Source organism: Lichenostomus cassidix, chromosome 1 (assembly GCF_008360975.1).
Source record: "Lichenostomus cassidix isolate B80296 chromosome 1, HeHo_3.0, whole genome shotgun sequence".
Lineage (NCBI taxonomy): Eukaryota > Metazoa > Chordata > Aves > Passeriformes > Meliphagidae > Lichenostomus > Lichenostomus cassidix.
Genome location: NC_139479.1, coordinates 70,802,799 through 70,863,746, shown reverse-complemented (window position 1 = coordinate 70,863,746; position 60,948 = coordinate 70,802,799). Strand labels below are relative to the sequence as shown.

General features: G+C 43.4%; 2 protein-coding genes across 2 annotated transcripts; one reads left to right on the top strand and one right to left on the bottom strand.

Moving 5' to 3' along the window:
• Nucleotides 1-667: 667 nt before the first annotated feature.
• LOC146444873 (uncharacterized) lies at nt 668-6,240 on the bottom strand. Its single transcript, XM_085049628.1, has 3 exons — nt 6,210-6,240; nt 4,644-5,171; nt 668-815 (listed from the first exon to the last, which is right to left on the bottom strand). The coding sequence occupies exons 1-3, from the start codon at nt 6,238-6,240 to the stop codon at nt 802-804; spliced, it is 573 nt and encodes a 190-aa protein (XP_084905754.1). The 3' UTR covers nt 668-801.
• Nucleotides 5,155-34,038, top strand: FGF9 (fibroblast growth factor 9). The gene is made up of 3 exons (XM_085063063.1): nt 5,155-6,558; nt 13,072-13,175; nt 31,140-34,038. The coding sequence occupies exons 1-3, from the start codon at nt 6,282-6,284 to the stop codon at nt 31,383-31,385; spliced, it is 627 nt and encodes a 208-aa protein (XP_084919189.1). The 5' UTR covers nt 5,155-6,281; the 3' UTR covers nt 31,386-34,038.
• Nucleotides 34,039-60,948: the final 26,910 nt, after the last annotated feature.

The following is a 60,948-nucleotide window of genomic DNA, read 5'->3' as shown; positions in this document are numbered from 1 at the left end:
CAGCGCCGCGGCCCTGTGGGGACCCGCCCCGGGTGGGTGGCCGCTGCAGGCCCGGGCTCTGGGCCGTTTGGCGTGAAATGTTCTGGTGGACACGGTGCCGTGGAGGGAGAGGCAATCCCTTCCATCGGGAAAGCTCTCAAGGCCTTTGGCCGTTCCAGAAAGCAGGCATAGACCCATCATGGAGCTGGCACGGACCTTCTCCATCGGGGGACGGCCGAGCGGGCTGCTGCTGCGCCTGCCGCGGCGCACACGGAGCGGTAAGTGGGCCAGGCACCCAGCTCCTGCCGAGAGGCACCTTCTCCCTGCCCAGCAAGGTGGAGAGGACCTTGTTGCTGCCTGCAGCTCCAGTCTAGCACTGGTAAGTAGCGTCCAGCTGATGGTCAAACTGTGTGCCTTGGCTGGTGTAGGCCACCTCATCTTTCAGATAGTGAACTATCTACAGAGGAAGAATATCAGCCAAAGGAAGAGCCTCGGGGATGCCCTGCAGCCTGCTGGCAAACCCTGCTGAGACTGCAGCTACAACTGAGCACTGACAGTGCGGAAGCATGAAGAAGGCAGAAACCTCTGATGAGACACCGTTTGTGCTTGGGTGGGGAAGGTGCACGAGGCAAAGCACTGGCTGTGGCAAGCATTCTCACAATGAGCAGTTCTGTGAGCCGTGCCACGGAAATTGCTTGCCATGTAGAGGCCTCTGTGGTCACCTGTACACTTGGCAACTCTGACTTCCTCCCCTTTCCTCCTTCCAATCAGTGGCACTGTGGCTCTTGACCTGGAGGGACTTGCAGTGTAGTGGACAATCAATTAATTACTAAAATCTGCAGATAAAAGCAATGTACAAATAAACACATCACAGAAATTTCTAACTATTTGGCAGCTTTCATACTTATATCAACTTGTCTACCTTCAAGTATCACCAACAGGGACATGCATTCCAAAAGACTGTATTGACACCTGCATTTGACTCTGACTGGTAATAGCACTATTACTTCTGTGGTTAAATCAAGATATCTTAAAACATGGAATGTAATAACTCCCTCCCTAGAATGGTCACAAATATCATATTCTGTCAGTGATTCTTTACGTGAATTCACTAATTCCTGTACACAGCAAAATGCCATAACACCATGAAAAATCCATATCAGATGTCCCACTGTTGCTGTGTATCTCATGGTGACACTGACGCTGGTGTTTTCTTGGAGTTTTCCATCTAACTGCATGTTTTACACTACCCTAGTGTGAAAATTTGATGAACTGGGAACACGCCCTTTCCTGTTGAATTCTGGAATTCTTATAGGAATTTTTTGGTCATTAATACTGCTATTTTTTCTACAGTCTCTGAAGTGAAAAAGCAAATACATTCCTCTAGTTTAAGTTTTTTAAACTTGTAGGCATTTCTTTTATTAATCTAGTTAACTTGAATCATGTGCCTTTTTTTTTTCCACAAATGCTTGCTTTATTTCCAGTCAATCTAACGTTTGATAATCATGACTTTCAGTAGTTTTTCATTGCTGAGATCACATGAGTTTTCTTTGGAGTGTTAATTTGTGTAGCTATATTAATAGTTTAGTGCCCTCACCAGCCATTCTGGGGAAATGCTCGATCACATGTATAATGCAGCAGGTGGGATCCATGCAGTCCTATCTAGACCTCTGTCATGTAGAAGTCTCCATCTAATATAGGCTCCCTCCATACACGAGGAAGAATTAAGCATCTTTAGAGCATGAGTCATGTCATCCTAAAGTAGATGCCTAGAATAGGTCAGATGATATGTGCCCTAAAATTGCTCCTATTTCTCTGTGTTAAAGAACAAGTAGTTTTTATCCTGATGTCTCAATTCTAGCAGCCTCAAGTGAGATGAGATTAATTGATAGTCTTATATCCAGGTTTACATCACACTTCAAAATACCCTAAAAATTCTTATTTGTCAAGAAAACTGAAAATAGCATTACTTTTTATACTATTCTCCATTTATAAAAAAAAAGAAGCTTAAAAAAGTTCTGTGCCTCAAGACATTTTAGTAAAAATGGCAAATGCCATGTTTTTCATGGGAAAGTTATAACACCTCTCTTTTTAATAACTAAATCATTCAGTTCTCTGTCTGCAAGGCTGGGAAATAAGTGAGTTAGATATATTAAAGGTCCAGAATAAGATCCCACTCTTGGTGAAATTATGAAATATGCGGGGAGTTAAGCATAAAAACAAAACCAAAAAAAACAGCAAGAAAAAACTTTTCTTATGGTGGGCTGAATTATTAATTAAATGACACTCAAAAAATGATATGTGAAAAGATAACTTTAAACTAGTTGGCAGAGTACAGGTGAAGCAGTTTCCTTTTAAAAAGTCATAATATTTAAAACCTGACAGAGGTGTCACATTAGTGTGGTACATGTGAGGAGAGCGTGTGCCAGGAACTCCTCGAGAAATGCAGGATCCTTCTGACCAGTGCTGCTCTCAGGAGTTAAAATCCTGCATAAAGCTGATGAGTAAGCTCTTGATGACTCACTGTGGTAGATGCAGTCTTTAATTCCAGGAGGGTATAAGGGAAGTGGGTGTGAATCTCGAGTAGAGGGGAGCTAGGGATGTTCCTGCCTCAGTGTCTTGGGGATAAAAGTGTAGGTTTTTAATACAGCCCCAGCTATCAGCAATGCCAAACTTCTGTAAGGGGTAAGTTTGACACTGCACATCATACATAGATTTTATGTGAAGCAGGGTTGGAACACCACCTACTCACAGATGGGTATGATTTTGGGGATGTCCTGCATAATTCATGTGTGGCTTTGATACTTATGAGTAATTCAGATATCAAAGCCTCAACTTAGATAACACTTTTATAATACTAAACTTCCTATGGCAAATAACCTGTGGGCTTTCATTTAAGTCCCTTGAAAAGAAAAAAATCAACTATACTAATACTTTTCTTCTTTACCCTCAGATATTTTTCATTAGGTAAGCTGGTGTGAAGTACAAGATAGAAAATACCGAAGCCTGAACTAGAGCAAAAAAAAAAAAAATCGATGTAAACTTCACTGGGACTAGAAACGTAAATTTAAAGCACTAGAAAGGAGCTGGGGACCTCTTTCCCAGTTGCTTCTAGACTGAGAGCACACCAGACACCAGGCCCTTATGGTCACTCAGCAATATTCCCCTCTGCTTTTCCAGTGGCACAAACCTTCACTTTTCCACAGTCCAATTTTTTAACAAGCAATTTTATGTTCTCTTCCAAGTTAGCCATTTTGCATGGAAAAAATCTCCGCATTAATAGCCGTAAAGCTCCTTTATTGTTCTCCTTCAAATCTCCTTAAAACTTCCTTCTGACACCAAACACTTGTCACTGGCTGGGCCTGTTGTTTTTTATTCTCAAGGCTGTTTTTCCCTTATCCTTCCCCCATGGGTCTGTACTATACACCTGTTGTCTTTCATCATGGGTTAAGATCATAAGCTCTTTGGGCATAGACCATCTCTCTTATTACATGTGTCTACATTATCCGACACAATGGAACTGTGAGCCCTGAATGGGGCCTCTGGGTACTGCCATGATCCAGCTGATAAAGAATGATGATTTTTGACATGGTGAGTTCTGCAGTTTTTCCCAAGTCATTCTGCAGTTGTTCATGCTGATATAACCAGTGTGTGAGAGCAGTGTCCTTAAATGCTGAAAAAAGGGTAAATGCTTTGGAACTATTTGCCATATAGCAACGACTTTACTGCATTGGTGTTGGGTTTTTTTTCAGTTCTTACATATTGAAATGCATGGGCTGACATGCAGCAACTTTTTGTGGGTTTGTACGGAATTAGAGTGATGTGATCCTGCTCAGAAGCTTCTGCATCCCGTCCTTCAAATTGCAATAAAGACTGATGGAGTCAAAGAACAGGGGGGTGGCTCATGCGCCACTGGCGTGAGTCAGTTCCCTAAAGGTCCGTGTGGATTCAGGACACAGCTTTTCCCTGCTGCAGTTTCCCCGCTAGACATGGAAACTAGTCTCTCTCCCTCCTCTCAGTCACATTGGCAAGTGGGGGATGCAGGAAAGCTGCACCACTCAGCTGGACTGCTGGCTTTTGTGGTGGGGAGAGGGAGGAGAACCACCCCTTCCACTGCATACCCATCGAGCAGCAGGACATGCAGAGTCGATTATTTTTAATTAACCCCATTGCAAAATTCTCCTTCTCTAGAGTTCTCTTTCCAGGCTCCACCAATGACCTTCCCGGACCCCGCTACCTCAGCGGTGCACATCATCATTCACACCATGCAATCTCTTCCCCCAGCCCCCAAGATATTATGTTTCTCCTCCTTTTCACCCTGCCTCTCTCACTGCCCCCACCATTCGCAAAAGAGCCTGTCTTTAGGTTTTGTGCTCAATTCAAGGGGCTGTCCGAGTGTCGTCTCTCCCTCGTGCAAGGCTCTGCATCATGCCCAGTCCTTGAGCTCTGCTCAAGAACGCTTTTGCAAATGCAGGCGACCCTCTGTCCCTCTGCTGATTAATACAGCTGTTTTCAAAGGGCAAAACCACAATAACACCAATTCTCGGTATCATAAGAAGAAACAGACACGCTCTCTCCCCTCGCCGAGTCTCTCCCGACAGTTTAAATTACTTCTTTTTTTTGGGGGGGGGTGGGGGGGGGTTGGGGGCAAAGAGGACACGTACTTCGCATCGCACCCCTGTCTCCCTCCATGCCACCTCCTGCTCGCTTCTTCCTTCTCTCCACCGAGCTCTCAACTGGGGCCGAGCCCGGACGCGGGGAGCCGCGGTTGGCCCGCGGGGCGTCCCGGGCGGCGGCTGGGTCCCGGCGCTCCCCGTACCGGCAGCGGCATCCTCGAAACTGCCCCCCGGCAGCGCAGGGGGAGAGCGGGAGGGCTGCGGACTGCGGGGGCTGGGGGGCCAGAGCGGAGAAGGGAAAAAATGCGGAGTGGGCAATAACGACCTCCACCGCCCGTCCCAGCTGCCGAACTTCCCGCACCTCGCCGGTTCGCCCGCCGGAACTGACTTTGAACCTCGCTCGGGACAGCGGCAGCCCGGTTACCTGCGGCAGAGCGAGCCGGGGCTGCGGAGCGGTGCGGGGCGGCCTCGCCTCCGCCTCCCCTGCGGCGGGGCCGGGCCCCGGGCCGAGCTGGGGCTGGGCGAGCAGGGCGCTGCCCGCCCCGCTCCCCCCGCCAATGTCAGGGGGGACTCGGGCTATGCGGGCATCTCCCGAGGAGCCCGCTTCCCGCAGCGGGCGGGCGCGGTATATTTAGCATCGCGTCGCTTTATTCCTCCCCCAAAGTTTCGCCCACTTATTTATTTATTTGCCGGCGAGCGCCGCGCTGCCGCAGAGCAGCAAGAGCCGCTCCGCGCCGTGCCGAGCGCTGGAAGCGGCTCGGTATTGCAGCAGGTAGGGCTGAGCGCTAGGACCTCGGAGAATCCTTCCAGCAGCAACCAGGACTACCTTAAACCCAGCCCAATGCCTCTTCCTGCGCCACTCTGCGTGCTGGATGGAGATCCACAGTCAAGAGCTGCAGCTCAGTGCTGGAGTACAACATTTCACAGGGAGCCCTGCAGAAGCAACACCTGTTTCGAGCCAGCCAAGAAAGACACAAGCACTTGTATGTTGCTGCTTTGCTTGTGGATCGTCAATAATTCTAAACCAGTGGACATCTGCTGAGCCTCCTGAGAATTCTGGATAATAGATTTGGACGTCAAAAGTTTTTTTTCCTTTTTTCTTTTTTCCTTTTTTTTTTTTGGATTTATCTCAGCCAACAACGTGAGATTTCCCCCCTCCCCCTTTGCAGGATTCATGCTGATGTATGCAGTCTGTTATAGAGTAAAAACAGCGCATGCCTTTCTGGAGTCAGAATCCATAAATCCTGACGTAGCCTGTGCATCTTAAAAAAAAAAATCCCTATAACGCCTAGGTATTTAAGTTGCTATGGTCATTCTTATCTTAAACCAAATGGAGAAACTACGGATTTTTTTCTTTATTACAGTTGGATGGGCTGAAGACCGTATTGCTTGCTAAGAGCTGGGGATATATGCATTTATATAGATATACACATCTATATGTTTATAAATATGTCAGTGTGTGAGTATAAAGTGGTGGTTTCTTAGACTAACTGGTTTGACCTTGAACCTGTACCAGTCAAAACAGAATATTACTTTTATTTATGCATTTAATGGATTGAAGAAAGAACATTTTCTCTGTAACTGCGCTAGGGAGGGGAGAGGAGTGGAATATACCTAATCTTATATCTCCTGGGTTTGGCACCATCATTATTGTTTATTCTCATTCTCTAAAAGCAGAATCTTCTGATGGCTCCCTTAGGTGAAGTTGGGAACTATTTCGGTGTGCAGGATGCAGTACCCTTTGGGAATGTGCCCGTTTTGCCGGTGGATAGTCCGGTTTTGTTAAGTGACCACCTGGGTCAGTCTGAGGCAGGTGGGCTACCCAGGGGGCCTGCGGTCACGGACTTGGACCATTTAAAGGGGATCCTCAGGCGGAGGCAGCTATACTGCAGGACTGGATTTCATTTAGAAATCTTCCCCAATGGTACTATCCAGGGAACCAGGCAAGACCACAGCAGATTTGGTAGGTATTATCCTTAACCCTTTAGTGGTCATGTGATAAAATAATGGGGCAGAACTGCGGGCGGGGGGACGGTGGGGGGTGCGAGGCGGGCGGGATGGGGGGTTTGTGTTAATGGCTGATCCGCCGAGGGGAAAAATGAATGTGTCCGGGGGTGCAGATGTACACAAGCGGCACCACCGCGGCGTAGCAGGAACCCTGGCCGAAGTCGCCGGGTGTTTGGTAGCGATGTTTGTGTAGCCCCAAGTTCTGCTTAAGAGCAGACGCGTGCTGGGAGGTGGTGGTGGCGGTGGTGGAATTTTTGCTCGGGACGTTTCTGCTGAATGATTTGATTTCGCGAGTTTAAAGGGTTTTTAATCATTAACCACCACGATCTAAAATTCACCGAGTTTCCTGGAGGGAGTGGCTCTCGTCCTATACGCAAATTGACGAGGGCTTTTCTTTCGTTTTCTCTGCCGATTACCTGCCCTAGTAACTGCCCGAATTGCACACCCTGCCTGGTTCGCTCCTCGGCGAGGATTTCCCGGCAGCTCACGCCGAGCCGCAGCGGGGCTCGCAGCCCGCCCGAGCCCGCACCCGCAGCCGTGCGGCGCTGCCGGTGGCCGGCGCCCCGGGAAAGAGGGAGCGCAGGTGGGGTCCGGAACCAGCCCGGAATCCTGCGCCAAAACCTGCCTTTCTCGAGCTGTGTGGCGTGCCAGGCTGGCAGAGAATCTGAAAAGAGCGTTCCCTGGGTTTCCTTTCCAGGGGAAGCTATTTGTGACTCAGCAGCGAGGGCTGGAGGGCTGATGGCCCCGGCCGCTCCGGAGAGCCTGTGCATGCACACACGCACACATGCACATGCACACGCGAGTCCAGTGGGCCTGGAGCTTCTCGGCTGCCAGGGAGTCTGTAAAAGGCCCGGCAGATTGAATGTATGAAAGTGACTAAAACAGCCTGGCTGAGCCGATTCTTAGGGCTGTTTTTAAAGTAGGGGTGCGGAAAATATGCCAGGTTAGCTTGCCATGCTCCCAGCTGTTGGAATGAGTTAACTTGCGAGTGAACCAACCTGACAGCACTTAAATTCGGCCGTAAAAACAAAGTCCTGTGTTGATTTTTTTTCTCTCTTTGTATTTTAATGCCAGATGTTGAACGATATCTAAGCTGTATTTTATTGCTTTGTAAAGCTATTTAGATAATGCTGGTGTTGTAGGAGATGATCTCCAAAGGGCTCATGAGGGAAGCGGGAGGGAGGGACGGGGGAGGAGAGGACTGAGGCTCTCGCATGGTCGCAGGTTCATCCTCCATCCCCCTCCATCCGCTGCTCCCTGACACTCCACGCTGCTTACAGGCTCTTCCCTCCCACGCCGCCCGCCCGGGGTCTCCGGGGGTGGGGGCAGCGTCGCGGCTCTCCCGGGGGCGCAACATCCACGCTCGCTGGCGAGAAAAAGTGCGGAAAGTGTTTCAGGCGGCCGCGTAGTGAGGGGAATGGGGCGGGGGAGGGAGGGGGAGTGTTGCAGCTAGGCGTTTTCCTTGGCACGGGCAGGCGCCGCGCGTAGCTGCTGAGCCACCGCCGCAGGTTCCCCTTGCCCGCTGCGGTGCGGGCGCGGCGCTGCGCGGGGCCGGCGGGGGAGGCGCGGTGCGGGGCCGCAGCAGGTGTAGGGCGCTGCGCGCACCGGCAGCCGGGGCGGCGGGGGGCCGGCGGCCCACGGGGCCCCGCCACCCCCGGAGGAGGGCCGCCAGCTGTTCCCCTCGTAAGGCGGCGGTGACCACATTATTCGTGGCGTCTATTTTTAAAAATGGCTCTCCAGCCGCAGTTGTAGGAAGCTGACAATTCCGAGGGGCAGCTCTTCCACCCCTTGCAGCGCCTTGGCTTTAAATAGATCAATTATTTTTGTCCTTGTCGGTTTGATCTCCCTCTTCCCCCCACCGGGACGCGCCCCGGTGCTAACTCTTCTCCCCACGCAGCGCGCCGGTGATGCCCCTTCTTCGCTCCGGGGCTGAGAAGACCGGGCGCGGCAAGCCCATGGGATGCGTTGGGGCTCCCGGCTTCTTTAGGGGCGGGAAGGGCATCTCGGTACTTTTGTATCGGTGCCGTGACATTGCTGTTGTGTTTGCCGGAAGGTCACAGAATAGCAGATGCTATTTGAGTTTTGGTGATTGTAAAGTCTTCTGATGATCCTGGGGAGGTCTGCATCCCAACTCGGGAGCTGCCCTGGGGAGAGCGGGCTCACATGGTGTCCTCCGAGCGTGTGCGGGAAACGTGCGCGCGTGTGTGGATGTGGGGGTACGCGTCAGAAGGAAGTTTTTCTCCAGGAATAAGGAGGACAAAGAGAAAACCCCGGGGGCTGCGCGTAAACTCCTCTCTGGGCTCTGCCCTGTGGGAATCCCCCTCCCCGCGCACACCTCTGGAGAGACATCAGATAAGAGTAATTCTTCTGTGATGCTATGTTGGATGTGTGCCTATTGCGTACAATAAACCGAGCCATATTGTGTGTCTATACTCGCCCGGTTCTGGGAGCCCTGGCATTTCGCAATTTCTGCAGCAAGATGTCCATCTCTAAAAGAAAAGCTCCCTGCGAGAACCCGGCTCCGTCCCCCTCGTAATGTGATCTCAGGTGATCAAAGCCTTATCTCTCCTGGGTCACAAAAGAAATTTTTTTGATGCAGTCTCCTTTAGTCTAGGGCATTGGCTAGACAGTAGAGTCATTGTAAATTCAGGAACTCTGTAACAGCGGAGAGGCGTGTCTCTGTGCGTCAGCACAAGTACTGCATGCACAGCATTAAAAAAATAGGAGCATGCAGGAAAAGGAAAAAAAAAAAAGCTTGTCAGCAGGTGACCTCCGCTCCCCGGGACCTGCTGCTACAAGGAACCGCTGCGTTCATCATCTGCGGGAGCCGCGCAGCCGCCCGCCCTCCCGCCTCCCCGGCCCGCCCTGCCTGCTCCGGCGCTGGGCTGGCGGGGCGGGCTCAGCGCCGGGAGGGAGCGGGGGCGGCTCCGGACGGGGGGTCCCTGCGGCTGCCCGCCCCTCTGCTGCTGGATGCGGGTGGGCGGGCCTGCCCCCCGCCCCGTGCTGTCTCTGGGGAGAGCCAGCAGACCGGGGCGGGGCGGGGGGGAAGGTAATGCATGCGGGGAAGGCTCTGGCCCCCGGGACTGGGAATCGTGGGCCAGGTTTTAGGGGGAGGGAAAGGCGCCGAGCAGCCCCGACAGTCTCCCCCGCTATTGAGCGTTGCAGAGGGGAGGGGATGATGGGGGGCGGGCAAGGGCGCTGTGAGAGCCTGAAACTGAAGCAGGGCCCTGCTGCCTGGGGGTGCCGTGTCTGTCTGCGCTCCCGTCTTTTAATTGGCATCATGTGGGGGAGCGGGCGGAGTGGTGACAGCTGCGACAGGCGGGACGCATCCCGGCGGAGAGCTCAGCCCCGCTTCTCTCCGCGCAGCCCCGCACCGCAGCCTCGGCCGGCGGGCGGGAGGCAGCGAGGGAGGCGCCGGAGGCAGGAGGGCTCCGGGGAAGCCGCTTGCCTCGCCACATCACTAGGCTGACCTCCCGGCGGCTTCTTAGCCACGAAAGGCTCCGCTTCCCTCGCCCCGCTGCTCTCCGCGGGGTCAGCAACCTCCAGACGCGCGGCAGCCCGGGGAGAGCAAGGTCCGCCGGGTCCCCCTGCGCTCCCCCTGCGCTCCCCCTCCCCTGGAAGGCATACAAAGAAGTGGCTGGCAGAGATACTTCACCGTCTTCGTTGCCGTAGATAGTGTGTTAGAGTGCTAAGAAAAAGCTTAACTGCTCCAGTCCATCGATACAAAGAAAGCCAATGTGTAGCCAGAGGCAAAAATGAGCAAAGGGCAAACCAGAAACAACACAAAACCGTGTAGTTGCAGAGGTGTTCATTTCCCAAAAGCCAAGGGAAATGCTTCTGTAGGCCTTCTCTTCACCAGAGCTAAAAAAGATAAAAAGTAAAATTTCACTTCTGTGAGTGATACACCTCCTTTCTCACCTGTGAGCCTGTCAGGAGAGTAGGAGCAGCCTTTATGTCAGGCTGATGTCCTGCACTGTTCAGCATGGTCTGAGTTGGATCATGTAGAAGAAGGTGTGTGAAGGGCTGATGTGGACATGTAAGGAATAAATACCTTCCCTGAAACTTTCCTCCTATCCTTGTGAAGGAATGGGTCTTTGCATTGCAGTGGTTTCATTAAAGAAAATTCTCAGTGAGAAGAAATTCAGCACCCTGTGTACTGAGACAGTTATTTCCTCTCCACTTCTCTTCCCTTCCACATTTTTAGCTATAAATAGGGCCCTAGCTTTCAAAGTTTGGAGTTGTCCTGATTTTCATTTGATACAGCCTCATTTTGAAGAGGATTATCTATTTTAATATCTAGTTCAGGTCCTAAGTACTATCTGTGTATTGTAGAAACTATACAGTGAAAATATTCACAAAACTGTGGGACAAATCATGCAATTCTTAAACTGACAAGGCTTCTGTAAGACTGTATGCTTGGCCCCAGATAATCTCTTGAAGGACTTAATATGACACATAAAACTTGCTGTGAGTAGGCTTGAGTATTTAAAATGAAAAAGTCTATTCTGATTTCAAATATGTGGATGTTCTTTGCCAAGTACCTTAAATTAATTTTCTTCACTTACAATAGGACGTGACAGTGCTTTTTTTGTTCTTTTGATGCACTAAGCAGAATGCATCCAAATATTTGAAATGATGACAGCAGTTAGAGACTACATTTGGACTGATATGAAAGATGCCAGACTCACAAACTTAGCTATAGTAGTGTTTAATACACACTTATCATAAGATTTAACCTCAGTAAAAATTGCTTGGTAACATGTATCAAGTAATATGGCATCTTAGTAAAGGCTTTAGAGAAAAAGCCTTAGCAAGAAATCTGAAAGTATTGCATGTCCAGATATAGTGGGAATTTTAAAATTGTTTCAATGGATCAATTGTATCTGAGACACTACATGCACCAGATAAACCATGTGCTGCCACTTTGTATTACTTAAAGAATCCATAATTACTAAATATTTCCCCCCAGTACTTTTTTTTGTGCATATGTAGAGAATAATTTAAAATGCCCAGGCCCTAAAAAAGGGTTTTCAAAACAATAATACTGTGGTGTTTGTAATGCTGAATAATATATAAGGTAATGATCAATAGTCCCTTACAGGGAATACTTTTCATCTCTACATTAGCTTGGCTATAAATTTTCCCTGTTGGCTTCAACTTGTGCTATGTTAGATCTATGTGATTCATGCCTGCTATTGATTAGCGCACAACTATTTTGTGGGAGATGCCAAATTAATTGTTAAAAAAAGCCACAAAAGTGCTTTTTTATTGGCCACGTGAGGCTCAACACATACTATACCATTATTTCATTATTTCATGTACATATAGTTTCCAATAAGCTTTAAAAAATAGTTACACAGTGTGCTTAGATGTGAAAATTCACATAATATAATGAAAATGGTACTGTCTGCAGGACACACTTTATTTTGTGATGCAGAAAGTAACGTAACACAGAAGCATCCTTCTGAATGTTGCTGGATAACTTCCTGTGAGATCATTACAGTCCTAGATGAGCACTCCCAAATAGGAAGCAATTTCCATTTTTTTACACAAGACTCCTAGATTTATGCAAGGTTTGGCTGGTAGCATCCTCATTGAAGAGGTAAGCAGTTTTCAGGGAAAGCTGCCAGAAAATCCCCAAAACCCCAGAAACAGATGAGCCAATACTTGATACAGATACTTGATGTATTGTGCACATGGATGCTGAACCTTGGAGATTTGCAGAAGCAGTGCTTCTCTGCGAAATATTCTTATTTCTAAGTGCAAAAATGTCTGTGTAAGCTTGCTGTTATGTGCATGGGAAAACTTAATAATGTACACACTATTACACTTAGGTGTAGGATGTTTTAATATCTGAATTTTAGTTGAGTAAATAACACATCAGAGAGAATGGTTACTATCTAAAAAGAAATGCATGACACTGGACTATACTAAGGATTTTCATTTCTCAAGCCTCTGGACAATCATACTGTGAGTAAACCTTTCCCTGTATTCCTGATTCATTGATGTCTGAAAGTAGATCTTTTGGTTCCACGTGTAATATTGTTTTATTTCACAATTCCGATTAAAATATATATTTTCAGAATTTATTTTGCCAGACAAGTTTCATAGGTTCCTCACTTCTGCTAATTTTGACAATCGAAAAACTTTTTTCACCCCCTCTGGATATATTATCTGTTGTGCAAATCAGTATAACTGAGCTTAAGATGTGTGTTTAGGAATGATGAGAAAGATTGAGAGCAATCTATTCATTTGATACATTAATGCTGTCTGCAATGCATCAGTCTAACAAAGGTCCAAAGTATTGTATATTAATTTTTTCCTCCAAAAAATTCTTCCTCCAAACAACTCAGAAAATGGGAAAAAATCTTTGAAAATAACTGCCTGACACTCAGGGATCAGTTACTTCTGGGGAAAAAAATTAAATGGAAACAATATGTACATTGTTTGTTTTTCCTTCATTTCATAGGTATACTGGAATTTATCAGTATAGCAGTGGGCTTGGTCAGCATCCGAGGAGTCGACAGTGGACTTTACCTTGGAATGAATGAGAAAGGGGAGTTGTACGGCTCGGTAAGTTCCTGCTAGCCTTGGGTGGTTATGATCCTTACATTCTGTGGGGGAAACACTTGCTAGCTCCTACAAGCTCCCATTGCACTCCGTGTGTGTGCTGTGTGAGCACTCTTTTTGCTCTAAATATCTTGCAGTCTAATTCAAAACAAGACCCTGTGGGTGACATAATGAATGTGGGAGAGGGAAAAGGTGACAAAATCAGGAATGAGTAATAATGCAGATAAATGGCAATTTAGATACAAACAATAGAGACTGATGGCCAGAGCTGGTCACTGAAGACTAAAGGACGTACTCTAAGATTTGTAAATGTCTCCTGTCAGTAGAAACCTAAATCAAGACAAAGTGGCTTCCTTTTGTGTGTAGGCAGGGAGCTTTCTAGGAATTGACAAAATAAGGTAGAGGGGGAGGGAAAGAGTGGCATATGTGGATGAGAAAATGAGAAACAGGAGTGTGACAAAAGTTATAAAAAGTATAGGAATGAGGGCAAGAGGCTTGGTGGTCTTGTCCTGAAAGTTTTGCTGGTGCTCCCTGAGGGATGGCAGCAGGAGTGAGTAACGGCTGTGAGGGAGGAGTAAAACTTGGTATTTCAGATGTGGGAGTTTGCCAGCCTACCTGCAGCTGCTGGGTGACTGTTCGTGGCAACATGGGCTGTCTTCTAGCAGAGAAGAGATTCTGTGTGTGTGTGTGTGTGTGTGTGTGTCTGTATGATATGGCTCTTACCTGGGAATATTTGAGGCATCTGACATACAGTGGGGTTCATACCCTGGGTAGATCGTGGGCAGGTGCATCTGAAATTTGGCAGATGACTCCCCAGATGGTAGAAAGCAACCTCTTCTAGCAGTAAAATATCAATCTCCAAAGTTTACAAGGACTAGAGAAGCAGTTGTATTTGAGGAAGAGGATGGCAGGTTTGAAGGGTAAGCAAATGTCTGAAGCGAAGTGAAGCTGTGCATTCACTGGGGTTCATCAGAAGCAGAGGAGAAGGACGGTGGTCAATCGATAGTGTAAATGTTGCAGAGAAACACTCAAAAAGAAGTTAAAGTGATAGAGAAAGGCTTTGAATGTGGTTGGAGATACCTGTGTCACAGGGGAGTAGCAGTAACAGGGAAAAGGGAAAAGGGCAGGGATGGCAGTGAGAGTAGGAGAAAACATAAGATGGTGGTGAGTGGGCAGGTGAAAACAGAAGGAGTAAGAGGGAAGTTCATCTTTCATGTATATTAGCAAATATAGGAAGCAAAACCAGGAAAGTCCAGAAGTGTTTTTATAAGGGTGTCCAGGTTCACTGATCTCTTTCTAGTAAAATTTTGTGTGTGAGAGAGAAGGGGATTATCTTCTGAGCAAAGAGCAAGCTAGGTGAGGAAGCAGGAAGATGCAGGTAATGGCAGTGTATGTGGGAGGCAGAAAAAGAGGCGGTAGAATGAGGGGCAAGGCTGGGATGGAGGATGTGTGGACATGGGAGAAGGGGAGATGCAGAGATGGTAAGAGCCAGTGAGTGGGAAAGGCCAAAAACAAGGGATTTAACATAAATGTCAACATGGAGGAGGTAAAGTTTGGAAGGAAGGAGAGGGAGTGAGAAAAGGAATGGATGCAATGACAGATGTAAACAAGTTGCCAGTGAGGAGTAAGTTATCATAAGTCACAATCCTTGTGCAGCTGATGAACGTGATAAAGAACTAGCAAAGTACACGAGTACATCAGGTCCAGTTAGGCAGCAAAAAGGAAGAACAACAGTAATATGAATCAGTAATGTTGATAATCATCAGTCAGAGTAATCGTTTAAACATATAAACATAGTGAATCAGCTTCTCTGCATTTCAGATATTCAGAGAAAGGAAATGTGGTTATTGATAGAGCTTAAATGCACAGACTTGGAGAAACAAATGTTACATCACTTTTCTGTGCAATTTGCATTTTGTATTAGCAATATGTTTGACTGTCAGAGTGAATTACTCAAGACATTCTTTGCTGAAGAAATATGCACAAGAAATTCTTTGTAAATTACTAAGCTCACTGCATTTATAAAATAGTTGTTCTATGAACAGCTGTTCTAAAGGAGCCTGCTTTCCCAAGGGGTTTTGTCTCACAGTACAAGACATGGGTCTCTCTGACCTTCTGTCCCTGCAGTAGCACAAATTCCTCAGCCTTTTGTGTTTCTTGTATGGAGAAAGAGACAGTATTAGCTGTCCATGCTCACCAGATTGTCCATTGGCAGGGATTACATAGCTCACCACTCCCAAGTCGGATGTGCAAATGATTTCTCTTCTTTACCCTGCCTCTGATTAGTTGCAAAACTGATAGGAACTTAATTTTCTTGAAGACCTTTGCTTCCTGATTGAAACCGGTTGACAAGCTAAGGAAGGAGAGACAAGCAGACAAGTGGATGTACAGTATAATTGGATAACCTCTTTTTCCTAAGAAATGACACTAAAGATATGAAGCCATTCATAATGGAGAACTAGCAATCTATGAGGCTAGAATGCAAAGTTCAGGTTAAAATCTGATGGATGATACAGCTTATTGTCAGCCTCCAGAGATGGGATGTACTGAAGAGTGATGGTAATTGAATTACTTTACTTCCAATGAAATATAACCTCTAATGGCTACTCAGTGTGATGATGCTTTAAAGCCTTGTCAACACTAGCAATCCTAGTGCCTATATTTCAGCAACTGTCAGCTCTCTTAGAAACACTGAGATAAGCAGGCCTCAGAGCAGATTTTTGTGTAGAAATGGCTGGACATTTTTATGTGGCAGTGTTTTGCTTTTGGTTTTGGTCAAATAATGCAATTAATGGAAAATGAAGTTCTCTGATGGGAATAAATGTTGCAGCTTGAACAAGAAGCAAGGCACAGAATCATCTCTCTGGTGAAGTAGAAGATCAGTTTAAGCGAGATTAGTTTTGAGACTGTTATGTGAAAAACTTAAATCAGTTTTTCACCTGCTTTAAGCAGAGCAATCTCTTTAGCTGAACTGTTCTGTAGCACCAGTAAGTTGTCCTTGTGCTTCTGTGCTGGGAGGCATATCCCTCTGTCTTGGTTTCTTCCCAAAGGGCTGTGAATAGCATCAGCTTTGTCATGGAGCAGATACACTTATGACAGTGTGGCTGTGTTTCCTAAGGTGGGAAAGCTTTTTCCCACACACAACTGAATAGCAGCCTAAGAAATACTTGGTCTTGCTCTGCATCAACACTGTAAATCTAAGTAGGTGCTTAGATTCACAGCTTCTGAGGCATTTGGTACTCGACACTATAGGAATAAATGCCCTGTGTCTGATACTGTCATATTTATATTCAAATTACTGCATGAAAAATACATTAGCTGTGAATCAAATCAGTGACCTAAAAGACTTCTATCCTTCTATATTTGTGTTTGAAACGTTTGATGCAGGAGGATTTTTCCCAGCGTATTTGTGGTGCTACTGGAGATGGGACATATGGCAAAAGGGAGCAGCCAGGGTGGGTGATCGCTGCCAGTTTTCATGAACGACAACAGTAAAGGCAGTTTTAGCATACCTTAATCCAGACATGTTCCTCTTAGCCTCCTGAAAGTTCTGCTTTCTTCATAGATTAGCTGCCTGACAAACTCTTCCCAACTTCCCTCTGTTACTGGGGGCAGTTCCTACTGCATTTTCTGGCCAGAAGAGCACAGTGACTCTCATGCTGCTTTCAGGCAGACATGTAACATTACGTGGCTGTTCTCAAGTTCCTCCTCATGCCAAGAATTTAGCCAGGCAAAGCTGAAGATACACACACATGGTACTGCAGAGAAACCAGCAGTAGCTACCTAGCAATGACTCGGAGGCCGATAAGTGACAGCAGCTTTCCCTCCCGTCTCATCTGTCCCTGCTTTCCCTTTCCCTTGCATTTCCCTCACAGCCTGCAGGTTATGACTCATCATGTTTCACAGCAGCTACTGTGCTTGTCACTGGAGAGGAGGAAAAATGCAAACTACAGATAGGACCCAATGGGTGTTAAGACAAGACATGAAGACCTTCCCAAGTGCCAAACAGACCTTGCCAACACGTCTGGCAAGAACATTAGCAAATGTGTCTTAGCTGTGTTCCTCAGGGCCATGCCTTGGAGAGAGGGAGGTCTTTCTGATCAGTCCCACGGCCTTCATGCTTTTGTGGGCTGTCCCCATTGTCATGCTGCCTTTGGGAATATTAACAGTTGGCACCCATGTGTCATCCCTGCCTCACTGATCTCCTATGGACATGGACATGCACCTGCCCAGTTCCTCTTCTCAGACTGGACATAAAGAAAAAAATTTTAATGGTGGGGGTAGTGAGGCACAGGAATAGGTTGCCAAGAGATGCTGTAGGTGCCCCATTGCTAGAAGCTTTCAAAGTCAGTTTGGACAGGGCTCTGAGCAATCTGATGTAGTTGAAGATGCTCATTGCAAAGGGGTTGGACTCAAGGAGATTTAAAGGTCCTTTTCAACCCAAACCGTTCTATGAAATGCTGACACCTCCACTGCTCCTTGTGTCCTTGGCAGGTGCAAAAGACAGCTCAGGTTGGATGCTCAGGAGGAATATTGGTAGTCAGAAGATCTGGAGAAGGTACCAGGAAAGCTGTGGGGGGGGAGGAGGAAGGCAGGAGTGGAGATGGTGGAATTGTTGGGGAAAGGGGAAAGAGTGCTTGGAAGGAGAAGTCAGGGGAGAGTATAGAGAGAAGCTTCCTTTTCTCACAGAACAGCTGGGACAGAGCTGCAGAGCCCAGATAAGAAGCCAGGGAGAGAAACTTTCCTCCCTGGATTTCAGACTTACAGGGTATGTGCTGCAAGGTGAGATCTAGGAACACTTTTTACAGTGTTATCAATAAATTGTTAAATAAAGCTGTCCTTCAAAAGTGAGCTGAAAGTTTGATCTGGGAGGCTAAACTTGCCTTTTGCTCCTAAAACACTGAGGAGAGGGTGGAGGAGGAGAAGGAGGAGGAGAGAGAGAGCGAGAGAGAGAGAGAGAGAGAGTACCATCCTTGAAGAAACATATTTTCCCAGTAAGTGTGCAGGGAGGTGACAATATGCCTCTTTATTGTCCCAGCAGGGCTGCACCTGCAGTCTTTTGTGCTTTTGTTTGGGTCCCCACAGTCCTGGAAAGGCTATGAAGCTACAAAGACCGGTGAACAGAAATTCTTCTGACAAAAAAGGGACAATTTGTCATAATTTACTGAAAATTACTTGGTGTAGGCAAGGATTTCTTTGGCTGCATTCTAAAAATATCTTTTATATTCCTGTGCAAATAAAGGAAGGGAATTGTTCAGCCCTTCAAATGGTAGGTCAAGGTGCACGGAAACAACATGAAGAAAAAAAGCAGGTTGAAAGTGCATGTTGGGAACAGCATTTGGGCCAAGTATATGATTACTACAGGTATCTAAGAACTGGATAAATAAATAAATTACCCTGCAGAACCATCACACTTTCCTTTTAAGTACCTCTGATCTAAAGCAATTCCATATGCTTCAGATTGGTTTATTTTTTCTTTTTTTAATATAATAGTCTGGATTATCTGTTCATCAGAGTCCATGCAGGTACTGTGGTTGAGGTGAGCCTGAAAACAGGACACTTTCAGTATATAATTTTTGGAAGGAGAATTAAAAGCAATTTCCTTGAGCAAGGGCAGAGACTTCTAGGCTGAGAGTGGTCAATTCCCAGGAGGGATAAGGGATGTGGATCCAGGTTTAACACCTTTCTGCTTGTGTTATTGTTACTAATACAATAACAGAGTGCCTCCTGGTAAATGGTACAAATGGTAGAGAGACAGAGGGAGATTTCTATGGCACCTGACTTGCAAGGAGTGGTCAGGCTTTCTGCAGGAGCAGCTTTACTCAGGGAAACGTGGCATTGCCATGATGAAAAAACCTGATGGTGTCTTTTACTGACAACAGCAACTCACGTCTCCCAGGGTAAATCTGCTTTAAGCAGGAGACTGCAAGAAGCAGGCCTGTAGTTAATTTGATGGACAAACTCTGAGATCTGAAGAGGCCCAGTTCAAAAAGGTGATTATGGCCCTGAATGTGAAGGAAACTTGAAACTTTGTCAGAGGTGCAGAAATCCTGTGGAAATGGTATCCCAGCAAGGGTGAAACTGTGCACAAGAATGTGACGGCTAATAGGCTGTGAGTGCCTGGCAGAGGGTCTGCAGAGAATGGGAGAAGGGCAGGCGGCAGAAAAGCTTGTGTCTTAGAGATGTTAGAGCATGGGGACAAAATGGAAATTGCTGCAATAAAGCTGATTTGGGCCCTGAAATGTATACTAGAATGTTTATAAGGTGAAAACTTTTTAAACTGTATACCTGAAAAGGGAGCAGAAGTCTTTACCATCAGAAGTCTTTACCAACGGTGTATTCAGATGGGAGTGTACATCTGAATTTGGAAGCTACCTGGGCTAGCCCAGTTTCTGATAGACTTCTTTGGGTGGTAGCATGGGGCATAGGAACATGCTTTTAAATGAAAGAGTAGAGGAGGACCTGGAAGTACGTGCATGATGAGTTTACTGAAGCAGGATAAATAGTTTCAGACAAGCCTAGTATTTTATTTTTGGTAGAAATTAATTTTTCTAGAAATGGGAAATTGTGCTAATCTGCAGGGCTGTGTTAGATATGACCCACAGAAGAGAGTGTTTGTTACAGTGGGTAGAATGAGTGTTAGTAGAAGAATTGCATGATAGATGGTGAAAAATCTGAAGACAGCAATGGGGAGTGCTGAAAGGTATTAGACTGGAGTGAAGCTATAAGTGGGGTTTTTATGGATTGGTCCTTGGACTGATTTTATTCCCTGGTTTTATTAGGGGCATTAAACATCTCATCATAAAAAGGCAGTGGTGTGTTATTGAATTTTCTTGCAAAGCTGGGAAGTATTTCCAGCACAGGAGGGAACCTCACAGAAGGGCTTTGTTGACCTAAAATGCCAAAAATATTTACATGTGAGACACAGGGAGAACTCTATCAGTGCATACAGCATACAGCATACAGTGCATACAGCACAAGAAGGATTCAGTCTAAATGCAAAATGCAGTTGGTCAATGTGTTAAAGAAGACGAATTGAAACCAAAGCAGGTGCAGAAAGGGCTTACTGGGATGGTCAGAGGGATGAAAAGATTATCAGATGATAGACTCTAAAGATCTTGACTTAGCCTGCAGAATGAAAACTGAGAGGGTATGCTCTTGCTCTCCTTAAATACATTGATGTTTAACAACAGGGAGGGAAAAAAGTCCTTGAAATAGAGTACAAGAATAAATTGGTTTGAATGGGTCACAAGAAAGCTTAGGCTGGGTAATGAGGAAGATTCAGGTTGTGAGGAAGTGGGATTTTGAGCTGACCAGAGGGATTTTTGCAGGGAGGCATGAGATGAGACATAAATACTTTCTCTGCACTGTACAGTAGGAAACAGCTTTGTGACTATGGACATTTCCTTTGTGGAGGGTATAGGTCTGAGAAAAATCCATAAACTTGAGTTACCTCATCTACTTCACCCTTGCAGATAACCCCTCTCAGAATCTGGATGGGCAGCCTTACTGAAAGCTGGGTACTGTTAAATTGTGTTCCCCACAGGTACCAGAATGGGGAATGAGAGCAGGAACTGCAGCCCACTCAGGAAGGTGTCAAGGACTCTGTAGGCAAAAAAAGGTCTTTTGAGATGTGGGTACTGGTTTAGGAAGAATTGATAGGTCAATACATACACTTGACGCAGGTAATATGGGAGAAAGCTCTGTGAGAAACTGCAATTGTTATGGTTCTTTTTAAACTGTGGCTCCAGTCTTTTTAAAATCAGAATTTCACAGACTGTGACATATATCACAAAAGAGGGACACTTACTAGTAGTGTGAGATGGATACTACACTTTTCCTCAGGTCTTTGATCTTCCTCAGAGGATTTCATTTCAGATGCTTACTAGGTCTGAAGATAATTTTATATGAGAGAAAACCCTCAGTGAGTTATCTCCTTTCCATGGTCTGCAATTCTGTGCTGATCTTGGATTCTCACTACATGTGTGGGCCAGGAAATTATTAGAGTATCTTCTATACAAATTATGTGTGCTTACATACATACAAACATACATATAAATATGTATGTATAGGTATGTGTGTGTGTGTATATATATAAAACTAAGCTTTGGTAAAGCAAGATCCTGCTCAAATCTTAGTTTAATGATTTGCGCTCCCCTATCTGAAGATGTCTGGAATTTTGTGTTCTTATGGAAACAGGAGATTAGAGATGATGCTTGAGGAGGCAGCCAATGCGACCTTGCAGAAGGTGCCTTCCAGAAAGGGCAGTTCTGGTTCCCTCCTTGTGCTGCATGATTCTGCTTTCCTCCATGCTCCAGCACTGGCACTCATCTGACCTGTCAGGAGGTCAGTTTAGGGAAAAAAAGGCACAGAAAAAACTTTAGCTTCCTGAACTGGCTTGCTGCCTGTTTGGGCAAGCACTGGGGCTCAGTGGGGGAATCAAGTGCAGTGTGGGAGAGGGGAAGAGTTGAACACCATGCTTTTGACAACAGGGAGTTGTTAAAATGGCATAGATGCATCACAAACCCAAATCCTACCCAGCAAGCAAGGGTGGGACACTTTCAGATTCTTTTCTTTGCTGTTGTGTGGCTCCCTGTCATTGCAGCCCTGACTGTTTCTAAAGCTGGCTGTGTAGAGATACAGAGGTGTGAAAAGGTTCAGTGTGTTTGGTTGATCTGAGAATACTGTGTTGAAGTGACATGCTGAAAAGGTATCAGCAGCAGTGACACACTGAGATGTGCTTGGGGATTATTCACTGCATCAGATAAAGATCTGATGTGCTCTGTTTCTGATTCAGGAGCCAGTGGGATGTGAACATGGCACTCTCTCCCATTTTGCCATTCATCATTTTCAAAGACAGAGTGGAAAAAGTCTGCCCTGTGGGAACTTCATTAGGGATTTTGACTAGGTTGAGATTTGCTTTGCAGTTTGAATGTGCTTAGGCTGATTTGGTGATGTGCAGTGGTTCATTTGTGCTGCAGTCAAAAAGCTCAAGCAATAAAGCTTGTTATAGTGAGAATCCATATTTTCCCCCTCTATAAAGCCCTTTTGTTTCTCTTTCATTCCTTTTATAATGGCAAATATCTGCCGCTACTTTTGATTTAAAGATAAGATTTTATACTTGAGTTCCACAGGCTGCTGCTGAGGTAAAACTTGTGTTCTGGTGTGGATGCTGCATACTTTTGTGGTCTGGCCCAGGCTGTTCATCTTTAATCTGCTAAACTTTGCTCTTCAAATTTAACACAATTATAGAAGCAACTGTGACTCAAGAGAAATTTTGACTTGATTCTATTATGGTTGAAATACCATTGACTTCAATGGAATCAGGATTGGACCTGCTCCTGTAAAACCACCAATTACTTTTATGGTTTTGTCAGCAGATCCCAATCAAGATAAGAGCTGTATTGTGTTCATCATTTTAAAAACCTAAATCTAGACAGAGTCTGCCTGTAAGACAGACTTACAGACAATCTAGAGGCAATCTTTTAACATGTAATCTTACTTTTTCATAACAAGAGGGATTTTGGCCCACTGATGCCTTTGTTAGGACAGCCTATAGTGTATAATAAGAACTCAGATCAGGAAACTTATTGGAGAAGACTTCAGGAAAATCTTTGATTCATTTTAGAATATACAAGTGTTGTGACATTTAAACAAAATAGCAATATTCTTTTTTAAAAAATACCCCAGACTTTAAAAATCTGAATTCTTTGGAAGATCCATGTTTGCAGTTACCTGGGAGACCAACAACCTGGTCTTCGAGCTCTTATGTCACTAGTTCTGTTGAAGTTGTTATTATATATCTTTTGGGATTTTTTCAGACAGAATGACAACTTCTTTCATCAAAGCTGAAATTAACTGCATGACTGCAGTTTTACCTATTGAAGGACAGGCCCACTGGTGTGCATGTGTGTGTGAGGAGTAGGGATCTTGTGGAAGAGCAGAGTCACCTGACTTCTCCAGTGCTTCCCAAAGGCTGGGTCAGCCATATCATTGAAAACATTTCACGGCATAGCAACACCAAAGATGTGTAGATTTTCTGAGAAATATTAGGGAAATACTTTTTTATTCTACTCAGAAAGTGAGAAACCAAAAATTGTGTATCTAAATTCGTGACTTTATTGTGGCATTGCCCCAGGGAAAAGGAATGGAGGGAGTGTCCAAAAAGTCATCCCTGGAGAGATCGTTTATGAGAAGTGTTTGCCAATGGAGGGGACACTGCTGTCTGAAAAGGGAAGTGTGACATCTTTTCTTCAGCAGCAACTATTTGAAATGCTGGCCTTCCCTCCTGCTGGCCTTTTTTTGTGTGCAAAAAAGGTGGGAAATTAAAAGGCCTAATTTTTAAACAATTTAAACTGAATATGCAATCAAGTCCTGCTAGGTAAAGATAATAGTGTGCCAATCCTTTGCTGTAGTGCCCACCAAAGCACTGTAGTTTAACAAATTTCCCTGTCAAGCTTGTTGATTTCCAAGACTCTGGTTGATATGTGGCATTTTGGTGAGGTTCTTTCCAAAATATGGTATCTTTTGATCCTGTGTTTGATGACCCCTATCCAGAATGACAATGTGATCAGCAATGTCCTTGTCCTCTGAGCTAGTTGCATAAAATTATTAACAAAATATAGAGACAGGCTTTTGTTCATCAGTCCTTGACCAAATCATCTTGCTGAAAGAATAAAACATGAATTACTTTTATAATGTACGTTTATATCACTACATATGTATAATAATTATTTGGTCCCCATGGAAAAATGTTTTATGAAGGGTCCTGAGCACTCTGCTCTTTTTATGATGACACCTTGTAGCTGAGAGACAAGGTGCTTCTTTAATGATGGATAAATACATTTTGTGGGGTACTCACTGAATGTAGAGACTCATGCAGATTAAATACTTTTTTTCCCCCACTTTACAATGTCTTTCAGCATGGGAGTTTGGCTCACTTTAGCAGCACTTTCTGCTGAAGGAGATTTATCTTTCCTTTAAGTCTGTGTTCTGTGCTTAGAGAACCGCAAAACAAAGCAAAAAATACTGACAAAACACTTTGCTCCATCTTAGTTGGATTTAAGGAAAGCATGTTTTATTTTAAAATCTCTATCTAGTTAAAACCTTAACTGGTATTCAGGCTAAAGAGTGTGTGTAGCTGTAGGATAGCAGCCCTGGTTTGACATACATGCTGTCTTTTGATAGAAGAGAATTTGTGGAGTGGGGAGCTGGGGGAGGTCAAATTACAGCTTTCAGTAAATCTGACCATGCCTGAAATGGTTCTTTTAGTGTCTTAAAATATTTGTTGCCTTTTTATCATTGCAAGCCTGATCCGTGTTCCATTTAAGCTGACGGGAACTCTTCTCCCATCTTCTTTAAAAATTGGCTCTGGCCCCTGTATCAGATTGCATACCACCTTGCTTTCTGATTCTTGGAAGGGTTCAGCCAAGCGTTATGAATTAGATGCTTAGATAACATTGATGACTGCAGTTCTTTATTGTGCCAAGGGAATAAAAATAAAATAGAGGTCAGAAATGTGACTAGTAAATGGCACAGTGTGGGCCTGGTCCTGCTGGCGTGGAAGGGAGGGGAACAGACCTGCTTGTTTATTTATTTTCTAAGAGTCGACTTTGTCCTGGTCCTGTTCTGTTGTGGTGTGGAGAAGGAAGCTCATCAGCTTCCAGAGAAATGACACAGTGACAGCTTATGTGGCCTGAGATCTGTCCCTGGAGTTTTGTTATGACTTCCAACAGCATCATGAGCAGACCCTGTGTGTTTAGGTGAAAATGAGTTTTTATCTCATGCACTTGGCTGAGCAGATCTAAACCAAGCCTTTATGAACACGAGCACGGCTGTTGATGGGCAGCCTATGCTGGCAGATGAGAGCTCAGTCACAATGGGGTTGCTCATCCCATAATGATTTCATGTCCAGGGAGGGCATGCTTAAAGCTTGACAGATGCTGCAAACTTGAAGTCTCAAAGGAGAGGATATTGGTAAAACCAAGAGCTGAAGAGTTGGCAGTGGCAAAAATGGATGAAGGCCTAATTGGCATCTCATCCTCCTGCAGCTCATGTCAGGAGAGCTCTGTAAACAGCCCTGGGATAGCAGAGTGCTGTATCCAAGTCCGGTCCCTCCAGAGAAGGTTCAGTATAGTGTGGAAAGCAAGGCATTGGGAGAAGAGGGACAACGGGGCAAAGGGGTGAAGCAAGGAAATCCCTCCTGCACTGACAGTGTCCTGGGACTTTACTGTTGATACTGTAGTCTGCTTACTTTGCTCAGGAAGCTCTGCTTTTCTGTTGTCTGCATCTGGATGTGGAAGTACCACAGTGTTTGTATCTGTGCAGGTATTGTGGCTTTTGGCAATTGTGACCCCAAGAGGGGTCATGTTTTGCTGGGTCTTGGGATCTTTGCAAGCTTTTTGTATGAAAGATATTAATCTTTAAGTACCATCATAACTGCTCCATGGCAGCAGCACAGTCACACTTGATTTTTATTTTGTAAGTGGGGATTGATGTATAACAAAAACGTTATACCAATTAACTAAGAGATTTAGGGGAAGAAAGTAAGATGAATACTCCATGTACTCTGGGAGAGTACAAGGTGACCTCAGGTAGGGAGAATGCAATTGCCTAACTGTGGTTTTGCCACCTTGGACACCTTGCCTGATTTCCCTCATCTTATAATACATGTCGTGGAATATGAAATGAGTATGAATGGCAGCATTGGTGCCTGACAGTTTGCTCATCTCTCCTCTGGCCCTGCAGGGTTTCCTGCTGTCTGTCTAAAAGGCTTTTGGAGAAGTTCTGACACAAAAAACCAGTCAGCTAGTCCTTTTGGCAGACTTTTTTTCCCCCCTTCTTTTTTTTCATGTTCTGTCAAATTATCAAACAAAGCGTTTTGAAAAGACACTGCTTGGAGGAACTCATCAAAGAAAGCTCTGTGACACTCACCAAGTCAGACATGCAGTGTGCAGGGCTTGACTCACACTTTGGTCTAATTTGGAAAAGAAAGTGGTGCTGCTTGGGCACTGGTATTTGGCTTCTCCTTGTGGCTGGAGGTTGTTCACCCAGCCAGAGACTAACAGGCTTAGCATGAGAGTACAGACAATGCCACAGCAAATGCTAAACTAGACCTTTATTTATGACAGCTCTGGATGACTGTTAATTATTAGCTGAACACAGTATGTTCTAGAGGCTGTTTGCATTACAGCATGGGAAGGGCCAATGGCATGCAAAATGTGTGTGTTGGTAGGCAGAACAGCAAAGCAAACTGCTTTGGAGGAGAAAAGGGCTTTTTTTTTGGTTTCTCTTCAGTACATATGCAGTTTTTAGTAATGTCATATAGCCATAATGAGGGATTTGTGTGAAATTATTTAGGAGGTTATGTATTTAAATGTGATTTTATTAGGACAGGGTGGATTAACAAGGTGATAGTGTGCAGCAGGTATATAGGAAGTGCTGACTACATCAGATATATTTCTTGTTAATAGTTTGGACTTCTGGATTAGGTGTTCTCTTGTCTCTATTGAATCAGTGTAGAAATTTGCAAAAGGGAAAGCTATACATGGCATGGAACAGGATAGTTTGCTTGGCATGAAAGGTATTTGTTGTGATTTTAGGAATGATGGTCTGAAGAGGATTTATTTTGTCAGGTTACAAAATAAATTGGAGTTTTAGCTCCATAGGGTAATTTAAAAGAAAGAAAGAATATTGATGGGTTTTATACAGGACCTTGTACTGTTCTTTCAGATACTAAGCAGCACAAATGTCTCACATTTTTTAGAGTCATGAAACCATTCTTTGAGCACTGTACATGTGTTTTACATGTTTCTATTTATTTACAATTAACTACTTCACACAGATAGCTATTTTAAACAAACTCGCCAAACTTTCATTTTGATGACTGTAACTATGCACTTTATTAGTTTAGAATCTGACTTTTAACCAATCTGCCTAGGAATAGGATAACATAGTTATTTTCCTCCCTTGTTAGATGGTGGAGAATGTAGGAAGGGAAAGGGGTTCTGGGCTTGCTAATACTGACCAGGCATTAGCAGATTTCTGAATTAAATCTGTCTCGAAGTTTGTCTTTCTGATGTGTTCATCTTTGTACATGTCAATTATTTGAACATTCTGTGTCAAATAACAGGTTAAAAAAACAGGTGAAGCATAGAAATGTAGCAAAATGAAAATCAATCACTTTGTAGTTGGATACTCTATGAACAGACCTCACAGAAAACATGTGGAATGTGGTGCAACATCTGATTTATATAATTTTGAGGTCACCTCCTTATTTGGCCCTGAATTAAATGATTTGAGCAAGGCAGGCAGCCTCCCCTTTCACAGGAATGCAGGTTACTTTCCATAGCTGTTCCAGTTGGGTATGTTTGGTATTTGTGTCAGCTTTCAACAAAGATGTCCAGCAACTTTAAGTATGGTGCAAGGAAATATTTGCACTGGAAAATTGATAGAGAAGTCAGTTGCTGGAATAAAAGTATGCAAAAATTGCTGTATTGTAGGGCTAAATCTTGCTCTTCGAAAGTGCACAGAGGGACTTTCTAAAAGCCATAGCCAGGAGAAATGTGATTAGGGAAACACCATATCGTTTCCATATTGGGAGAGTTGGTTTTCAGCAAGACTTTGCCATCCTAAGATGGTGAGACAAGAGGGTGGTGTTGGCAGGATGGACCAGCCTCACCCCTGTGTTATGCTCATTTCTGGCTTGACTAATGATATGCATACTTAAAATGTGAGTGTAAGGTAGTAATGTTTTGTAGGGCTGTGATGGTACATTGTTTAGGGGCAGACTGAGCAGTGTTAGGTTAATGGTTGGATTCAATGGCCTTAAAGGTCTTTTCCAACCTAAATGGTTCTGTGATTCTACATAAATTACTATCCTGGTGGATGTTGATTTCTGTTTCTCTTGGATGAGACATTATTTCAAGGTTCTCCTTGGGCACGGGGAGAAGGATATTATGGGATTTTAGTGCCCCACATCATTTACGGTATCTGATCCAAAGTCACCAACAGAGATTTACTCCAGTGGTGTCTGACCACAACCAGAATTTCTAGGTCTCCTAGAATGAAAAGGTTTAATGTATAAAGAAATTATTTCATTTCTTCGAAAGGGTGATTGTTAATGTCCCTACCTATCTGATCCCACATCCCAATTACTTTGTCAAGTTCATGTTGAAGTATTTACCTCGTGTTTATACATGAATTTCTGAGAATTTTGAAGAAGGACAAAAGAGATATAGCTGTGTTGTAAGTGAATAGGAAGTTAAAATAGGATAACCTTGTAAAATGAAGATTGAATTTGTGAGCTAGAAATCCATTTAACTAATCTGGAGTGCAGTAGAATGCAAACCCACTGATTCAGGGTCTACTAGTCACGTGTGCCACAGCACTGTCATGATCCATCAAACCTGCCAGATAAAGAGAGGCTATTTTAAAGTTTCTCCTTCAGGGCATGGGGAAGTACTGTTCTTGCAAAGATAGAAATTTATGATGATGCTAAAAAAAAATGCAGATGAAGTGAATAATTAATGAATTCACGTCAGGACTGAAATATCTTCCTAAAATGCTGCTATTTTTAGCAGGGAGTTCTTCTGCAGTGCTTGTCATGTGATCCTATTGCCTTCTGAGAGCAGGAAAACAATTTGAATTAGTTTCTCTTTCCCCATGGACCTATATAGGCACAGTATATAATACCCCTTAGCATCTGCTTCTGCCTTAAAACCAACACAGATGATTTTAAACCTCATGCAAAATAAAACACTAATGAAATCTATACTTAAAGATAATCTTCACTGCAGCTGAATATCTTTTGAAATAGTTTGTACTTTTGAGGCTGTACAAGGGGAATACAGCAATGTATAACTTGCAGCTGCTGCTGGTCTTGCTCAATGCGGCTGCAGTTTCGAGCTGGCAAAGGACATAGAAGCAATTATCAATGGGAGGTTGCAGGGTATGGCACGTAGATAGGGATGTAATGTGAACAGCTTTGTGCTTCTTTTTCCTATAACCAGTATAGAGTACTGCTGTGTTTGAACTACTTTGAACTAAAAATGTCAAAGTCCGAAATGCCTCTAAAAAAAGTTGTCATATACACAAAGGGGTATGGTCACTGCTATACTGAATTTCCAGGTGTTTAACATGTGAAATCTGGTCCTGTCTGGGATTTCTCCCTCCTGAGTGGTAATGAGGTACCCAGTGCCTGTTAAAGGGGAAGTCAAGAGCAGTTTACTTGCTGCCTTTCTTGCCTACTGGAGCTGCCACAGATTTAATTTAAAAGCAACCTCCCAGTCCCAAAGCTTTAGGTGTTTAGGAGGACCTGAGGAGGACTGTCTTTGCAGCTCAATGCCCAGTTTGTATAGGTGCAGAAGGGTGTTGGCTTCCTTTCCCCATTTGCATGGGATTTGTTTCCCCCACATGGGATGGCTCCTGGGTGGCTTCAGCAAGGTGTGTAGGCCTCCTTGGACCTGGCTGGTCCCCAACCCTGGTGGGCTGCAGAGCTCTGCCCTGGGAGCAGAATGCTTGCCAAACAAAGCAGCCATGAAACATCTGGGCCGAAGGACATTGGTTTGGGAAAGGGTTGTGAGCTGAGTCTCAAGCAGCAGGGGTGGCCCCAAAGGCACCTACAGCCTCAAGGCAAGCTGCAGGCTTTGGTGCTGGTGGACCTTGGGAAGCTCCTGGGTTAGGTCATGGAAGGTGGTTTCTCAGGTGTGCCTGAGCTGTGGCTCCTTGGTTTTGTTCAGGCACACGTTGTGGCTTAGGTGCCATACATGCTTTGCTGCATCTTGGCCTTGGTCTCTGTTTTATCTTCTCTGTGCATCTATCTAAGACTGTTTTAAGATTTAATGTCTGTAAAATGCATGCATTATTTGGAGCTTTGAAATAGTTAGAAATTGATCCTCAGCTGGAAGCTGGGTTTGGTTGATGTGAGTGCTATTGAAGTGAGAATTTGTTATGAAGAAATGTATTGAATTATCACTTTTTTTTTTGTGCCAGATGAAAATACTATTTTCAGTCTTATTTTTCCCAGCTTTCCATCATCTCTCCCATGCTAGATCTCACCACCTTTTTTCCAGTGTTCTTGATCAGTCATTTGTGTGAGTCCTTCCTAGAATGAATCTGGTTGTCAGGTGGCTCCATTTTAAGCAAATTATTAAGCATTTTATAAAAAGCAATTTTAAACAATCCGTTTAGACCAAAAGGATATAGAAGGCAACACAAAAACTGAAGAAGTGGGTAAACTGGAAGGAGTGGGATTCTGTGGTGGCAGGGGATCTGATGATATCTGATGAATGGTTGATGTCCTCAGAGGGTCCTGTCAGTAGGATGGGACACGAGGACAACCCTGATAATCCAAACCTTGAGGGCTTTTCCTTGCCTAGCTTAATCTCTGCACACAGGGTTTGTGTTCCTGCTTGAAGCTCTATTTGGTTGTGGCTTCCTGATACAAATAATAAATCAAATGAAGGGTAGCAAATTGTATCTTTTTAAACTAATGGAATGCATCAAGTTCTCCATGCAATGAAAAGACATAAAGATTTTAAGACTGCAAGTTTTTTACAGCCCTGTAAACCAGATCTAGTTTCCTTTATTTATATTCTGTTTGTTTGAATGAAACACTGCACTCATGATCGAAAAAATTAGTTATAGAAGTGTCCAGTTAGTCTTGTGAGCTGCTTGGGAGCAATCAGAAAAAGAAGTATGTTTGCAGCTTTGTTGTTGCTGTATTGATTTAGGCAATGAGGCTTTGGGAGAATCATCTTTGCTTCACATAGGATTATCCACCCTTGTGACTGCCTCCTGAAATACCCAGCAACATAGCTTTGCATAGCTAAAACTGGGAGTATTGAAATAGTTAATTCTGCAATTTAGCGAGGAGGTACCAGTTTCAAGCCATTAAAATAGTAATTCTTTAACAAGTGTCTTATTTTAGTGGCTATCTCCTTACTGCTCTTTCTTTTCTTTCCACAGGAAAAATTAACCCAGGAGTGTGTATTCAGAGAGCAATTTGAAGAAAACTGGTATAACACATATTCATCAAATCTATATAAACATGTGGACACTGGAAGACGATACTACGTTGCGTTAAATAAAGATGGGACTCCAAGAGAAGGGACTAGGACTAAACGGCATCAAAAATTTACACATTTTTTACCTAGACCAGTGGACCCTGAGAAAGTACCGGAACTATATAAGGATATTTTAAGCCAAAGTTGACAAAGACAATTCCTTCACTTGAGCCCTTAAAAAGTAACCACTATAAAGGTTTCATGCGGTGGGTTCTTATTGATTAGCTGTGTCATCACATCAGCTCCACTGTTGCCAAACTTTGTCGCATGCATAATGTATGATGGAGGCTTGGATGGAACATGCTGATTTTGTTCTGCACTTAAAGGTTTGTCCTCCTGGAGGAGAGCCTATGCCCACTCGCTTGATTTAGTACGAGAGGGAGCGCGAGAGAGTGAGTGCGAGAGAGAGAGAGCAAGGGAGAGGATGAATGGGAGTGAGAGAGCGAGAGAGAGGAGCCAAGGGGAGGAGGAGGGTGAGGAGGAGGAGGAGGAAGGCCTGATGCATGCTGGGGAATAGACACGCTTTTAAATTTTTGATCAGTTGTACTTCGTCATATATCAGCATAGCTGCCATACTTCGATTCATCAGGATTTTTGGCTGGTGGCCTGCTCAAGTGTACGCTGCATTTACAAAGGCATGGAGGGTGCAGTCTTACTTAAACAAGAGACTTTTCAGTTAATCGCTCTCTGGGTCTCACCCCACTGAGTTTAAAGCAAAGACCTCTTAGTAAAAAAAAATAAAAATAAAAAGTTAAATTTATTTATAGAAATTCCAAAGGCAACATTTTATTTATTTTATATATTTATTTATTATATAGAGTTTATTTTTAATGAAATATGTACAGGCCAGATAGGCATTTTGGAAGCTTTAGGCTCTGTAAGCATTAAAATGGCAAAGGCCACTATGAACCTGTGGTAAATTCATGCAAGTAAATATAAAGGTGCATGGATAAAAAAAAAAAAAGCCAACAATAAAAAGGTAATAATAATAAATTCTAGTGACCCTCATGTACTAAAGGCGACAATCTCTTTTGTGCCCGTATTATTGTACAAGTATGCACACCACTCATGACACTGAGTTCTCACTCTTCTGACTGCTTGTTTCATAGCTTACCCCAGAGGATTAAAGAGAAAACTGGGTCTTCAACTTTTTTTTTATGTGTCTGTAATATTTCCTCTCTGATGAAGTGACTTCTTACATCATTGTAAATTTCACAGCTGTGGAAAATATAGGGGTTGGAATATATTCTACTTGTTAAAACCTATTGCAGATTATACCAAAGCTAAATGATAAATATGCTATTATTTTTTTTTCCTAAAGAGAATGCCAGAAACAACATAAGTAATACCAACAACAATTATACTAATTTTAAGATTCCACAAAGAACACATAAATATTTCAGAGAGCAAGAACCAGGTTAACAGGATCACTCTTGTAAACATGTTTATTTATGCACTTGACTATCTACTATGAAATTATGCAAGTTCCATAGGGGTCATTGTAATATCTTTTATGGAAAATTGCTTTCAGTGTGAACTGTCATAATACATGATATTAGCACCCTTCCTAAAGTAAAACTTGCAAAATGAAACTAATAAATCTCTATCAATAATGACAATGAGGGGGACAGTATTAGACTTATTTTTATTGTTTTTCCTAAAGTATGTTCAAATATTCATGAACCCTAAGTGAGGTACAGTATGGAATATTTAAGGGTATGTAGCATTTTATGATAAGCACACAAACACATTGGTTAGCAGTTACCATTTGGAAATTAACTTTTAGGAAGAGGCATTTTTTCCCCTAATACCTTGAAGAAAAGAAAAAAAAAAAGATACAAAAATCACGTTAAGGTCCATATGGCAAATGCATTTATTTTTTAGCTGTGTTATCCCTTAGGATTTGAATCCAGTGCCATTAAGTTGAGTGTAGCCTTCACCATTGGGCATGCTGGGAGCAGGGCTGGTCTGACAGCCCGGCTGTCTGCACACACACGGGGGCTGAGCGCTGATGTGCTTTGGAGGAGTGATGCAAAAGGTTGTAGCCTACTCATAATTAAGAAATTTTTGCTCTAAAGCACTCTTATTCATCATCTCAGTCATTTATATTATTTGAAACTTATTTCTGTTCTGAAATAAACTCTGGCTGGGTATCCTGAACGAACACTCCTTTTCTATACTGAAGCAGGTAGGAGGAGCCATGTCTGAACGGGCAATGTCAGTAATCTTAATATAGCATGGCATTTTGTTGTGATTGTTTATGAACGATAAAGATACATAAATTACGTTAGCTGACTTGTAAAATACTTGTCTAGGGACTGTTATTGGCCAGGAATTTACAGTGTTCAGCTGCAGCCCCACATTTATCTCCCACCCTTCGGGGCTGCCGAGGGTCAGTCGGTGCCACATCATTTGTCTGAGCGATGCGAAGACCACAGGAGAAGAAAGGGTGCTTTTGGGCAGGACTAGGGCTCATTGCTCTGTGCTAAATGGATCAACCCTACTGTGAGGAAGGGAGGTTACATGTCTCTGCTGTTTCAGTAAATCTGACATACACCAGGAAATTATTTGCAAAGGTTAAAATTACTCTGAGTCGAGGCCGCAATACTAGGCCGCAGTTAAAGTCTTAATGTTAAATTGGCTTGGATTTTTAGTCATAGGCTAATCATTACTACTAGTTAACATGTTTTATTTAATTTATTTTTTTTTGTATTTTTCTAAAGAAAGGATTAAACTCGAGAAAAATGTTATGAGTTTATGGCAGTCCTTATAAATAAACTGTAACCGATTTACTCGAATAACCCGTAATGGTGTGTAAATACTGACTTTATGTAAATATAGAAACATGTAATTTAACTTAGGCATTATTGCAAGACTGGAAGGCCCAGGAGCTGGCAGTTTGCCACTCCCTGCAGGTTCACTGGGTCAAATTTGGCCTGTTTCAGGTAGCAAACAACAGATTCTGTTCAGTCCCCTGTGTAAAATGAGCTATTTCTGTTTGTTTTCTGGCGGGGGATGGGAAAAACCATCATCACCTGGGTGCTGCTTAGCTCCTTTGCCAAGGCATGAAGGGGTACGGATGCCCTCCTGCTCCTTATGTGATCCTGCTAAAACAGGGCTGCAGAGAGCTGACATGGCAAAGCAGGGAGGCTTGCAGTACCTCTCCTCCTGTGCTGTGGACAAACAGAAGTCTTCATTTTCTGGTGCTGTCCATCTGGCACCTTTCTCCAGCACTAAAATTCACTTGAAGAAAAATCTGAGGGAAAAAGAAAAGAACAATTGGTGTTATCTACTTGATATTCTGTAATGGTGTGTAAATACATACAGAATTCTGTAATTTGTATAAATATATTGCTATAGAATTTTGAAAATTGGTATTATTTGCTTGATGTCCCTTCAGAGCATTTTCTTATAACTGTGCACATGTATAATAATGGGATGGCAAAGAGATGTCCTTGCTTATTCCTAGAAAGCACATGAGAATATTCCAAGAAGAAAAAATCATCAGTATTTTCTATGTCTTTTGGCTAATTTGGAAAAAAGCAGGGAAATATCTTTTTGGCAAAAATTGTATTGGCATTTCACCTGAAGCAGATCTTTCTGGGCAAGAAGTATGGGCAAAAAGATGATGGACATCCCAAACAATGTTATAGTATGAGCTGGTTTGGAGCTGCATTTGGTAACGTGTAAGGCAACACTCCCAAACATAAGTGGGGTGAATGAAACCTGGCAGAGCTGGGCAGTGCAGAGTGGAAAGAGAAAAATCCTAGGAAAATTGCCTTAAGTTGCCACCAATCAGTGCAGAACTTAAACTGCCTGACAACTGGATGGGGAAAAAAAAGTGTGCCTTTACTAAATGACAGGGTATAAGATGTGGAGGCTGGAGGGGAGACTCTGGCCTAAAAGGTCAAGAATTTCTGTTGTCCCCATGAAAATAACATAAATGTGATTCTAATAAAAATACAAATAGGAGGGAGTGGAAAAGATACTTCTGAGGCAGTTTGTTTGTATACAGAATATGGCAGGAGATAAGAGAAGATGCTTCTGCAGCATGTCTTTCACAGTCCCTAGCTTATGCTCTGTTCTGCCTCTTGAATCAAGTAAAGAAGTGACTATAAGGTCCAGCTTTGTTTCTCGTGATTATAGGAGTAGAAATGGATGGGCTGTGAGCCATGCTGAATGCCTTCTTGTGTGAACTCCTCTCCCAGCTGGTGAATTCTCACAAGGTCTCTGTTAGGTATACTAGCAAACCTCGAGATGTAACCAGGCTCCTTAAGACTTCAGTTTGTTTTGCAGAAATTGAGAGGTTCCAGATTCTTTAAAAGTTTGATGAAAATCTTGTAAACTCAGCCCCCTGCTCATGTAGATATATATGTACAGGCAGCTGTATTTGTAGGTAATCTGGGGAAAGAAGTAACCAGCAACATCATCCTCAATATTTTATTCCACGTGGCCAATCATTTACTGATCTGAGAATAAAACCAGAAGACTTCTGTTTTCCAGAATTTTATCTCTGTTCTTAAACTGTTAGAGCTCTCCATGGGTTTGCAAGTCAGTTCTGTTCTGCCTTAATGTTATCTTTCACCTTTACCATAACACTACTAGGTGGTTTTTTCATCTGCCCCCCAAGAAAGTATCAGTAGTAAAAACTCATCTCCTCTTGTCAAGAAGATGGAACAGCGTGCCCTAGAGTTTGTTGCTGAACACTTTGACATTGTGAAGTGTGCAGGCCATGCATAATTGGCATCTTAAATTTATCAGTCTCAAAACATTTATCCATCAAGGCTAAGAAAGACACTTAGTGATAATAAACAAAAGATGCAATTGTATGAGGTGTCTTTCAGGCTCAGATCCCAGACGTTTGAAGGCAAAAAATGTTTATTGATGTTCTGGAAATTAGAAGTGAGAATAACAACCAAGTTCCACCTGCAAAGTAATTTATAAAACCCAGTCTTTCTGCTTTTTTTCACTCATGGCTTTATATCTTTAATAGCTTGTGTGTGTTTTCTTCTACCCAATGGTATTGAAAAAGATTATTTCATTTTTAATTAATGATTTCTGAAGTCCAGCTGCCTTTGTATAATTTTTCAGGGTTATTCTGGTCTGAACTCTGGGGCAGAAAAATTGCCCTGTGATTCTGGGTTAGGATAGAGGATCACATGTGTTGCAAAGATGCTGCTCTTGTGCTCAGAGTAGCTGTTGCAATCAGGATGACCTTGTCTTACTGTAGCTATCACACAGAGGGCAACAACATTAATTGTGCTTTAATATGTTGTATGTTGTTGCTATCATAGGAGAGATCTTTCCAAATGATTCTCAAGTCATGCCAGATTTATTAAAGGCATATCTGTCACTTGAACACTCACAAATAGCCTGTCACGGAGAGTTAAGTATAAAATAGATTTTAGCTCCATATTGTTTAGTGGTGCAAAAGGGATTTCACTTCATAGCAAAAAAACCCCAACAAAAATCACTAACCAAAAACCCAACCCCCTTTTTCTTTAAGTTGAGGGAAGTTATTTTTATGTGCACTACTCACAAGTAGCAGCTACATAGTCAAAAGTATTCTGGAATTAGACTGAACTGTCAAAATGTTTCTCACATTTCTGTTTTCTTGAGAAATCACAGGCCGTCAAATTAGGGTGATATGCAAAATATGCCGTGTAGATTTTTTTTCCATGTCCAGAGGGCCTGGATTTATGTATATCTTACTGTTGGAGGCAGTCAGTCTAGGTGAAAAGAGCATTTCTGTAATGTTGGAACTCATTCATTTTATTGACAACCTCCCCCCTGCCCCCGCAAAGAGTAGCTTTAGTTAAAATTATTATTGTTATTTCTACCCTTGTTGGGAGAGTAGATGTAAACATTGAAACAGTGTCTTGAAATACTCCCTCACAGCTGTGCTCTTGAATGCATACTTCTTTCTTTTAGATTTCTTATGTGGTATGATTTCTATTGCTTTTTAGAAACCTTTGTGCTTGTTATGAATGTCCACACACTGAAGTAGTCGCAGTCAAATTATGTATCTCTGACTTCTTTGCTTAAGCCAATTTTCTCTTTCTAAAACCTCTAATATTTTGGCAGGCAAGGCAGTAACTTCTCAGGTAGGGCTCTAATTTTTCCTTTTCTTCCCACTACAATCCATCTTTTTTATTCTTGGACTGTAGTTAATTTCACAAACCTTCACAAAGGACCTGCATGGTGAGACTGTAGGTCCATCATATCTTCATTCCAGGGAAGCAGAAGACTTGCTGATAAACAGTCCTCTGTGCATTTTCATCTTTGAGATATTGTTTGGTTTGACTCCAGATGAAATCAGTCCTTACATCTTCCTATTCAGGATTGTTTAGGTCTTTATCTCACTGTGTCCCCAATATGATCATTAGAAGGAGGAAGGTTGTTCCATATACAAGGTCAGTTTATTCAGATGTGATGTATCCATTCAATTTCTCCTTTCACTGATGTTCTGTGCAAGCTTCTGTTTACTATCCATGATCAGTTTATATCTAAAGTACATTGTAGACATCACCTTATTAACTTGAAGTCTCTTGATCACCCACTTTGTATTACTTCATGTTGGCAACTCATTGAATTATAAGGATTTGACATGAGTGTTAAATATGCATAGTTTTGTTGTCAATCCCTTTTGTTGTAAGACCTGAACTGTTCTCTGAAGAATGAAAGTCAGGTACACATCCCCAGTTGCATTAAGGATATTTTTCTCATTGGCTCCAGTCCACCCCACTGTCCTTCAGGGGAAAGCAGTTCTTTTGGTCTCTTCAATGTGCACAGAAATCACTCCCAAATAGCCTGCTGCATTATGTGCTGTCCTGTATTAGCTCTCTTCCTTCTTACACCCACTCTTACAACCAGTATTTTTTCAGCTGTTTCTTCCTATCATATTATTCTCCTTAATATAATTTTTGGTACTTGGGCATTGAGGCAGATACTATCAGTGAAACCTGTATTTTGTAATTGTGATTGAGTCCAGTGTAATCTCATTTCCAATCAAGTCAGTCTTCACCCAGTAAAAAAATTTGGAAGAAACAGGGAACGAAAAGAAAACTACATACTGTTATCCCTTACCTCATGTGGGTTTGAAGGAGGCTAATGTGAACTTGCTTATGCTAAGATCTCTTTTAACAGATTTCCATACACTTACCTGTCTTTCTGGGATTCTGTCATGTCCCATTACTTTCCAATTGATATTATCTGTTATCCTAGCTTTTGTCAATGTCTAGGAAGTTGATGTACAATGAACTTCATGAATGCTCTGCTAAGAGGATGTTGTTACACACTGCCATGGTCACTGACATTTTCTGTTTCTTGAGATCAGCCTGCTCTTTTCCAAGTGGAATGTCCCCTGCATGTTCCAGCCCCTGTAACAATGTGCCTGCCAGGCTGCTGCTTGGCATAGAAAGGAAGCTGCTGTCTTTTGGTCTTTGTACTGCACACAAAATTCCCTCAGCAAGAGACTACCTTCCTTGTTCCAGGACCACATGAAGGAGTTCATGCTTGACTTCAGTAGAATTTGCACCTCTTATCTTTCCCACCTCAGCCCATATTCCATGCACTTAATTAATGTTTCTATTTTTTATGGTCTTATTGTCCATCTGAAAAAGGCACTGTTGGTGTATGCCAGAAGGCTGTCCTGAGCAGACTGGTATTTTCCCTCTGGACTGTCTATGTGTTGGTACATCCACACAGGTACTCTGCTAGAGGCATCTCATAGCCTTCCTTCTCTTTAAGACAAACAGGCCTGCTTGGTTAGATTAAGGTAGGATACTTGTCCCAGGAATATACCCACTCTTCTGCAGCAGCGCCGTGGAAAAATAGCAAAGTTCTTGGCTTTATAAATGTGGCGGCTGTGACATCTTAAACCCCCTTGTCCCTCAAACTAGAGGAACAACAGGCTTGACAGTACATGTGAACCATTGTATTTCCAGCACCTCTCTTGTACTGCTTAAATAAACAATTAAAAATCAGCCAGGATACTCTTAAGTTGAAATTTTGAAGTTAAAGCTGTGTTACTTGTAGTCATTGTTCGAGTTGTGATAAAAGTCACATAAGCTCCAGAGCCCCTGAAGGAGTGTGCAGCTGAGCATCCATTTCTTTCTTAATGGAAAATGTGATTTGCTCACAGAAACATAGTCTTGGAGACCATATTCAGCTGTTACATGAGAATGCAAAGCTTCTAATGCACAGTAGAAGTGCTTTCCCCCCACCTGCTGCAGATACCCCTTAAACCTCCCCTCAGCTGCTGTCACCCAACTCCAGGGTTAACTTCTACCAAGGCAAAGTGCACACTCAAACAGGCTGAGGAACTTGTCTGCACTGCAGAGAAAGCCTTTCTGAAACAGGGAAGCGATGTCCCTTTGGAGAGGAGAGAGAGGCAGCAAAGAAACATGTTGAAAACAGGGGTAACCTAAGAAGGGGTACAAGGAAGTTCCCAGGATTGCCAGAAGGAAATTAGCACAGTCTGCAAGCAGGGACAGAGCCATACAGGTATACAAATGTTTCTGTTTCTTCTCCCTGCTTTGCCTGTGTGCTAACCCTTTTCCCCCAAGCACACCCTCTCTTCTTCACTTTCCAGCTATCATGAGCTGAGGTAACTGATGCTTCTTAGCAGCTTTAGAAGACCATGTGTTACACACCTTTAATGAATGGTCCATCTCAAGGGTTAATTCCATAATGTCAGTGATGCTAAAAGGGTTCAGACCAGAGAAGAGGGTTTGGTTTGGGGCTGGGGGCCTCCTCCTCCATGCATTGAGATCTGGGACATGAGTGGGTGCTGCAGAGCCTGGCCTGCTGAGGTGTGTACCAGGCTGTGGTGCTGACAAGAAAGGTGTCTGCTGAGCAAGGGCTGTGTCTGGCACCAGGAGATGTCTGTATTCCCTCTTTGCAAAATTCCCAAGTGACCACAGGCAGCTACTGAAGATGCAGGCAATTTGTTCCTAATTTATCTTCACATAAATGAGTTCAGTGCCAAGCCCTGGCTTGGAGGAAATTAAAAACTGTATGACCAGTATAACCGATGCAGGCTTAATAGTGAGAGGAGGTAGGATAACCTTGAAGTTATCTTTTCTCCTCTTCCACAGTTCTCCTCATCACAGATGTGAATCAGTGATTTTTGCAGAGGTGTTCCTCTTGCTAGGATCATGCTTGTTCACTGTTTTGTCTCCAACAGCCAGTTAGGATATATTATTGGAGCTAAAGCCTTCTGTAGGAATGAATAGGATGAGAACAACATTATGAACATCACAGAGAATGAAAATAACAAGAAAATAAGGTATGCTTATTTCTAGATTGGCCTGAAACAAAAGACAAACATCTCAAGTAGAATGACTTTGTAACCTTGGGCTTCTTCCACCTTCTTCCTCCTTGCTGTTGCTGGGACCTGCTGTTTGTCTCTGTGGGCAGCAGCAGGCAGGGTGCACAGTGCCTGATGGGGGAATCTCCCTGCCTTTGACACACCCCTCCTGGGGTGTTGGGAGCAAGGGCTGGTACAGGAGAGATGTAGTAGCCATCTGATTCAGAGGAGCCAAGGAAGGACCAGCCTTCCCAGCCTCCATGTACTCAAACAGTTGCACTGGTGAGCAGGAACAAAGCCATTCCAATGCTGTCATTAACCCCTGACCTCTCTCTCAGCAAAAGCTCCTGAATTTCAGAATTAACATCCGGTTTGAAAATGAGGTTTTCTCCTAGAGCCATGGCTTGATCAAGATAAATGGGAAAATTTGTATCTTAGCGTCGTTTCTTCAAGCTATCCAGCAAGTCCATCAATCAATGAGTTTTTTCTTTTTTTCTTTGTATTTTGCACTACCTAATAGAAACCACATGCAACTGCCCACTTCGTCCCTCCTTGAGGAGGTCATTGGTTCTGGGAAGATATGGATGGAGGTATGTTATAGAGCAATTTAGAAAATTAAGCTGCACAAACCACATCATTACAAGAAGACTAGAACAGTAACCAATGAGCCAATACTTGAATTCATGTTGTAATTTTTTGGACAAAAAATCCCCAACTGTCTTGCTTCTGAAGCCTCTAAGTTATTGGTAAAATATCTTAAAAAGCAACCAATAAAATGAATAGTTACTTGGTAGTGAGCAGAAGCAGAAGAATGGCAGGGGCTCTGCCACTTGAACCCCTCCACTTCAGCTCACTATGTAGCTATTTTATTTACAGTCTTGGAAGACCATTGGCTTCCCCTTGATTTATTTTCTGCCCTTATTTTGACTCATACCTGTCCTTCAGGTAGTGGTAGTCTCTTCATCTGCCCTTGCAGGTCATTTGTGGTGACTATCTTGTTAATTCTCTGGGTTAGATCTTCTCTATTTCTTGCTATCCCTCTTGAACTGTGCGTGGTGCAAAACTGGGCAAAGCATTTCCCATTTTTACACACTGCAGACTTGCCCCATCTCCTTATTCAAAAATAAAGGGATTCCAACAAGCATGGTTCCTTTTATACCGTGAGATGCAGTTATTGAACCCTCATCCTCTTCCTTGTCCCTGCTTTAAAGTATTAGAGCATCATGTCCAATTATTTAAGCACATCAAAAGGAGGAGGAGGAGGTCTGCTAGAAGTGCTTGGTTGACAGGACTAAATCTCTGCATTTGCTGCAGACTGTGATGCAGCAGAGTGCGTTCTTCTTGGCTCTTCAGAAGAAAGTGACCTTCAGTAGCAAAATCCTTTCTCTGGCAGCAAAACCCCATTTGGTATGTTAATTATTCTGCAGCTAGCAGGCTTGGCTTTAATTTATCTTCATGACAACACATATTTGAGAAGAAGCAGTTGAAAAAGGGTTTGTACTTACAGTGGAAACTGGACCAGGGAAATTTTAGAAGATTTTTTCCTATTTTGTTTCACATGCCTTGGCTTTACTGGAGTTTTTGAACTGCCAGTGTTTGCACTGACCTGTCTGAATTGCATGAAAAGGTGGCTAAAAAGCAAAGTACAGAGAAATAGGTCAAACTGTAATTTCTCTTCATGTGACTTTTACTGCTTTAGTGCTACAGAAAGTTGCTCACTCCACATTGCAGGCAGTGGGTAGGCAGAAGCTGTGAGCCCAGGCCTGTGCCACCAAGGTGGGCAGTGCTGCAGCCCAGCAAGGTGGTCAAGGCTGCTGCTCTCAGAGCCTGCCTGTGTGAAAACAGGCTCACCCCTGCCCAGGAAAGCCTGGAGCTTGAGGCCAGCACACAAAGGGCTCCTCAGCACCCAGCCCCTATGGACCAGCAGTGCCAGAGGGACTGGAGGACCGCAGAGGCAGGGCCAATAGCCTCGGCAGTGAGAATGCAGCTGGGGCACCTCAGGGATACAGGGAAGGGTCCTGCAGGTTTGAAGATGGGCTTCAGTTCAGCTTCTGCTTAGAGCATCCTTTGCTTGACTTTCTTTTTGCCACCAAAAAATACTTACCTAGGCTGATGACTTGGTCCCAACAGTCAAATATTGTGACAGCTGCCAGGCATAACATTGGGTCTTGTCTAATGTGCCAGCTTTGATTTTCTTTGCTACTGCAGTGAGTAAGCAAAAGTGGAGCTACTGACCCCAGGAGCATGAGTCAGGATTTGGCTAAGCAAGTTCCCTGTGGCTAGGTATTGCAATTCTGTAAACTCAGCTTCCTCTCCTGCTGGGACAGAAAAAAAGGCAAATTAGGGAAACTGGATAGTTCTGCTGCTGTAGATACGGTGTTCTTTCAGCATATGTCATCCTTCCCAAAGAGATTTTTCTTCTTTCTAATTCCTTATTTTCTAACTAAGACAGATAGAGAAAGCTATTAATTATTTTGGGCAGTACTTTTCCTGACTGGGTACAGCTTGTTGAGTAACCTGAGCAAGCTCAGACTCTGTTCAGTTCTGTTGTTTAGGCCAGGGACTGCCACAACTGTCTGTCTCAGACAGCAGCGACCACCCGACCAGGCTTTAGCAAATAAAATACCACAAATACATTCTGAAAAATGTGAACATAATACTCATGAAGGACTATTAATGTGTACAGAAACTATGCAGGCTGCAAATACACCTTCGTCCTGACCTTCAACATTCCTCTTACTCTAGTCCTAATGGAGATGGCCAATTATGGTTTTATGATATAGATTATGGGTAAGTGCCTGTTGCTGTTTGTGCCAATCAGAGTTTTGCTGTTGGCTCCAACAAGGTCTGAGTTCCTGTTCTTTTGTATCTAAAAAGAGGGAAGATATACAAATTACTGCACAGGCCAGTTTAATTATAAATATACACAAAGGTCACTGTTATTTCAAAGTAGTATGTATCTTTTTTGAATGTGACACGCTGTATCCAAAAACACAACTGCAGATGTAAAAGAGCCCAAATGAAACACTTCTAAGGACGTTGTGTAACAGCGAGGATTATTCCTCACTAGATTTTTTTAACATCTTAAACCCTCTGAAATGAAAAGACTCCATCTCAGAGGCACAGAAGTCCTCACTTGCTACCAGTGGAAGAACAATAGTAATCAAAATCTTCAGTGAGAAAACTTCAGCTCAGCTAGACAGTTCAAGAGGAAAGTCCTGTCTGAAAAACATATTTGTATATGTAAAATTTAGACAATATTTAAGTTAGATGTTTTCAGTAAGACAAGCTTGAGCTTATGGAACACTATGCATGAAACTTTCATTTTTCATACCTTTTTCTTCCACAGGGGAATCACAAGATGGGGAGACTCAAAGGGGGATTTTGGAAGTTCCTGCAACCCACAAAGAGGTCTGAAATACTGAGTCACAAGATGTTGAATTGTTTTGTTATTATGGCAGGCCAGAAATTTGTGAGTTACTGTCTGATGTGACTCTATTTTAAAACTGAAGGAAACAGGACGTGGAATTTCCTCCTCATGTGCTGAACAGTTATGTTAAAGGTTGAAATCTTCTCAATGTGGCTGCAGTGTATCTGATATGTCCTACTTTGATGTGATTTCAGTTGCAAAAAAGGGAATGCAGGGAGCTGATACTTGCATGTCTGGAGCGTGAGTTACATGAAGGGCCCAGTGCTACAAACAGTTCATTGCTGCCAGCTCCATATGGAATTTGGTTTCTCATATTTTTCCTATGACAATATCTTCTTATTGTTAGTATAGGTATGGCACTTCCTTTATGGGATCTTTATGTTTTACCCCTGTTCACCTACAGCCTTCAGCTAGATGGACAGAAAGATGGACATCTGGGGACATCCTGATATGAGTGATCCTGCATCCAGAGCTATGCTAACAACATTGAGATATCCCCCAGGGGAAGAGCAGCGCTATGGCTCTGCTGAATCTATTCACCCCTAACTTGTTTGACCTTTCCAGTGCAAATGTTCCCCATCAAGATCTGTCCCCAAACCACCAGCAAGGCTTATGCTCTCAGGAGAAGTGGCCGCAGGTCACTGTTTCTAAGAACACCACACTTGCAAATTCCTAGAACACTTTTGCTCTGTGTAAGTAAGCTGGGAACATTGTTTTGCTAGACAGAGTATGCGAATGACCAGCCGGTGCCCATTTACTCAAGTCCTCTGGAATGTGAATAGATTTGCAGCACAGGGCTGAGTACTTCTGTTTGTTAACTTAGTGGAAACCACTTGGCATAGGAACGTGTTCAAATCATGATGCAGGCTTTTGAAATTCATACTGGCAGGGGATCCAGCTGAAAGGAACTGTGAAACCAAACTAGGTTTTTTTTCAGGTTAGTTCACTAGAAAAGATTCTAGAAAGTCAGTGCTTTCCATTTCTGCTCTGACAAAACTGATCCTGAAATTACCTGTCCTGATGTACAAAATATTTCTAGCCCAGATAGATCATGAAATGCAGAGCCACAAAATGCAGGCAATACCTAATTAATCAAAATAACTTCTCAACATATTTGCCATGTTACATTGGTTAAATGTAAAAATTTCCCTGGAATTTAGAGAGATGGATATTCAGAAAACTGCTGTGTTTCTTCTCCCTCCGAACCCATGTGGCTTCACCAAGACCTTGCTGCAGGCAGAACCTGTCTGTGCACATGGTCACTGAAGTGCAGATATGGTCAGAGCTTTCATGCTCAGATTACTTCATGTTCATGGTAACCTGTTTTGGGATTTGGCTGGCAGAGGGACACAAAACAGGAAAATTAGGAACCTTTGTAAAATTTCAGTTTTTTGAACTGTCAATTTTTATGAGGCTAAAATTCAGCACCAAGTAAAATCTACTTTAATGTATTACCTTCCTTCGTTAAGAGCATACACTTTAAAGTAGGACTATTCCCAGCTCAAGTAAATAATCTCAGCTCCCATTCTTGGCTTAACCCAATTTTAGCTGCCACAGCAAATGCTGGAGCTGATGATTGATCATGATGTTCCTAGTTCTCAGAGTTTCAGAGTGTAGCCTTGAAAATTTAAAAAGACCTGAAGGGAGAGAAAGTATGATGATCCTGAAGCAGCATGACGTTAAAATCTAGCAGTTCATGAACTGCTGGCTAAAGAGAACCCATTTTGTCCCCTTAAGGAAAAGGATTTCATTTTGTATCAGCGTAATTAAACCAGAGATCTTCAGAGTTTCCCAAGATCTGAATTTTTGTTTTAGTTTTCAAACAATAGTGCACGTAATTCTTTAAATTTTTAGGTAATCAATAGAATTTTATATGTGAGCTTAAGTATTATGAATCATAGTCTTTGAGAAAGCTGTTTTTATATATAATGTAGCTACAAAGAACTTTTACAGATCGATATTTATTTTTAAAACTAGATATAAAAATAGCTTAATACACAAGTGAATTGATTTTATTATAATTTAAAATGGAAGTGGAAGTCCAGTGTAGGAATGGTGTACTTGTGGGGCTGACCAGCTGAGGAACTAAAGGTTATAGAACTCGGAGTAAGAAAGAAATCTCTTGTTTTCTTTTTCTCACTGTCTAATTCTTTGCCTATATGAGAAATTGAATAAAACAAGAAACCTGTTAATCTGCAGGGTGTCCTGTACCAAACATTGGTTAAGACTGAAGAAGGTTATCTGCAGTGCTGAATGAACTGAGTGGGATGATAAGGGTAAGAAAATATGAACATTTTCTATATTTCTTTCCTCCATAAATGGGTTTCAGGATAAATTTTGGGAGAGACTTTGTGGCCAAGAATATCAAAAGCTATTGCATTGGCTTATAGACAGTTTTTTAGAAGTGTTTCTAAGCAGCTGCATAAAGGAACAGAGCAACAATTTCTCTTGGGAGTGCAAGGGGTAGGAATCCCTTGGTCACTGGTGTCAGCTGTGGATAAAAGTGGCTCAACTGAGCAACCTCTGTGCTGTTGCTGCTCTTCTTGGACACATTTTCCCCAGCATCCTTTCATAAATAATTACAGAAAGGCAACTAAGATGAGTATGTGCTTCTGCAGGCTCGGCTCAGTATGGTGTTATACATCATTCCCTTCTTGCTTATATGCTGAACTATCAGTGTAAGCAGTAGGTTGTTTTTATATTTAGAAAGTAAGGTATTAGCTGAGTGGCAGTTTGCCTGGCACGTGGTTTGCTATCTTTCTTTGTCCAGCTGTGTGCAATTTAATTTTAGGAGGCAGCATTTTCCACCTTCAAAGAACATCTTGGCAATGTTTTTTTCAATTCCCATTTGTTAGAGGTTATTATTGAAGAAAAGGTTCCTGCTCATTGTGCACAGCTTGCCTAGTACAAGCTTCTTTCATTGCCTTAAAAATGTCAGATTGACTCCAGTGGAGCTGACACAGCATCCAGCATGTTGGGCTGTACTGAGCCATGGTAACACTGTCCCCTTTGCCATCAATACTGAGGCACTGAGAACTTCATTACAGATCCAGTAAACACAGAGAGGTGAACAATAAAATACAGACAATATTTTTTTAATTGATAACCTGGGAGTTTCCTCGTTGCTTCTGGTGGATATAACGAGGTACAATTCAAGCTTAAAGTGAGATTGAAGTGGTTTTTACTTTCTAGATTTTCAAAACACTGAGAGCTTCCAAAGAAACTTGACATCCCAGTTGGACTGGTGGGAAGGGGCTGCCCAGGAAGCCTGTGTGGGCAAACCTGTGTGTGGTAGCTGCCTGTATGGGACAAGGAATGGAAACTGGAAGGCAGTCAGTGGGGAAGGGGTCAAGGTCTGTGGTGAGTGGGGAAGCCTTTGAGGGAGTGGGGCAAGGCACTTTGGGGGGCCTTGGGGGACTGGATAATCACTGGGTCAGTGAGCAGAGAAACCACCTCCTGTGGTTTGAATACTGCTGGCTTCAGGGCAGAAGGACCTTTTGTATAGTCTCTAAATAAACAGGATTGCAGCAAAAAATAAAAGAAATTCTTGTTTGCGTCATTTTCTTGCCAATGGAGACAACATGTAGGACACTGAAATTTTGTTACTTACTCAAGTTGCAAAAAGTCTGGGTGCTAAGGAACAGTGCAGGGAAAGGGGATATTCATAGACAGCAAATTATTTAGAAATGGGGTGTGAAGCAGAAATAATTGGTGAAACTACAGAAGAGGAAGGGGGATTTTTTTCCAGTTACTGTTAACCATAAAGGAACACTGAAAATTATCCCTCTATCTTTTGTACACAGAGGACGACTGGGACCAAGCTAGGGGCAGAAAATATTTCAGTGAGGCAATTTTCAAACATTTACAGTGTTTGAAAACAGATAGAGAGATATGATTACTGGGAGACATTTGTAAGTTTGAAAGAAGACATGGTATCCAGACTTCAATCACAGCATATTAATTTCCAAAATTAAATATGTGGCCTGCCACAATGAGACCTGAGCTGGCGCCGTCATCGTTGAGAACAATTGGACTTTTGGAAACTTTCTGACATGAGTGTGGGTGCATGTTCTGAGGATGGACACCTCAGAACAGCTCCACCCCCTGTGCTGGGCATTGTGGAGAAGACAGCAGAGGGATCTGCACTCTGCCAAACCGGGATGGGCTTCCCCAGGCAGCAGCCAAGCACGGCAGAGCTGCACTGCAGCACGCAGAAGGCTGCACCACCCAGGGGGAGGCAAACAGGGAATAATGCAACTGTGAGTAAACTGGCTGACTGACACTCAAGATGCCTGGCACTTATCCCATTTTTGTCCTGTGTGGGGCATTTTTGCCCTCAGTGTGGGGAGTTAAAATACTGTCCTCCTAATGTGCTGAATGTGCTGAGTGTGCCGTGGGGGATGAGATACTGCAAGCCAAGCTGGGCTGCTAGAGCTTCCCAGAAAGGTGGTAGCTGACAGCAGGCAGCACTGCCAAATGTTTTTTCTCAGCCTTTAATAAAACTGTGAGATTCCTTTTACAGCTGTGCAGTCCTGGAGAAGCTGGAGGCTTGCATGGATTTACACGATGGCAGAGTTTGTCCCTGGGTGTATAGGAGGGGGAAACTGTTAGCATTCTTGTACAAAGAATATGACCAGAGACAGCTGGCAACCTATTTCTGGTACTCACCACTTCAGTTTCTCAGATGACATCTGAGAGCACCTACCAGCATTTAATTCTCATTAGTACATTCTCAACCATTTTTGTAGTTTGCATGATGTGTGAATTTTGAGCCTCTTTTCCTTCTCTATGCATCAGGGAAAAAATTGTCATAGGAGACACACATCCAACTGTTTTCTCTAGCCTTGTGATTCCCACTGCTGTGTGCTTTGGTTTGAATGCAGCCATCACTGCCTTTAAATAGACAGTGTAAGATTACTCCACCCTCCTCTTCCTTTGTTTCTCTGCTCTAAACATAAAGAAGCACAGAATGAGCCAAAAATGGCACAATATATAAAGAATTTTGGTAGCAGTCAATAAACTAAAAAATCTTGAATACTATGATTTAAAGTAGTATGATAAGGGATATCTGGAGTTTACCAGTATATGATCCAGGGTCAAAAACAGGAGGAAGTTGGCTCTTGCTTGTCTGCTTCAGGTTGTGTCAGGCTTTAAACTGAGGTACAATTCAGTCTGCTTCAGGCAGGTACCCCCAGGGCACCCCTGAGGTGAGGCAGAGACACTTTCTGGAGGACAGTCTTGCTTTGGAGAAAAGGATGGAATCAGCAGTCTCTGCCAGATTTCTAAGGAGAAGGAGGAGAGAAGAAATTGAGCTAATGGATGGTATACCTGGTGGTTTCTACTTGCAGCGAGATGGAGGAAGGCAGCTTGTCCTTGTGATGAAAAGTCAGGTAATCCTGCTGGAGGAAGACATGGAAAGTCTCCCAGATAGAGAGGGAGAATAATATTCAGGTGGGTGGTGAACAATGGTGAGTTGAATGGAGCCAGAGATCTAAAAATGGATTGAGTGCACAACCAGAGCATGAAGGTTACCTGGCTTTCAGAATTAACAGTTTTATTCTCCTGCTTTTGCTGTTTTTGGTGAGGACTGTGCTTTCACTGCTTCTGTTTACTTCACTTTATGCTTTTGCTTAAGGCTTTCCATAAAGTGAACTTTAATATTGAAAAAGAGAGAGAAAAAATTTATTTTGATTCAAATGTGAGCTTGCGAGCAAAAGAGGACTTGGGCAAATCTGTTAATCCCCAGATCTAGATAGATATTTCAATTTTTCAGCAGTTTTTTGTGCTGAGACTGCCTGGAGGCTGAAGTCAAATATTTGAAGTCCCTATTTGGGAACAAATAGGACAGTATCAAACACTCATCTTACCTTGAAGAGGGAGCCCTGGTAGCATGACCCTTCATAAGATAAAGACAATGTGTTTCTATCAAAGAGTACAGTGAGTTTCTCCTTAGAGTTTGGTGAATATTTTTGGTCTCTGACTAAAAGAAGAAAGGAAATGAGCTTTTTCTTATGACAGGGAAGCAGTAGGGTAATGGTTGGTATAAAAATGGATTAAAAAATTTAAAAAGTCATGCACAGCAAGAAGAAAAGAAAGCTGCCTTCATGTCTATCAAGTTTTCCTCCTACTTCCATCCTCCAAGGTCAAACCATCACTGCGACAGAGACCTGGCCTATGCCGTAGGTGTGGAAGATGTTTTTAGACCTTTTAGAGAAAGAATGTGCCCTTTGCAGCTGCTTTGGGTATTCTGGATCTGCCCAGCTTTGCCACAGCACCAAACAGGTCTGGTGGCTGAGGACTTTGGAGCAAATAGATCCCTCCCCACTGGACACTTACTGCAGGAGCAAAGGGACTGAGGCAGGAAATTGGAAGTTGCTGCTGATGGAGTAGCAGGACCGTGGCACCACTCAGTGCTGCCAGCAGCCAAGCTAGAGCCAAACTGAGAGCACCAGAGCCTCATCTTAGAGGCTTGCCCTGGTTTGTCCTTGGGGCTGGGTTACTCACTGTACTGATCTTATGTCAGAGCTTTCCACAGTGCAGGATAACAACCTCTGTTTCTGGTCACTGAAAGACTTGTGAGTGGCTTGGGAAACAGCTATGGTGTACCAGGGCAGAGTGGTCAGAGACATTCCAGGAGTTGCCTTGGGATGTATTCCATACGACACCTGATCCAGCCCTCTTGAAGGGCTTTGTGCACAGCTGGACTCTCCCGAGGGCTTTTGTGCATATCTGGACTCTGCAGGAGCTCACTCCTGCCACACCCACCCACCCCACTGAGTCTCAGCCCTTTGCCGGGAACCACTGTGTGTTGCTCAGAGGGGAAAAGCAGGCTCAAATTCGTCCTGCTGGAGAAGGAAATCTGAGGAAAGGCCATACATGGATGTCAGTGTTGTTTGCATGACAAGGCTCTGTAACGCATTTCTGATTTGCTTACACCCACGCTGTGTTTAAGCTGCAGACTGCAGATGACCTCTGTATGGTGTGTATTTTATGCTGGTTTGGAGTCTAAACACATACAGTTATTTTTGCACAATCTGCATTGAGATGCAAACCGAGCACACATCTTTGAGCTGAGAGCCTACAGAATGGGCAATTCCAGCTTCTAAATGAGGAGAGAAGAGCTGTGTGCTCTTCCAGACCCTAGTGTCAGGCTTGCGGAGGAGGGGGCAGAAGATGTGCTGCTTAGAGGCTTTGAAATTATTCTGGGGGAAAATTAAGGCCAGGAAGAACAGTAGGAGTAATCCCAAACCAGGAGGGTTGTGAACTGCCTAACCCCAACAGGTGCTTTCTGTCCAGCTTTCACGGAAGGAGGGTGGTGGTGTGCTTGGAGCAACAGTAATTAAGACTCTGAGAACAAGCTAGGAAAACAACCACTGGGTTTAATAAGCCTGGACTGCCCAGCTGCGCAGGGGACAGTGTTCCCCCCCCCCCACAAGTCCCCATGAGGCTGTGGTAGAGGTGGCAGCCCTTGAGAGATGTCTGCTTTGGTAGCATGGACTGGTGTGTTCCAATGATGCCTCAGACTTGCTCTACATGCTTGGAACAGCCCAGAGTCTTTAAACCTGTCCCCTCAGATGTGCTCCTAAACTGGAACAATACCTCACCCTTACAGCCCAGCAGGGTTACTGTCCTGTGAATAAATGTTCATACTTTCACTCAGCAAGTATAAATCCTGGGTTCAAACAACTCCCAGGCTTGAGGAAAGCTAAAATTTAAAAGGAAAAAGCACATAATTTGCTTAAAATTTTCTAAAGATACCAAACAATGTTGCAGAACCAAACCCATCCTACCCGTTTGAACTCTGTAAGCTGCTCCCTCACCATTCTACCTTCCATCCTGTGTCCTGCAACCTGCTCCATATCTAATCTCACAATATTGCACAAGGTGTTTTCTAACATCCAAACTATCTTTTACTGTTCTGAATGCTCTTATCAACATCTTGGTGTAAGCAGTGAGCCTGACTAGGCAAACAAGCACTTTTTCACATTAAGTTTCACTTAATAACTTACCAAAAATTCACCATCTCCTATTAATAAAATGCTGAGCTGGAACCATCTCAGGCTTTTTGAGCACACCTTCTGAATATTTACGTCTGGAAAGTACACAGTGTTTACAAGAACTCATGTTTATTTATCCAAGAACATTTCCACAGAAAAGCTTCTTTATGACTAGCTGTACATTTTCGTTTGCCAGTTTATTGACCTTTTGCAATGCATGGGTATTTGTTTGGTAAAAACGATAGCATTGATCTTAACCTGCCATGTGTAATACGTCTTGGTAACTTGCCATTAAAAAAAACCCTATTTTGTGTGCCAGAAAGGCCCCCATGTCACTGGGAAGAGGGTTTGAATCCAGTGCAGCTCAGTAGTAAGCAAATATCACTATCTGATGACACTTGCTAAGTGGCTGTAGGAAAATGAGTCCATGCTGGGAGCTCACTTAGCACATCCCCAGTAATCCTGCTAGCACTTTCAAGCCCTCCTAATATTTTTTATACTTGGGCCAATGAGGCCATGTAGCTGGGTGCCCTGCTGCTCAGGTGGCTCTGCCAGGTGCTGCCAGTGCAGGGCTGGTTGGGAGACAGGCACCCAACTGCTGCCTCTTCCCTGGTTAATGGGACAGCTTTCAATCCCCTTGCTGCCTAGCCTGGCATTTCCTCAGAATTAAGCATATTTGTCCAAGAGCACTTCCGCAGAAAAGCTCCTTTATGCTTTGCTATACATCTTCCCTGCCAGCATCCTGACCTTTAGCACTCACCCACAGGTTTGCCTCAAGAAAGTTCATTTCATCAGAGTCCTCACTGAACTGCACAGAGGCCAGCGGGCACTGACCTGGGGTGGTGCTGGCTGCCAAGGACCACTGTGTGCAGAGCTGGGCTTCCACGAAATGGATCTGGCTGTGCCAGGTGCTGCTGGTTTTCCAACTCTCTGGGTACCTGGCTAAGCAAAGCTGAACTGCTCGGAAGTGAGGGAAAGCAGGAATGATGGAGGAAGACATGTGGGCAATCTGTAGATGTTGACCGACCCCTTCTCCTCAAATTGCAAGGGCCAAGAGTCTTTAATTCAGTCCTTTCTATGAACTGAGGTTACCTCCAAATTTGAGTCAATTAAAGGAGATTTCATGCAGCATTTCTTTACTTAGAGAGGAAGCTGTTTATTTATGCAGGAAGAGATTTGAGATAAAGACCTGAATTTCTGTTTCATTATTCCACAGTCTTATATTAGAGTAGCACAGGAGCAGAAACTGAATCTGGCTTTCAGTGATTCCAAGGGCCCTAGGCCCAAGTTGCAGAGTCATAACCACTGTTCTTCAGTCCAAAAAATAACCAAACCTTGCAGATTAGAGTGGCTGGAGGAGACAGGAATGAAAAATGGTATTTCAGATGTCTACATATGAAGTGCTCACTGCACCACTGGTGGTAGCTGCAAGTCCAAGATGGGCCCTGAGGATGGGAAAAGTGTGCACAAAGCCCTGAGCACTGGGCTCACAGGGCAGCCTGGTTGGGATGGGGAAGAGGGAATGACTGAGAGTCAACAGAGGACCAAGAATAGCAATCCACAAGAATAATGTAGAAGAGGAAGAGGCATCATGAGACAAAGATCTACTTGACTTTCCCTTTTTCAAAAGAAAAGGAAGCCATGTAGAACAATACACTAAAAAAAAATTAAGGTTACATAATTGAGAAATGGAAAGGTGAAATCTGTCAAAACAACACATACACATGAGCAACCTGGTTTAGTGAAAGGGGTCCCTGCTCATGGCAGGGGTGTTGGAACGAGATGGTCTTTAAGGTCCCTTCCAACTCAAACCATTCTATGTTCCTATGATTCTTTGATGAATATCTTAATAGCATGGGCAATTAATCATTGAAAGAGCTTCATTTGAAGGCTTTAAATCAAGACTAGAAACCTTAAAACACTACCTGTGGTCTCCTTAGGAAGACATTGCTTTTAACCAAGGAACCATTGGGGTAAAATCTGTGCTGAGTTTTATGCAGGGACTGCAGCAATGTCCAGTGCACTACAGCTGGGGTTGCTCTGGCATGGTCTGGGAGTGACATACGCTGACCTGAGATAATACCTAAGCCTGACTTCACCTCTGCCTCTGGCAGAGTCATGGCCTAGATGAAAGGAGAGGGTGCATAAAGAGCAGAAGTCACAGTGAGTTCTGGGAAAGCAGTGAGGAGGTAGAGGCATCTTGCGAATGTAGCTAGGCTTTATGCTGTCTCCTCCTTTGATTTGTGGAGTCAGGACTTAAACCTGAATTGCCAAGGACAGGGCCTTCTGACCAGAGAACCCCTGTCTCTGCAGAGGAGGAACACTCTTTGGGGACCTATATGTGGGCAGAGAGCAGATGTTAATAAGTTACTGCAGGAGCCAAAGGATGTAAATATCATCAAGCTACGAGTGGAGAAAAGTAAGAGAACCACAATTCTCTGTAGCCTGTTTCCCCCAAACTTTCCCCTATAGCTGTTAAAATGATACCTTTATTTGCAAAATCTCTGAGGTCTGATTTCAGTATCTGCAGTTCTTCCTTGGTGAGTACCAGAGCAAAACCACTGAGCCATCAGGTAAGTGTGACTAACGTGTGTGCTTTGTGTCTGCTCCTAACTACTTGAAATCTAATTTTGGTGAGCCCTGGACTTGAGCCCTCTGGGGATATGCAGAGCCAAGACATAGGTGTTCATCCAACAAGGATGATCACAACAGTCCAGTCTGATTTTTAAACCATGTAAAACCTCCAAATTGCAAAGCAACCTGAAAAGTTCACTGGGAGTTGATGGTATTCAGTGCCTCCCAGGTCTGGGCTGTCAAAGAGTGATTTTAATAGCACATTAAGTATGAGATGCTGGAACGTGATCAAGACCTAACACAAGGAAGTAACTTTTAATTAACAAGTTCCACATGCCATGTATGAAAAGTAACAGCCATTAAAATTTATTAGAATTAAGTTGCATATCAAAACCCCTTCAATGTTGAGTTTGAGTACTTTAATTTAGAATGAACATTTCTACACTGAGGTGGTACAAAAGAAAATTTGTTTAGGTTTTATTTTTATACTACTAAAAGGGATTTAACAGCTTAGAATACATGCTTTACTTCACACCATACAACTGGTGAAAATTGGATTAATTATACTGCTTTCAGCAGTACTACTGGCATAAACCATTAATAATTTATACTCACAGAGTTTGTTTTGTTTCATTTACTTCCAAAAAATAATTTTTACTGTAGAATGCTAAAATAACATGTAAGCAAACATTTATATTTACATTTATATGGTGAGTTTCAGCCAGTAAAAACCCTAACTAGAATGGAATTAACTGTGTTTGAATCTTGAAATTCTAGAGAGTTTCATCAAAAGAAGTCATACAAAACCAGAAACTTGAAGAGGTAGTTTGGTTTGATTTTGCTGAAGTTTTTGAGCTAACATGAATTATAGCATTGCTGCAACAAGAACTAGAGAGGTGAAATCATGATTAACTGCCTCTGCACAGTACTGTTGTCTCCCAATTCTCCGTAGCTTAGGCAAGCCATTTTACTAGGCAAGAAGACACCTTCTAATGTTCTTACAGTGTCACAGCACTCTGCTGCTACCTCTGAAGGACTGGAATTGGGTAGGGAATCAGATGATGATGGGATGTGCATACTTTGAAGACCTGTTCACAAATTAGATCACAATATATGGTTTCATACATTTTTCAGCAGATTTGAACTGTTGCACAAAAGCTCATTTGGAATTTGTATTTAAAAATAAAATACCCCAGAATGTAGCTGTATGGAGGGAGGAAGGAGTAGACAAGGCTGGAGGGGACCTCTAAAGCTGCTGAATCCAGTCTCTGCTATCACAAGTAACCACATCACAGAGTCCCCTTCAAAAGCAATTCATAAGTCTTCAGAAAGCCTTCTCCACCATGCAGAGCCTTTGGTATTAATGCAGCCTAACTGTATAGCACATACATTCCTGATTAAAAGGAGAGGGAGAAAAGAATTAAGTCTGTGCTGATTGAAGTTAATATTTACCAAAGAGTGGAAACCGTCATTCCACCCACTAAAATGTGCTTAATCAGAGCTTGCTCTGTTGCCCAGCACAGCCAAAGATAGGAACTGCTTTGCAGGCTTGTGTTGTGCACAGATGACCAGCCACCATCCCTGGAGTCTAGCCGTGCTGCCCACACGCCTGTGGTAGGAGGTTTTGGTTCAGCCTCCTGTCTGCTGCTGCTGCCTGTCCCTCACACTCCCAAGCCACCACAAACATCATCAAATACAAGTAAATATTGTCATTTTTTTTTGGCTGGGATTCTGAAGCTTTTGATTTAGAGTTTTCAAGCTTTTCTCCATAATCAGGGGGGCCCCAGGCTGCTTTATGAAAGTGATGGCTCAAGCTCCACTGTGTAAAATCTACCCTGTGTGTCAGGAGGAAAAGCTTATCGCTAGAAGGCTATGGAAGCCTACAGGCTTCCTGGCACACCAGGCAGCTCCCTGTGGGCATTGTGGTTCTTGCATATGATTTTTCTCACAGTGTTTTGTTTCTCCATGTCAGCATGGACTCTAGGATACATTCTGCTTGTTTGACCCTGTTGCTGTGCTGGTGGCCCTTGTGCAAGACACTGCAGGGAGGCCACAGGAGGATGCTTTGACCGAGGCCTTGTTTTCTGAATGGCAAGCTGCCTTTCTGCAGATCCAGCTCCCTATCTTTAACATATGCTCTGATGATCACTTGTTTGAATGTTGAACACTTCATGCTTCCCTAACTCCTGCTCCTTCCCAGGCACTTTTCCAGAGCCCCACAGCCTGGCTGCTGAGGATGCTGCTGGGTCCCTTGCCGCTGGCACAAGCAGAGGTCCCCGCATTAGTTAAGGGGATCAGTGAGATCCGAAGTTCCCACCTACAGCAAGACAAGGTCTTCAGAATAAGTATGAACTTTAGCAATTTCATTTTCTACCCTAAGAATCACTCTCCAAGGCCTCTTGTGTCCCTGCCTTGCACACCCATGTGGGCCCATCAGTGCTACATAGCACATCCCACGCAGCCACCCCTTGGCTCTCCCCTCCCTCCCTCCACTGCTGGTGGTCAGGCCTGCCTCTCTGCCATGCCAGCTGTCTGGATTAATTGCACTCTCTCTCTTCCACCTCACCAATTCTCCATCTGTTTTTATGCTATAGCTTAAATCCCTTTTGATCTGATCCTGAATCACTGACTTCTACAGGAGCCTGCGCATACAGACTGTTCCTGGGAGCAGGTCTCTCCCATTCCCTGGCTCCAGATGATATTAGTCTGAGGGGCTTATTGCTGCAATATTGAAATTCTCCTGGTCGAGAGCTGGATCCTTCAATGTTGTGGGAACCAGTCTTCATTCTTAAAACTACACACATATCTGTATTTTTTTGGGAGCCCATTAATTTAGTTGAATTCACGACTACACTTAGGGTTTGTCTGGACAACATCCAGATCATGTAGCACATTGCAGGGTTGAACTTTTCTATCCTAAACTGTTCTATTGGCATGCTACAATGCACAGCATAGCCAAGCACATAGGGAGCATTGATCCTCTCATTTAATTTAAGAGACATTTTATTCACCCTAGCAGTTATTTAATGCCATTATCTATTTATTCAATTTAGTTAACTTAATGCAGCACGACTTAGACAACCTATTTGGACTGGAGACAGAGACCATCACCTTAATTGAAACTGCAACACGGTTCAGTTATTGTGTAGTCATGAGAACTTAATTGTGTGATCAGAAACCGTTATTTACTGCTGGTGATTCTTTTGTATCCCAAACACTGGCATTGATTGTAAACCAAAAGGCCAAAAATTATACATAAGAACAATCTTTACAGCCTCATCTGTCTTCTGGATCTTGAAAAGTAGTAACAGAGAATGTCCTGTTCACCAAACATTTCTCAAGACCGAGGCAGCCTTTTTCACCCATGGATGATTAAGCAGAATATTTATGGACAGTTTGCTTGTGCACTTTCCAAATGTGTACTTCAAAGTGTCTCTGTTTTCTTGGTGCTGTGACAGATAAAACAGGTTCACGTGAGATACCACTACTTTCACAAACACGAATGCAAGGGACCAGAGTACATACACTGCAATTACAGGATAAGCAGAGAGATGTTAATGTAAACTGTTACTGAGGAATGTGCGTTGGGGCAATTGAGTCTCCCTTTTTGTGTGCAGGAGCCAAGCAGAGAAAAGGATCAAGGCAAGCTTGCAGGTGAGCACAGAAATCAGCAAAATAGAAAAGCAGTATCTGGGAATTATCTGAAACACCTAATCCATATAAGAAGTTACTGTACCAATCATTTTTTAATTGATAAATGGAATGGGGTAGATTACACCAGCAAGGAAATCAGTATCTTTGGTGAAGATTTGAAAATTTATAGAAAAGAGAACAAATGGTAATCATCACTCGATATTTAGGAGTGATGGAAAGGAGAAAGCATCAGGGGCTATCTTTAAGCCTCCTTTTAAGATTTGATCTTGCAAAGCATTGAATATCCTCAGCTCCCACTTCAGTCAAAAGAATTTGAATGTCTTTTGCAAAAGTGGAGTCAGCAGGCTTAGGTGATTTATATTATTCAAAATACTGAAGGTGACTTTGCGGCATCAGAGGAAAGTTCTAGAAAGATCTGGAAGGAAGACCAAAATCCTGTTAGAGAAAAAAATCAAGTTGTGACATTGGAGCAATGAGACCCTCAAAGGGGTGAGAGGGGAGATGGTGAGTTACCAGACACCTGGTTAAACAAGGGTTCACAGAAATACCAGTGTGAGGTCTCCGGGCTTCCAGACATCCTCACAAAAGGCAGGAAAGGGGCAGATTTGTGGAAGAAATCCCCAGTGCTTTGCATGATTCTCTGAGCTCTCTGAATGTATCAAGTTTCATGTTTGACTATTCCAGCAGACATAAGCTGCCATCAACAGAAGGAAAGCAGGAATTGGCAGTGATGTGCTCATGTACAGACCCAGAGGAAAATGGGTGCAAGGGCTTGCTGGGCTGCCTGGAAGCCTTCCAGGCTTGGCCCTTCTCTGTGGAAGCTTTACCTATCCCCTGCCTTTCGTCATGGTCATGACACAAGGCACAACTTCCTTTCACTGAGGTACCTGATCCAGCTGTGTACCCTCTCCCCATGTTCCTACCCTACAGCCCTTACCAGGACTGACATCCCATCCTAGGCATAACACCTCAGGCTTGTACGTGCTCTTTTGCCAGTCTTGAGGGCCCAGGCTTCTGTCCTGCTCAGTGTGAAGGTTTTACCATGGGTGGAAGTTCTGCTCAGCTGCTCTTACCATGATGTCTGGTGCAAGCCTGATCTTCGCTTTTAAGTAACTTTCCTTCATTTTTCTTTGGCATCAAAAGGCTCCAGCCATTATAAAATTACTCTTTTCCTGTAAGGCATTACTAGAAAGACTGAAGGGTGACAAGAGACCTTTCCCCTCCCAGCTGTGTTGGACTGGCTGGATTTGACTGCCCCAGCTGCAGGTGCTTCCTTTCTGTGTCCCCTCCCTCTTCAGCCCCCTCAGCCCAGCCAGCCTCTGCTCTTGCAGCTTCTTGGAGGAAAGGAAAAAGAAAATGGAAGGTTTACAGAAGTAACACTGGGTTGAGCCCAGGAAAAAAAGCAAGACTCAGACTTCTGCTGCTGTCTGTGGTCACTGATCAGTCATGCTGGGAGTTCTTGGAGCATTTGATGGCTGGGGGGCAAAACAACTTTGCTATCTGATACTCACACAGCTCCCACCCACTTGAGGCTCCTCAAGTCTCCTAAGTGTCCAGCAGATCCAAGCTGAATCCAAGTAAGCTGGTAGATACGGAAGTACGAAGTCTGGGATCTGGGAAGCACACAGGCTACTTGGCTGGCACCAGGCTACCCGTTGTTAATGACTCCTGCCTCTCTCCAAGATTCATTGACTTGAGCAGACCTCTGGGCTGACCAAATTATTCTGGAGGGGTCTGTGCCGTTTCCTGACAGGCCCTGCCTGTACCTATCTGCCTGTCCTACCTCACAGCAGGAGCTGAGCTTGAGGTTTGAGCATACATTTAGAAAATAAGAAGCACCAACAAGTGTTTCTGCATCCAGTTTGCAGCTCACAGTCCTTGTTTCAAGAGCTGTGTGCTGTACAACTTCAGATCTCTGCAAGAGCCCTTTAGCTACCCTGCCAGCACTGTGAAAAGAGTTATACTGTTAAGAGTTGCTGCAGTATGAAATGGCATGGAGAAACTACCCACAGAGGAACAGCGAAGGATGTGTATTTGTGCATGTAAGATAGGCTGATATATCTTGGAAGAATGGAAAATGCAGAATGCAAAGTAAAGCCATACCTGGAATTCATTGGACTATCTGCAAAAGTACTTAAGGGGGGCCTCCTTTGGGTTAATTCTTTCACAGGTTGCCAGAAAAAAATTACAGTCTGGTTGAGTTATTTTTTTCACATTAATCTTTCTGCAGCAATCACCACCTTCTTCTTCATAATCTTTAGATTAAGGCACGTATTAATTATTTATACATCTCCATCCATGTATGTGGACATTTTACTCAGCAAATAAAATGCAATCTTGTTCTCAATAGAGTGTGTAATTTAGCACAGGCAGAGGCAAAACAGGCAAAAAATTTAGATGTTGAAGCAACAATGGAGAAGAAACTAAGATATGAACTACTTGCGGAGGAGGCTGTTTTTCAAGAAGAAAAGCAATAGCATTCAGTGGCTGGGGTGGGCTGTTCCGCTGGGAAATGGAAATTGAAAAGAATGACCAAGACAGGGGTGATTGCAAGCCAGTGTTGGTGGCAGGGTGTGATTCAGAAGAAGCAAAGTCCTGAGCAATGGCAACAGAGGTCATATGGGGATATGGTTGGGTTGTCCAGGATCTCTGAGGTGACTGAGACAAGAAATATGATGAAGAAAAAGAAGTCTGGGCAGGAAGAAAATGAAAAATTTCAGTCACATTGTCTTTCAGTGATCCAAAT

Bases quoted from the DNA above. Each gene is read 5' to 3' on its own strand.
- FGF9 (XM_085063063.1), top strand. From the start codon at position 6,282: ATGGCTCCCTTAGGTGAAGTTGGGAACTATTTCGGTGTGCAGGATGCA. The intron at 6,559-13,071 runs GTAGGTATTATC...TTCATTTCATAG, and splicing joins GCAAGACCACAGCAGATTTG to GTATACTGGAATTTATCAGT. The intron at 13,176-31,139 runs GTAAGTTCCTGC...TTCTTTCCACAG, and splicing joins AAGGGGAGTTGTACGGCTCG to GAAAAATTAACCCAGGAGTG.
- LOC146444873 (XM_085049628.1), bottom strand. From the start codon at position 6,240: ATGGTGCCAAACCCAGGAGATATAAGATTAG. The intron at 5,172-6,209 runs GTATATTCCACT...ATGCCCGCATAG, and splicing joins CCCAGGAGATATAAGATTAG to CCCGAGTCCCCCCTGACATT.